At 42.7% G+C, this 66,980-nt stretch overlaps 1 protein-coding gene across 7 annotated transcripts; it reads left to right on the forward strand.

The window, feature by feature from the left end:
* Positions 1-20,306: 20,306 nt before the first annotated feature.
* On the forward strand, positions 20,307-60,647 carry PPP1CB (protein phosphatase 1 catalytic subunit beta). 7 transcript variants are annotated; one of them, XM_040993007.1, is made up of 9 exons: positions 20,307-20,321; positions 20,701-20,836; positions 39,869-40,000; positions 41,431-41,661; positions 44,723-44,827; positions 46,167-46,238; positions 53,366-53,517; positions 55,881-56,015; positions 58,833-60,647. In XM_040993007.1, the coding sequence occupies exons 2-9, from the start codon at positions 20,785-20,787 to the stop codon at positions 58,935-58,937; spliced, it is 984 nt and encodes a 327-aa protein (XP_040848941.1). In that variant the 5' UTR covers positions 20,307-20,321; positions 20,701-20,784; the 3' UTR covers positions 58,938-60,647. The 7 variants fall into 7 exon arrangements, with proteins under 7 accessions (XP_040848941.1, XP_040848943.1, XP_040848944.1 ...); XM_040993005.1 differs by lacking the exon at positions 20,307-20,321 and adding an exon at positions 20,438-20,458; XM_040993008.1 differs by lacking the exon at positions 20,307-20,321 and adding an exon at positions 20,452-20,569.
* The last annotated feature ends 6,333 nt before the right edge of the window (positions 60,648-66,980 follow it).

Raw genomic sequence — 66,980 nt, forward strand, 5'->3', positions numbered from 1 at the left:
AATATGCTGTGCGTGTGATTAATTATGCTAGTTTTGAAAAACAGCCACGTTTGTTTCTAAGTAAAAATTGAATGTGTATTTTACTTTTAAATGTTTTAAGGTCACTTGATTTCAAAAGGAAAATGGAAAAGCACGAAGAGATTTCTGTTATAATGAAAGAAAATATTTCTTAACATTTAATTTCCTATTATTTCCCTTTGTCCTGTGGCTGTTTTATAAACATGCCATGTACAATTCTGCATGCTATTGAAATGAAGGGCTCACAATATCTTTTGTCTTTCCAAGGAGAAGAACCAAACAATTTGGACACAGAAAGATATGATTGTTTCCCAACAGCTCCCAAATCTGATGAAGCACTATAATCATAAGGTAAACAGAATTACATTTAATCTTTTTCCATAATGGGATAATCTGTACTTTAACTTCAAACTAGATGCTATTTGTATCTACCCTTAGTACTTCAGACTTCAAAAGTAAAATACCGCTGAAAGACTTGAATGAATATTATTTTCTACCTATTATCTCTCGTATAATTAAGTAGGGAACTTAATTAGGCATGAACTCATTCGAATACTCCAGTGTTGATAATAGCCTGATGAGGGTGACAGCATGGGGCAGCCTGGCAAAGGCTCCCCTATGACTTGGGGAGTTCGCCTAAAGGAAACCACACAGAGGTCGTGCTCCTCCTTTTTGTTCTTTTGGACAGTTTTGCCCTGAGAAATATAAGTTCTTTCCTCTGCAGATTTATCTAAATCCCTAAGAGGTGTACTCTTGTTCCTTCCATTTGGTTCAACAAGCAATACTGAGTACTTACTAAATGTCAGGAGATCAGAAATTAACACAAAATTATAATACAAAAGCCAGTTTATGGGCTGGCATTATGGCACAGAAAGGTAAGCTACCACTTGCAATGCCAGCATCCTAGTATTGAAGCACCAATCAGTTCTAGCCCCAAGTCCTCTGCTTCTGATCCAGCTTCCTGTTGAAGTGCCTGGGAAGGCAAGTGGGTGACGGCCAAGTGCTTGGGCCCCCACACTCACATGGTAGATCCAGATGGAGTTCTGAGCTCTCAAACTGAGTCTGGCTCAGTCCTGGCTCTTGTGGCCATGTGCAGAGTGGAAGATGCATTCTTTCTTCTCTGTCCCTGTGTGTGACTCTTTCAAATAAATATTGTTTTAAAAATAGTCTTTTTGAGGTCTGACACAATGGCCCCACTGGCTATTCCTCCATATCTAACCACTGGGATCCCATAAGGCCACTGGTTTGTGTTCCAGCAGCTTCATTTCTCATCCAACTCTCTGCTTATTACCTGGGAAAGCAGTGGGAGATGGCCCACGTCTTTGGGACCGTGAATCCACATGGGAAACCTGAAGCTCCTGGCTTTGAATCAGCTCAGCTCTAGCTGTTTTAGCCATTTGGGGAGTAAACCAGTGGATGAAAGATCCTTCTCTCTGTCTCTTCTTCTGTCTGTAAATCTTAAAAAATAAATAAACAAATCTTTAAAAAAAAATTTAAATGTAGTCTCCGTGGTCAAGCAGCCTTGCCCACGGGCTCCAGATCCCAAGCCTGCTATGGCCACTGTCTGCTCTGTCCACGCTCAAGGCATGCACTAGGGTCCTGGTCCAGTCCAGTCCACAGGTTATGATTTCCAAGCAGGGAGCCCCTTTCCTCATCTGAACAGTTTCTCTGGGTCCATCCAAAATGAGTCTAAGTTTCACGTTGTTCCAGATCAAGTGTCTAATGGCTACAGCAAATACAGCCATGCCATTTCCATAATGTTGATGCTATGCTGGAGTATATCAGTCTCTTTTGGATACCTCCTAATGTTTTCTTCATAACCCACTTAAAGCTGTAGGTTCTGACCTGTATTCTCTGGGAGAATGTCCTTATACACATAGTTTCCTGGTATGATGCCCCACTACCACCACCTACTCAGATGCTTTGCCATCTAGCCGAGGTACTTTTTGCCATGGATTCAAATGCTAGAAGAACTGACTTGTCTCTGATCCTTTCACAAAAACACACAGTAAGTATGAGACATTTTCTTCTCTTCTGTTTTGGAAAACAAGATCTATATTTTGGGGGAAAATATTTAAAATGCTCTAGGTCTACCTTGTGATTCCTCTGATGGCCTCTTGCCAGTGAATGAAGTGAATTCCAGCCACAGCCTCGGGCTGGATCCTCCAAGCTCTGTCCCCAGATTCAGGAATCCCTCTGCTGGCCTCTTTGAGTAGGAAGAAACATTCTCAACTTGCATTGTAAATATCTTTATTTGGTTTTCTTTCATTTGAAGATGTATCACAGAGACACAGAGCAAATGAGATAATTTTTAAACAAATGGGTTTCAGCTAGGGGTAGTGGGGGTAACAGATTTTTCAAACTGCACAGTACCCCACTCGATCCTGCCCGCCCCGGGTGTCACAGCATTTTGGAGTCACTTCAGGAGACAATGGACACAGGAGGTAAGAACCTGGGCTCAAGGCTCCAATCACCCTTGTGCCACCTACCCTCCCATCTGCTCTGCGACCCTCAGTTACTTTCTGGCCAATTCCAACAATCTATTCATGTGTGTATTTTGTGAATTTAAATAAACTACTGAAACAAATAATGTAAATAAATGATATGTAAAATGATTTAAATTCCAAACAACAAAATATAGATTATGATGGAAAAATTCATGTAAAATGTTTAAATGGGCTGCTACATTTACCACCCTCCCCCTCCAAATTCAGAAATTTGATTAGAGTTCTTTCTGGAAGTCTTTCTGGAAAAAAAATTATTTATTTTAATTGAAAGGCATATTTTATACATAAATGGAAATTTTGCATCTGCTTGCTCACTCCCCAAACGGCTGCAATGGCCAGAGCCGAGCCAATCCAAAGTCAGGAGCCAGGAGCTTCCTCTACATCTCCCTTGTGGGCTCAGGATCCCAAGGACTTGAGCAATCCTCTGCTGTTTTCCCAGGCCATAAGCAGAGAGCTAGATTGGAAGTGGAGTCTCTGGGACACAAACCAGCACCCCTATGGGATGCTGGCACGCAGGACAGAGGATTAGCGTGCTATACCATTGCACCAGCTATTTTCTGGAAGTTTTGTTTATTCTTTGGGGAAATTATGTGTTTAACTGTAGCTGGGTCCTGGAAGACCCAGTCACCAGCAGTGCCCATTCCCTGAGGTGCAGTCCAGCCCTCAGGGGGCTCAGCTCACTGCAACACATGGCAGAACAGATAACAGAGTCAGACAGTAAGAACCCCGAAGGGGCAGTGTGAACTTTGGAAGCTCCTGGGAACTGTCAGAAATCCTTCAAGCATGACATTTGCCATTAATTACCCAAGCTCAGCTCATTTCTGGCCACAGGCATTTTCTCTTCCCTCCTTTCTTTCCCTTCCAAACATGTATAGACCATTTCCCTCTAGGCAGGATTTAATAAAAGAGTTTATTCTACTGGGGCTTACATCATATTGAAAGAAACACATTATTTAAAAAAAATAAAGAAAATGAAAAATATCAGCAATTGGTAAGTGCTATGCAGAGAATAAAATTGATTAAGATAATAGAGAGTGACTACTTTGGTTAGTGGGGGCGAGAGGAGGCATCAGTTAAAACCATTCTGAAGGGTGACATTTTAGCTGAGATCTAAAAGACAGGAAGGAGTCAATTATAGGAGGCTGGGGACAGAAAGCATTAGAACAAGGCTGAGACAAAGGCCCAACAGTAGGAACAGGCCAGGGGCATGCCAGAAAGAGAGGGAGACTAACGGAGCTGCAGTGTGGCGGGCAAGCAGAGGAACAGCAACAATGAGGTGTTACATCACAAGCCTGGGATGTGGAAGGGGTGATGGAGAGATATGAAAACTGCTTTCCTGAAAAAAACACACAACAACACTGGCCAACACTGTGGCACAGTTAAGCTGCCACCTGTGATGGCAGCATCACATATGAGTAATGGTTTGAGTCCCAGATGCTCTGTTTTCTTTTTCTCTTTTTTTTAAGATTTTATTTATTTTTATTAGAAAGTCAGATATATAGAGAGACAGAAAAAAAGATTGTTCACTGATCCACTCCCCAAGTGGCTGCAATGTACAGAGCTAAGCGGATCAGAAGCCAGGAGCCAGGAGCTTCTTCTAGGTCTCCCACATAGGTGTAGACCACAAGGCATTGGGCCACCCTCCACTGATTTCCCAGGCCACAAGAAGGGAGCTAGATGAGAAGTGGGGCTGCAGGAACAGGAATCAGTGCCCAAATGGGATCCCAGTGCATAGAAGGTGAGCATGTTAGCCACTAGGCTGCCACACCAGGCCCCCAGCGGCTCTATTTTGAATCCAGCTCCTACTAGTGTGCCTGGGAAGAGAACAGAAGATGGTCCATATACATGGACCCCCATCACCCATGTGGGAGACTCCAACAGAGGTCCTGGCTCCTGATTTCAACCTGGCCTAACCCTTTTGTTTGTTTGTTTGTTGATGTTGTTGTTTTTAAAAGATTTATTTGAAAGGCAGATCAGATTTACAGAGAAGAGACAAAAATCTCCCATCTGCTGTTCACTCCCCAAATGGTCTCAATGGCCACAGCTGAGCCTATTGAAAGTCAGGAGCGGGCCCGGCGCGGTGGCGCAAGTGGTTAAAGGTCCTCGCCTTGCACGCCCGGGATCCCATATGGGCGCCGGTTCTAATCCCGGTAGCCCCGCTTCCCTTCCAGCTCCCTGCCTGTGGCCTGGGAAAGCAGTCGAGGACAGCCCAAAGCTTTGGGACCCTGCACCCGCGTGGGAGACCCGGAAGAGGCTCCTGGCTTCGGATCGGCATAGCATCGGCCTGTTGCGCTCACTTGGGGAGTGAACCATCGGACGGAAGATCTTCCTCTCTGTCTCTCCTCTCTGCATATCTGCCTTTCCAATGAAAAAATAATAAAAATAAATCTTTAAAAAAAAAAAATAAAAAAAATAAAAAAAAAAATAAAAAAAAAAGAAAGTCAGGAGCCAGGAGCTTCTTCTGGGTCTCCCATGAAGGAAGAAGGTCCTGGCTTCTGGCTTTGGATTGGTGCAGCTCCAGCCATTACAGTCACTTGGGGAATGAATCATCAGACAGGTGATCTTCCTCTCTGTCTCTCCTCCTCTTTGTATATCTGACTTCATAATTAAAAAAAAAAAAGATTGCGAATCATTGGATAGATCTTTCTGTGTATGTTTCTCCCTTTGTAATTCTATCTTTCTATCTTAAAAAGTATGTAGTAAGGAAAGGTAAGTCCAGTTCCTGCAGCATTGTCCCTGATTATGTTCAAATTTCTGTTTTCTCCTGTGTGTTAAGTATCTCTTATATCAAACCAAAACAAGTAGCACTTGAAAAGAGCATGGATGTTAAAAATTTATCACCACATTGCTCAATATCTTAGATGTCACACATATTTGGAAACCAAAGGTCGGAAGGTAAAATCAGGTGAATGATTTTTCATAAAGTATTTTATTAAATTTGATAAACTTGCCTCTTTTGGATGGATGGGGGTCAGATTTTCAAATCTCCAAATGTGCCTTCCAGCTGTGCGGTGTGTGAAAACAATGGAGATTTCCAAACATCCCAGCCCTGCCATTGGCACATTCCGAAATGTGTTGTTCTCACTTTGCTTTGGGGAGAGATGGTTCTGGGAAATGTGCAGTCACATTCATCAGAGTTAGAATGGACAGACTAATAGGATACAATGCCACTTATTCATTACCTGGGAGAAATAGAATTGAAGAGCTAAAACGCATAGCTGTTGGTCAGCACATACTCCCCTTGGTAGGAAAATCTATTTAGGAAACTAGTTAGGCCTTGTTCCCACCCTCTCCCTTTTCTAGATCTGAACTACCATTTCCCAATGATTACTCATTAAATAAAAATCCCATTTTTTTAGGATGGTCATTGTGGCATTACAGGTAAGTTGCTGCCTGAAATCCCTACATTCCATACTAGACTGCCATTGGGTCCAGCCGCTCGGCTTTCAGTCCAGTTTCCTGCATCCTGGGCGGCAGTAGATAATGACTCAAATGCTTGGGCCCCTACCACCCTGAAGGAAACCCAGATGGAGTCTTAGGCTCCTGGCTTTGGCCTCATCTAACCCTGTAGGCATTCAGGAAGTGAGTCAGTAAACAGATGATTGATTCTGTGTGTGCACACGTATGTGTGTGTTTCTGCCTCTCTCATTCTGCTGTTCAAGTAGATGAAAACAAATAAACATTTCTGACATCTATTTTTAAGCTCCATCTGAACCAGACACTTATGAATCAGAAATTACTTTTTTTGAGAATTGCTGCTTTTTAAAAAGATTCAATTATTATTTAATTGATAGACAGTAGCAGATAAAGAGAGGAAGGGGCCAGATTGATCCTCCAGCTCCTGGGTCACTCCTCAAATGGACAGCATGGCTGGGGATAAGCCACGCTGAAGCCAGGAGCCTGAATCTGCATCCAGATCTTTCATATGGTTGACAGAGGCCATCCTCTGCTCCTATCCCAGGTGTGTTAACGGAGAGCTGGGTGGGAAGAGGAGCAGCCAGAATTCAACCCCTCTTGGATATGGGATGCTATACCTCAGCAGACTCTTAAACCCTTGCAACCAAAACCCCTGGCCTGAATCCAAAGTTTTGGTCTTAGGCTGGAAATATAAATTTTAGCTACTTTTGTAGAGTACTTTAATGCACACTGATGTTAAAAATAAAAACACTGCTTGTTGTTAAGCTGTGTAATGTTAAGCTGCCAGTTCCTGAGCTCTCCAAGCCTCCAATGCCTTGTCTGCAAAGGGGTAATAACAGGTTCTATACCCCAGAGTTACGGTAGGCAGCACATGAGCCAAGACATGTGAAGTCCTTAGAACAGCATCTAGCCGTAGTAAGTCCTCAACATGTCTTTGCTCCTTTGATCACCATTGTCACATCACCATTTTCACGATCACTCTGCAGCCCACCATTTTCCAGTTTGCTCACAGATCTGATTTTTTATTCAAGCACAGTCACATTGGTTCTGTACTGAGCAGACCACACCTGGACAGCATCTTGGTACCATCACTCATATGGCTTTTGGTTGGTGACATTGCAAAGTTTCTGCTTTTCCATGTAAAAGATGCCATGGCAGTCACAACATTTGACTTAATGCTCACCTTTATTCTCGGAGTCTGCCACATTTGTGCCCTGCCTATATTCTACTTTGGGACTTAAACTAGATGTGTTCTGTCTACTGACAACAGTGGCATACTAAGCTGTTTAGTTATCCCCGCGAAACATTGTCTGTCACCTCTTATGACTTACCTCCTATTTACACTTTCCTTTCAAAAATTAACAAAATATGGAAACACAGTCTGCTCTTTTGGCTGAGTGACAGCTGTTCTAATTACATCGGGAACAATCTTGGAGATGCCATGCTAGGACATTTGGAAATGGAGCAGCACACACGCATACACACCATGCTTCCTACCATGCTGGAGTTGGTAAGTAGATCATGGAAGAAACACCCTCCCTATCAACTATGTCTTCATGTGAATTCTTCAAAGTGAGCTGGGATCATTAGTTAACCCTCAAATCAGCCTTGTGACATGCATAATTATCCTAACCACACCTACCTCTTACATGAGCACAGCAAAGGATGGAGGAGTTAAGAGAAGTTAACTCCCCAACTTGGGCCAATTCAGCAGTAAAACCACTGGGGATGTTTTCATCCTGGCACTCTAAATACTTCTGCACCTGGTGCCCCTAAACATAGTTAATAACATTTAAAAATCCAGTTGCTGAGAAAGGAATTTATTTTTGTAAAAGTAAAAAATAAAACTCTCACCTGGTGAAAAGACATGATTAGCCAGGGTGGGACTCCTCTGAGTTCCTTTATTGTCTGGCCTGCTTCCCAGGGACTCAGTCCCTCCATTCCATCTCCACTTCCCTCCACTGGGAGCCTACCGAAACAGGCGGAGCTACTGACAACAGGTGTGACCTGAACAACCCCCTGGGAGAGCCATCCCTACCAGACCCAAAGCGTCCATGGGTCTGCACCCTACTTCATTCCCTCGTCTGCCTGTTCCTGCTAAACATAGCTCAGCTCCCAGTTGGCAAGTCTTTAAACTATTTTTAGCTGGGTCCAGGGCTCAGGCAATAACTAGAGAGGTAGAGATTCATATTTTTAAAAAATATCAACTTCTCTTGTTTTCCTCTCATTAAAACATACATATCTCCATATCAGACATTTTGGAAAACGTAGCCAAGGAGAAAGGTGAGAACATTTAGAAATTAAGAAGAAAATTAAAATGTTCTATACTACTCTTTATGGAGGTATAACGTACATAATAAAGTGTACTAATATTAAATGTGCATTTTGGCACACTTTTCTGTAAATATGTACATGCTCAGCTACCATTTAAATAAAAATACATCTCTCTAGAAAGTTCTCATTTGCTCCTTCTAGGTCAATATTCCTATGCCCCAGAGATAAATCGTATTTTGACATTATCATTTTTTATTAGCGTTACCTATTTTTAGATTTCATATAAATAAAGATGCATACCACATACCTTTCATGTTTTTTTCCCAGTCATTAAAACGTGTGTAAGACTTATCCAAGAAGTTATGTGTAGTAGAGTGTTGCAGAATATTTTTGCTGTGTAAAATTCTACCATACGAATATCTTACAATTCATCAATTTCTCTACTGAAGAATATGGAGCCTCGTTTTAAAATTTTGATCAGTTAAGATAAAGTTGCCGGGAAGGGGGAACACTGTGGCCATTGTGTTAAGCCACTGCTTGGAACACCCACAACACATAGCTGTGCTGACCAGAATCCCTCACTCTGTTTCTGATCCAGCTCCCTGTTCACATGTCCTGGGAGGCAGCAGATGATGGCCCAAGCAGTTGGGTCCCTGGCAGCCATGTGGGAGACAAGGAGGGAGTTCCTGACTTCTGGCTTCAACCTGGCTCACAGCACTGACTGTTGTGGCCATTTGGGGAGTAAACTAGTAGACAGATCTCTGACTCCTTTTGTCTCTGCCATTTTCTGCCAATCTTTCAAAATATCAAATCTTAACTATTTTGAACATCTTATCCATGCCTTTTATTTAGGTCTTCTTTACTTTTTTCCATTTAGCAATATTATGTATATCCATCACTAAATATTCTTCTAAAATGTGAAGTATAATTAGTTCATTGTGTTCCACCACATGTTAAGTACAATAAATCCTTTAACATATGCCTAGGCATTAACTTATTTCTAGTTTTTCACTGTTAGAGTAACCCTGTGATATCATCATCATAGATCATAGCAGAGACTTTTGAGAAGACGCAGCTGTCGCCTCTCTTATTAGGCTCAGACACCCATCAATACACACAGCCCACCGATACCCACTGATATACACCGATATACACACACAACACACAACCCAACACACCACCGGCTGAGCAGGTGCTAAACAAATGTTCTCCTTCTCAAGACTTAAGTAGTTTAAACATTACATTATGTTTTAGTTAGTGGCACAAACAAATTTCATTCCCTGCAGGAATAATCAGATTCAAAAATAATAGAAAATATTTTATTTCCCCCAGATGCAGGAGAAAATTTGTTTCAAGTAAAAGAGCACATCAAGTCTCTCAGACCCTCAGCTTTTCATTTACAAAAAGAATAAAGGGGGACTGGTGTGGTAGCCTAGCAGCTAAAAGTCCTCACCTTGTAAGAAGCACCAGGATCCATATGGGCACCGGTTCGTGTACTGGAAGCCCTGCTTCCTATCCACCTCCCTTCTTATGGCCTGCGAAAGCAGTCAAGGATGGCCCAAAGTCTTGAGACCCTGAACCCACATAGGAGACTCAGGAGAAGCTCCTGACTCCTGGCTTTGAATCAGCTCAGCTGTGGCCATTGAGGTCATTTGGGGAATGAATCATTGGATGGAAGATCTTCCTCTCAGCTGTTGATCATACTGGCATTGAAAGCCTAAGGGTTAGCCATCTGAGCTATCACAGCAGCTCCCCTGCTCTGTCTCCGATGCAGCTTCCTGCTGATATATCATGGAAGGCAGCAAATAATAGCTCAAGTTCTTGGGTGGCTTTGAGTGCCAGGCTTCAACCTGACTCAGCCCTCAGTGCTGGGGGCATTTGGGGAGTGAACCAATGAACAGGAGATCTCTCTCTCTGTCTCTTAAATAGGTGACAATAAACAACAAGAAATGTTTTAAAAGAATAAAAATCATGAGGTTAAAGTTCCCCTCAGCTCTAACATTCCACTCTTTCCTTAATGAAGGCTCTTGGAAGAGACAAAATAGATCAAAGCAAAGAAACCATATCAAAAACATGGAAAACACAGAGGAAGAAAGTTGCATAGGCTAAATACTGCAAACAGGAGCATCACATTTAAACATGCTGAAGGAAAATGGTACAAACATACAGACACAAACGTGTTCAGTCAATATGCAACTATATCCCATAAATAATCAAGCAAAATGAATGAGAAGCTCATACTTCACTATAAATACATTATAACATGAACCACCATTTGAAAAATGGAAAGTTTATTTGAAATGGGAATGAGAATGTTATTAATGTATCACTCTATAACACACTAAATTATCAAAAAATAGAAATGACATAGAAACAAATGGTGAACTATGGAGAAACGTGATATTTATTGGTCACATCTTAATCAGCTATACAAAAATGCCATGTTTAGTTTCCTGCTGCTGAACATTTAAGTAGGTTGAGTAAATTTTAGTGAGGAACAATCTGTGAACTACTTCTGTCATTAACTGATAATTCTGTTTTTATAAATAGCCATTCCTTCCAGGGAAATTTTAAATTAAAATTTAAAAGTTTACAAAAAATGTTAATTAAAATATGAGCTTTTTTATGAACAAGATTGTGAAAATATTATAGTCAAGAACTCAGTGGGTAATGGTAGATGCTTAGCCTGCCAGTTAAGACACACACATCCCACATCACAGAGCTTGGGTTTGAATCCCAGCGCTGCCCCCCAATTCAGCATCCTTCTAATACACACCTGAGAATCAGCTGGTTTGGTTCAAGTAGCAGATTCTCTGCCACTCAGCTGGGAGAACTGGATTGAGTTCCTGGTTCCTGGCTTCAGCCCAGCCCCCATCATTACAGACCAGTGGAAAGCGCTCTCTCTCTCTCTCTCTCTCTCTCTCTCTCTCTCGGTACATAAATAAATGGGTTTTAGGTAACAAAGGCATAAAAAACATATCCTTTTAATGAGTTAATAACTCATCCTTTCATATTTTTAATAGGAGTGAATTTAAAAACACAGACTTTTAAAAGATTTACTCATGTCTTTGTTCAAACATTTAAGTGCCTATTAGGAGGAGAGAAGGGGTTTAAGAAAAAATACAATCTCATCCTTCAAGGAACTGACACACAGGCAGACAGATGTCATAATTACAGGCAGGATTGCTGGAGGGCTTCCTACGTAGGAAGTACCATCTAGGTGCTTTACTTGCAGTAGCTCTGAATACACAACCCTGTGATGAAGGAGCTACTATTATCCCTGACACACGAAGATAAAATAACTTGCCAAAAGTCATAGCATTCCAGAATAGGGAAGAATCATAGTTTATTTAATTAATGCCTAATTATTAGGTCCTGCTGGCAAAGTAGCAGGGCTGGGATTGCCATGCAGAGTAGAAAGCTCCAGAGCTCGGGTTCTGAACCCTTATGTGTAATATGTAATACCTGGTTCATTCTGTATAGACGTGACGGGGATTCCCATATCAGCAAGTCAGAGTACCATAGGGGCACTGGGAGTCACTGTGAGCTTGGCAGGGACGGAGGGGAGGGCTGGTTCAGGGCTGGGAGGAAGTCCATGGCGACTATGTGCCAGGCTCTCAACAGCAGCTCAGGGAGTGAGGTGTTATCCTGAGGATGATGCAGAGGACCTGAGGGATGCAAGCAGGGAAGTGATGTAGTCACGTGACTGACTGGAGGGTGGAAAAGAAGGGCATATTTGCACAGAGTCTGTCTCATTGAAGAAGGAAAAAAAAATGACAACAGGGTATGCTTTGCCAACACACAGAAAGGCACGTGTGGAATAAGTGGCCATGGAATGCAAGGCCAAGGAGCACACGGACACAGGTAACACCGACCGCCAAGGAAAGCACACACAGAATCCAAGGGGGAGAGAACTCAAATGCCTCACCCTAGCTTGGTGTTCCAAACCCCAGCACCTTGGCACCACTGTTTTCTCTGGAAGACCACCAGAGCCTGAAAGAGCTGCTCAGAGATGTGACCTACAGGTTGGAGGTGAGCCTGGGCCTGCAGCAGTCCGGGTTTCCTGGTCTTCCCTCTCAATCACGGGAAAAGAATGCAACACATTCTTTTCTTCTGTAATGTCTGGGTGGTGGCAACCAAGCGAGGATTTCTTACTGGGAAACCCAACGAGGGAAAGATGAGCTAGAACCTTCGCTGTCCTTCACTGTCCTGTTGCTATGGTAAGAACGTGTCCTCCAACTTTCAAGTGCTGTCAGTGCCACCCCCTTTGCAAATAGCATGGAGAAGTGGGGCCTTGAGGCACTGGTCAGGGCCTGAGGGCTCGGCACTCCCCCATGCAGGAGGATCTGCCCTTACAGCCATGTGTGGCATTCCTCTTCAGTGATTCTTATCCTGCTTTATTTTTCTTCATGGCTTTTAGAAGTGGGAAAACACACACACACAGAATCAACCATCTTTGTTGGCCTAGGAAGATCCTGAGCAGAGTTTCAGGTGCTAAGTTGATGCTATTGGTGCTGAAAACAGCAACAGAAACTCCCAGGCAAAACTGGATGGTCTTAATCTCCCCAGCTCTCTCTGACCAGAAGAACATCAGCTTGGTGAGGGGAAAAAACTTTATTTTGTTCTCTGCTCTATCTCCAGTACATGACACAGTATCTAATGTGCAATGGATGCCTGATAAATATTTCTTGAATGAATAAATCTGGAAATCATTTCCTGTTTCAAACAGCATCAGGATTGAACTCTCCCACTCCATATTTCAGTTCCTGAGTGTTCTACCTTAATTACTCCACCCTGGTCCCTCCTGCTTCCTCCCATACAGCCTCTGCTCCGGGCATCCCACTCAACCCACTCATTCACACACTTAGCCAGAAACAACCCCTTCACAAGAAAAGCCCGCCCTGTAGTCTTGACGTGTTTTGTTTTATTATTCCTGATCTGTATCAGCGAACAGTGAGGGAGGGATGGCGTGGATCACCATGAGAAGTCCCTGAGGCATTGTTTCAAAATATATATTCTTCTACCCCCAACGTTCCTGGGGGAGGAGGAAAGTCAAGCACAGCATTTTGTTCTCATCTGTTTTCTTTTTGAAAAAGTTTCCTAGGTGATTCTGACAATAAACACACAGCCACTTTCACTGAAAGCCACTAATCCAAATCCCACAATACTCCAAAAAGCAGTCAAATTCCCTGGTGGCATCTGTGTGGTAGGAAAGTCTAGCCTGACCACTTTTCCTCCCTGTCTTTGGAATTCTGAGATGTTCAAGATCTGAACCACACCACCAGGCACAAATCATGCAGGCCTGAGACAAGACAAACAGAACAGCAAGGGTTTCCTCGGTGGGTGCCTGTTCACCGGGCCAGAGAGACCCTTGGGTAGGCAAGGCAGCCACTCCCCACCGTCTTCCTGCAGGGTGGCCAAGGGGGATCCCTCACCTTCATCCTCATTCTACACAACTCTGCCCCCACCCCATATATGCCTGCTAAGCACTGAGGATCCTTGCAGCAAAACATTTTACGCCCCCACTCACTCCATCCCCAACTCACTTCGTCTCATTTCTTCTCACAGCAGAGACCCAAAGATGGTGCACCTACTTAAGAATGCCCACCTCCAAGTAATGCTGCCCGGGTATTCCAGCCATGGCTTTGAAGCCAGTGGTGATCAGAGACAAGTAAAAGTCATTTGTGCCTTTACTCCCATACCTACAGAAGATAAATGACTAATTATGTGAAATTTTCAGATGGATTCAATATAATCATGTCAGTTAACATGCCCAACACAGGCATAGTTAGGACCCTCCACCAGGAGCCTTTCTGACAAAGGAGCAATAGCCAGGGCAGGCACAGTGTCACAGCATGTTAAACAGCTGCTTGGGACATTGGCATTCCACACTGGAACACTGGTTTGAGTTTCCACTGCTACACTTTTTTTTTTTTTAAGATTTATCTATTTTCATAGAAAAGGCAAATTTATAGAGAGGAGAGACAGAGTTTCAATCCACTGGTCCACTGCCCTAATGTCTGCAATGGCTGGAGCTGAACTGATCCAAAGCCAAGAGCCAAGAGAGCCCCCTCTGGGTCTCCCACAAGACTGCAGGGTCCCAAATCACTGCTGTTCCACTTCTAATCCAGCTTCCTGCTAATTCCTGGGAAAGCAGAGGAAGGTGGCCCAGTAATTAGGCCCCTGTCACCATATGGAAGACCTTGATAGAGTCCCAGTCTCACGGCTTTGGCATGGCCTAAGCCATTTGAGGAATGAAACAGCAGTTGGAAGATCTGTCTCTGGGTTGTTCAGCTTTTCAAATAAATTAAAAGTATTTAAAAGGAGCAACACCTGTCACCTGAGCATTGCGATGCAAGCCCTTCTTCTGGCTGAACTAACAAGATCACTACTAGTAGAAGTAACCCTAATATAACTAAAGTTCAGATTGTTTTGTTCAAACCTTGATGAGAACTGGAATATGATGGGCCACAGAAGCTTCTTCTGAGTAACTAGGAAATCATTCTTTGAGCTGGTGGCACTGTTAAAACACAGGGGACAAGACAGGAAAGTTATGCTAATTGTTCACACAGTTGCCCTGAAAGAGAAAAGAATGAAAAGCAGGGCTAAGGCTAGACAGGGGATTTTGGATTCCAGTGCAGACAGGGGGGGCGGGGAGGAGAAGGGAAGTTTCTTTCAAAGTGTGGTGTCTTTCAAGTAAAATCCAGGTGATAGAGACAGAGAACTTAGCTAGTTTGACTTTTTGATAAATACACTTTAACTTGTCTAAATTTCAACATCAACTACAAAGTAAATGAGATTAAAAGTAACTGCATTACTTTTAAAAAGTTTCCAACATGGTCTTTTTCTCTTCTGTCCTTCCATTGCATGCCCTGTGATTCAGATGTCAACTCCTCCCTGGCAACAAGAACCCCAGATCCCAGGCGCTGAATCCAGCCCGCCCAGCTTCCACATGGACTCAGAGGGTCCCAAGCCCCCCTTATGAAGCTCCCAGGCAAGCCCTCACCCCTGTATTGGGCCCAGGTCTGTCTGTGACTTAGAACTGGGATGTCTTTTTCGCCTGTGGCTCAGAGTAGTTAAAAAAAAAAACCTAGGAGATATTTTTTGCCTTGCTGATCAGAATCTCCAATGAGCTTTCCTTTTAAACTTTTCTATAATTGGTGGTTGGAGCCCATATTACCATGGATACTTGTGCTCAGTTGCACTAAGGATTAATTAATTTTGCAGACTGATCTTGGAATTTAACCACCATTTGTACCGTGCTCTTTGTGGGAAAATGTATTCTGCATTCCAAACGATTGGCCTTCTGGACTTGGTCCAGTTTCTAAGTTGGGGATGGCTTGTACCCATTACGTTACATTTTGGGCTTCATTTGTGTATCTTCTAACCAAGGTCTTGTGAGAGCTACTTTGGAGACCATTTGTTAATGGACATATTTTGTAAGTGATGGATTTGCCTGAGGTTACTCAGCTGCTTTTACTTCCAAGCCAATAACTCCCTCACTATCCAAATCATTTTGTCCTCATTTTCCCACACAGTCATGAAGCTACTCAAAATTTTTGTTGGGAAGTTGTGTTTTCTTTGGTTTAGGTTCAGACATGTTGGTTCATACATGCCTCATTGGTTTCTTATTCATTTTACTCTAGAGCTTTATTCACTTTGAGATTCTCTAAGTAACCAGTACCACAGGACATCTGAGTTCAGAATTTATTTACAGGAGATGAGCACTGTGCTATAGCAAGTTCAGTTGCCACCTTTAGCGCCAACATCCCATGCGGGTGCCAATTTGAGTCCTGGATGGTCCACTTCTGACCTAGCTCCCTGCTAACGTGCCTATGAAAGCAGCAGAGGATGACTCAAGACCTTGGGTCCTTGTACCCATGTGGGAGATCAGAAAGAAGTTTCTGGCTCTTGTCTTCAACCTGTTGCAGCCCCAGCTGCTGTGAATATTTGGGGAGTGAACCAACAGATGGAAGACCTCTTTCTTTTTTTTTTAAGATTTATTTATTTATTGGAAAGTCACATATACAGCGAGGAGGAGAGACAGAGAGGAAGATCTTCCATCCGATGATTCACTCCCGAAGTGAGCTCAATGGCTGATGCTATGCTGATCTGAAGCCAGGAGCCAGGAACTTCTTCCAGGTATCCCACACGGGTACAGGGTCCCAAAGCTTTGGGCTGTCCTTGACTGCTTTCCCAGGCCACAAGCAGGGAGCTGGATGGGAAGTGGAGCTGCCAGGATTAGAACTGGCTCCCATATGGGATCCCGGCACGTTCAAGGTGAGGAATTTAGCCGCTAGGCCACGCTGCCGGGCCCGGAAGACCTCTTTCTAGTCACCTTTCTCACTGTAACTCTGCTTTTTCACATAAATAAAAATAGTCTTTCAAAAAGTGTATTTACAGCAGACTGGACTTGGTTTAAATCAAGATTGAAATAACTCATAAACACTGTATTTCATAATATTGTATTTCACCTGTGTTTTCCAGGTAAAATTACTTCCTGGTGTTGGACGTGACTCTGGGGAACTACTGTCACAGTTCAGCACACTTGGCTTGAGTTTTAGGGGATTCAGGCTTTCTGCTGTAATGTGTTCTTACACAGTTGGGTATCTAACTCAAGAAATGCAATGCTTTCTGTTTTATGACACAGAGGAATGAAACCATTCAGAAGTAAACCTTCTCCAACCAAAAGGGTGAGTCACGCATCATTTATATACACCATGTGCGAAAACAACTATCATGAGAAACAAAACATTCACATCTTCCACATTTTGTATACTTTTCTTCATTAATAATAGTTATTTCCTGGATTCTGGTTTGGATAAGCAGAACAGGAGAACAGCTGAAGGATAAATATTGTCACAAATATGTATGACTTAGCTCTATCGTAACAAACTGGGACTGACCTAAATCGACATCTGGCCCTGTCATGTAATTACAAGGGGGTGAGAAGGACACAGATGAACTCTTTAATAATTTGTCAGTCATCATTTGTGAGAGCTCTTTATCCAACTGTACTTTTTAAGATTTTAGTTGTTATTTATCTGGAAAGAAAGAGGGAGAGACAAATCTTCCAAGAGCTGGTTCACCCCACAAATACTACAACAACCAGTACTGGTCCGTGCCTAAGCCAGGAGCCTACAATTACTCATTTCACACCGTATTAGTTATTGACCAGTCGAAAGTCACTGAAGAAAAACCTCTCTTAGTAAAGTCTTGCTATGTTTCTTCTCTGGATTCATGAGGTCTCACTGTACCTTGTTTGACAGCAATCTACAGCAACATCTCACTGGTCTCACGCGGTGTGATGGCAGGACATGCTGTATGTAATGTGCAGCATCTGTGGTCTCCAGCAGTACCTGTTAAGTAAACACAAGATCACAACTTTAATCAGACCCCCACATCCTGATACCTCAAGCCCCTTGCAGTCAGGAAGTCCAACATGAAGAGCAGGGTGCCCTCTCACAGGCCTTTCAGGCTCCTGCAAAGGAAGTAGATGACATGAACTCAAGTGTCTCACAAAGCCCGGGGATATGCCGGGAGTTGTTTCATAACCACTATTCAGAAATCAGATTGCAAAGTGATGGCTGCTGAGATTTTCACATTTTCTTCACTTTGCAGATTTCCAAGAAAACACATTCCACTCTGGGGAAAACAAGTGAGTGGGCTACTTAAGTGGCAAATGTGTATCACACATCTTGTGAACATTTATCTGATGTTTAGAAGTACAGTGAAGCAGCCCAGAAGCTGCTGAATGTTAAGTAACATATAGAGATGTACATCTGATTGACTTCAAGATATGAAGGATTCCAAAATCTTCCACACTTCTTTTGGAGGAAGACCCCACCAAAGGAAATTCTTTGAAAAAGTTGGTTGCCACCCAAATGATGAAGCTGTCTTATTTTGATAGTGGCCATTGGTTCTTTCCCAGTATCCCAAGGCCTTAGCTGGGGAGGTGACCACAGCCGGCAGCACACACAGCCACTCTCCAGCCTCTGTCAACCAGCAGACTGCGCCTGAGACTGGCCTCTCTCTGCCCTACTCACAGCCAATTCCTCCTGGAAGTTCACTTCTTTCTCGGTAGACCAGTTCCCTTTAAGTGTCTCTTGTCCTTTAGACATGTCAACATACACTGGAACCCTAATCACGGACAGGGTTCAAGGTGCTTTTCCATGGAATTCATGGGCCCCATAAAAACAGGAGGATCAGGAGACACCTATTTGAGAGCTGGCAAGCACTCTGTGTCCGTCTTAAAGAGAGCTGGGAAAGTGGCACAGGACTCGACAGGCTGCTTGCTGCATTTGAGCACCAGTCCCAGCTCAGCCAAACATGACTCCACTTGTAATCGATCTTTCCCTTCATTTCTAGAAAGCTCACTGTCCTATTTGTGGCCTGTTTCTAAAAACACCAACAGGATAGTACATGTATTTTGTGTACACAACTGCTAATGTTTTCTTTTTTTTTTGTCCCATTTTTCTCTATAATTGTATTTATTTACTTAAAAGCCAGAGAAAGAACAAAGTGAGAGCTTCCATTCACTGATTTTTCTCCCCAAACTTAGCAACAACAGTCCTGGCCAGAGCCTGGAGTCAGGAACTCACATCTGGGTCTCCCTGTGGGTAGGAAGCACTCAACTGCTGAAACCATCACCTGACTGCATCCCCAGGTCTGCACCAGCAAGAGGCCAGAATCAGAAGCCAGAGAGAGAACTGCAAGGCAGGCACTGCAACCCAGGACACATGTCTTCATTGGAGACTTAACCACTAGGCCAGACACATGCCCCATATTTACTTTTAATTTACCTAAGATACATTCAGTCATGTCTTCTGCAATCAAGCAGGGTAGTACAAATGAATACACTTCAACAAAGCAGCGAAGAACCCTTTCTTCAACTTTGATGCTCTGAGATGAGCTAATAGCAATCTGTGCAAATTGCACTCTGTGAAAAGCACTCTGGACAGGACCACGAGTACAGGTTGGGACCTGTTCTATGCTCACCATCAATCCACAGCGAGATCCGGAAGCAGAGTGAAGTGGAGAAAAGACCTGGACATTACACAGTGTTGCTGGATTTCTCCCCTTCACAAGCTACTTGCCCCTCTCCAAGCCAGTGACATAACTGCTTAAAGTGCAGATCCTGGCCTTAGATATCAGGGTTTGAAACCCAGCTTTCTTGCTTATCCATATATTCCAGGGCAAGGCATTCAACACCTCCATTAATTCCATCCATAGGGCAGAAATAATAACGCCTGCCTAACAAGGCTGTTGCAGACCACATGAGTAATGGGTGTATGGCATTTCTAGGGGTAATCTCACCTGGCCGGAAGACAGTTGGGTAGCCCTCTCTCCCCCCAGTTCCCTCTCTCCCTGTGTTCTGCATGTCTGACACGTGGTGAGGGTGACAGGCACAAAGCTCAGGGTGTTTCTATCCTCCCAGGGCTGTGTGGGAGCTGGATGCAGTTACAAGATTGGATGATTATGCAACATCATGGAGATGTGAACTGAAAAATGCAGTGGAAAAAGAAAATCCACAGTGCTTGCAGATATTAAACAATGAGAAGGCACCAGTGCCCAGATCATTTCATACCTGCTGGCTCTTCCTCTACTCGCCTGAACACTTCTTTCACCCAGGGACACCTGGGGAACCTGCCCTGTCCTGGAATGGCAGGGTATGGAGCCCTCCTAGAGCAATGTCAAACTTTTTCAGTGTAAGTAACTAACCCTGCACACACACACCTGGATTCCCAACAGGGGTCCTTGCAGCCCGGGTACCGGGAACGTGAGGAATGTCTTGCAAATCCAGAATGAAGGCAAGAAAAGAAACTTGAGGCGGGAAGCGCATCAGCACTACGCCAGCCGAGCGGCGGGAGCCCTCTGCACAGGCCGCGGGGTGGACACAAGCACGCTCTGCCTCCCTCTGCACAGGCCAACGCGAGGGAGGGAGCGACACACCACGCTCCCCATCACAGGAGCATCCTCAGCGCGTAAGAGCGCGGACCGCTCCAGGGCGCCTGCGCCGCCAAGGGGAGTCTGCGCAGCGGCCGCGGGCGGAGAGCACCAGGAACCTGCGCGAAGGCGGCGGCCAGTGCGCCTGCGCCAGAGCCGGTAGGCCGGGGAGGAGGGGAAGAGGCGAGGGGACGCCAGGGAGCGCGCGGTGCGCCTGCGCAGCCCTGCGTGGCGCGGCGGCGGGCCGGGGCCTTGCGGAGCGGGCGACGCTGCGGGTGGGGCGGTCGGCGGCGCTGGTGAGCTGTGCGGAGCTGGGCGGTGCCGAGGAGGAGGAGGAGGAGGTGGCGGCCGGGGTCTGACGCGGCCGGGTTCGTGGGGGGCCTCTCCTGTTTATTTATTTATTTACCGTGGGTCCCTCCGAGTGTGCGCGCGCTCTCGCTCCTCGGCGGGGAGGGGGTGGGGGGAGGGCCCGGGAACTGGGGGAGTTGGAGCCGGGTTTTGGGGGGGGAGGAGGGTCGAAACGCCGCGTGACTTGTAGGGGAGAGAACGCCGAGCCGCCGCCGTCGCCGAGAAGCCCTTGTTCCCGCTGCGGGCTGCGAGAGAGGAGTCTGGAGCCGACAAGATGGCGGACGGGGAGCTGAACGTGGACAGCCTCATCACCCGCCTGCTGGAGGGTGAGTCGGGCCGGGCGGGCGGCGGGCGGCGGGCGGCCTGCGTGGCCGCGGACCCCCGGGAGCGTGGGGGTGCGGGGGACGGCCTGGCCGGGAGGCCGAGATGCCTGCACCGGCATTGTGTGTGCTCTGGAGAGAGCGCGTCTCCTCTGCTCTCTTTGTGTTTTGCCCTTGGCTGCCTCCGACTGCTGTTTCGGGAGTGCATTTTATTAAAATCAAAAATAATAACGAAAAAGAAAGCCCTTTCGGTAGGACCGTTTCGTCAGCTCTGCACTTCCACACGGGGGCCCCCAGAACAAGACTATCCTAAGCCTCTGAGGACAAAATGAGCGGGCTGACGACTGAGGATCTGGCATGCAGAAAGGGAATAAGAACGCAGGATCTCGGGCCGGGGTTGCAGATGCCCGGGAGAAAAAAAAATGGGGGTGGGGAGAATAATCAGATGGCGCTTGCTCACGGGGTTGGCATTTGGGGTGAAGATTTTAGTAGGCGAGGACCCAGTTTAATTTTTGCACAAACTTCGGACAAGTCTGTTGTAACGTCTTTCGTGTGTGTAAGAGCTGTTAGCAAGGCCTCGCGGCCGTGAAAGGCTCCAACCCCCGTCTTTATTTTGAGTGGTTTTTTGCTGGTGGTGGAGACCAGGAGTTGAATGGGTAGATTCGTGTACAGGGTATCAGAGCAGCTCTGACGCTGTCCATTTAATGCTAAATCCGCGTTATTACCAGTTGTCCCGTGTATTGGGCCTTTTGAAATAGTTTGGGGTTCTCGTCGCAGACCGTTCTTGAGTGTTGCATATTCTCTGCTACTGTTGCTTTCAAGTGACTTGGAGATCAGTGTTTACTACCACGGTACAGTGTACTGGCTGTGGATGATTGGGGCGGGGGAGGAACCTGCCTGCCTGCTAACGCAGGCGTTGGCCTCCGAAACAGCAGCTGTGGGTGTACCTGTTGGGGCTCCGCTGCAGATGTGTAACCCACCCCCCTCCCCGCACCCCCAGCAAGTGGTAGCTTAGGCACTGTTGCTACCCAGTCGTTTCTGGAAGGTCCCCTGGTGCCTGCAGTCCGGGTTCAGGCCATGAGGTTTTATGATCTAACAGACCTGTGAGCGCCTTGGCTGGGCCAGAGAAAATTCGCTTTGAAAAAAGAGTATTTTGTAATTTTGAATTTGTTCTGCCAGGAAAATATGGTAGCTATGATATTTTTCTGTTAACTCTTGGGGGAAGTTTAGGCCTAGCCGTTTTTATATATTTTAAGATTGTAAATTTATGCTTTGTAAGAATGTGATGTTTGTGTTGCAACTTTGTACTTTTTCGCCCCACATGTTGATAGGTGTACTACAGAGCATTGTGGGTGTGTCTCATGTTTGGGCTGCAGTCTCCTAAGGCAGATGCAGCTTTCTGATAATTACTTATACCCAAGACACCTACTTGTAGATTAAGTTATGGGAAAGGAAGGCGCTGGGGAACGCAGTCTGGTGGTTTTTCTTTTTCTTTTTTTTTTTGTAAAGTGTAATTAAGTTTTAGTTGAAGTTTTTGCATGTCTTTTTTCTCCTTTTTTGGTAAGCATTCTAGTCCAGTTCTGTTTTCTTTTAATCGGATAGGTGTTTATTGAGGTCTCTGCCAGGCACCAGGAATGCAGTGATAAAAACAGTGGAGGGGCTCTGAGTCGCCTCTGCTCTCACACTGTCAGCGGGGTTTCCTTACTGCTGAGTCCTGGGGAGGTATATCTAGTTCAGCAGTGCCTTCCCTGGATTCTTAAATATTCCTGGTTCATCCCCCTTGCTCGTAAGTTTAGTCTTGTTTAAAAAAAAAAAAAAAGTCTGCCTTAGAGTTTCAATCCTGTTGATTAAATGTAACTCATATTTAAGTGATGTTATTTTATAAAACTGCCTAACAGAATTAGCTATGATTTGTCTTTTTGAGGTTTTTTTTGTTTTGGTGTTAAAGTGCAAGTCAGAATTTGCTAGCAAAAGGATACACAATTATAGTCAGGAGGAATGAATTTCAGATGACGTACTGTACAGCAAAGTAATCATTTGCCAACAGTGACATGCTGTATTCTCAGAAAATGTGGAGTAGATATTATGTGCTGTTATTTGAAAAAGTGGTAACTGTGAAATATTGCATTTATTTGATGTGACCATTTCTTCAACATATGTTACATGCTATGAAGCATGTAGTGCTAATTGTCAGGAAAATATTTGGCCAGAATTTGTCTGCTCTGGGGAGGGGAGATTGAGCAGGACCTGCCTGATCTTGTTTTGAAATGCTGATCGAGGCTCCACGTGTACTCCTGATTGCCAGTCAGCTTTTGGTAGCTATGCTGTATGAGCTGTTTTTGTGTTTGTTTTTTTTTTGTAAGATTTATTTATTTATTGGAAAGTCAGATATACAGAGAGGAGGAGAGACAGAGAGGAAGATCTTCCATCCGATGATTCACACCCCAAGTGAGCGCAATGGCCGATGCTATGAAGATCCGAAACCAGGATCCAGGAACTTCTTTCGCGTCTCCCACGTGAGTACAGGGTCCCAAGGCTTTGGGCCATCCTTGACTGCTTTCCCAGGCCACAAGCAGGGAGCTGGATGGGAAGTGGAGCTGCCGGGATTAGAACCGGCGCCCATATGGGATCCTGGCGCATTCAGGGTGAGGACTTTAACCACTAGGCCACGCCGCCGGACCCTGTTTTTGTGTTTCATTCTCAGTTGGGCATTATCATCAGTGTTTTATTTGTATTTTTGGGAGAGCTTTTAGGACATTTTAATTTGTGCTATATGATTTGGGTTTACACATATTTCTTTAGTATATTTGCTTGTGGTAAGTTTGATGAAAAACTAGGTTTCTGTCACTTCATCCCCTGCTGCCAAACCAGTGCTGTTGGCGATTGTTACTCTAACTGAAGCTAGCTTGCATGAGCGTCCTGAAAAGCCCTTGAGTAAACACTTTTTGCTTGAATCAGTGGTTCTTAATAGTTAGCATGGGAGTGGGAGTGAGGCACAGTCACCGGAGGAACTTTGTTCCAACTATAAATGCTGAGTGTATTTTGGAAGACATGGACTGAGTTGAATCTGGTGTTTCGGGGGAAGGAATATTTAAAGCTGCTGCAATGCTCAGGGTAGTTTCCCATCATGGGCTTGATCCAGATATTGAGTAACTCGGCTGTACCTGTTGACAGTGCATGGCTATTGTGTGTCTCATATTTGCTAATTCATATGAACTGTGTTTGCTTTGTTCTGATTGCAAAAGTAAGATATTCTTACTGTGAAAACTTGTGATAAAAATGGAAAAGAATTCCCTAATAACAGTTAAAGTGGCCTTTTTTGAACGTTTGTCTCAGAGTTGTAGAATATTAGCCTGGTAAACTCCCATAGCAGAGTATGTTTGTGTTTGTTTTGGGATCACTAGTATCTTTATGAAAAGTTTTGGAATGTGTTTTTGTTTTGTAAGTCCATTTAATTTTGACCTGTGGGATGATTGAGTTAGTGACTGACATGATAAACTTAAGGGTTTTCTCTTTTTTTGTGGGCTGTGTACTCCTCAAAATTTAGTTAGATTGACAGACCAAGGAAACAGGAAGGATTCCTCTTATGAGTCCTTTGAAGGTTAAAAATGAAGGAATGGACTTAGAAAAGGGGCTGGATGAATAAGGCCAGTAAAGCCAGCACCTCCCTTGAAATGACAGCTTTATTGCTGTGTGATTCACATAGCATCCAGTTTACCTGTTGAAAGTGTACTTGTGATTCAGTGTTTGTTTAGTGTAACAACAGAATTCCCCCATCAACTTTGTCCCTCTTTCTCCTAATCATACATCAAAACACCCTCGTCACAGTGACAGGCATGCCCTTTTTCTTTTCCCTGCAGCCCTAGGCAGCCAGTACTCCACTTGAAGTCTGTAGGTTTGTCCCTGATGGACTTTACACATAAATTAGGTTATGCAGTATTTTATCTTTAGGGCTGTTCTTTGTTTTGAGGTTTTACCTGTTGTAACATCTGTCTGTACTACGTTTCACTTATGGCTATGTGATATCCCATGATATGTATTTAAAATATTTTTGAGCCATCCATCCATTGATAGACATTTGAATAATTTTTTTAAGGATTTGTTTATTTTACCTCAAAGAGCTATAGAGAAGGAGGGAGATAGCATCCATCTACTGGTTCACTCCTCAAAGTGCTAAAACTGCCAGAACTGGGTTGTTTTGAAACCAGGAGCCAACAACTACTTCCAGGTCTCCCACAGGGGCACAGGGGCCCAAGCACTTGAGCCATTCTCCACTGCCTTGTCGTGCCACCAGCAGGGAGGGAGCTGGTTCAGAAGTGGAGCAGCCAGGGCTTGAACTGGCACCCATATGGGATGCTGGCGTTGCAGGCTGAAGATTAACTTGCTGTGCCGCTGTGCTGAACCCCCATTTTTTCTTTTGAGGTCTTGTGAGTGATTCTGGCCTCAATGTTTGTATGTAAGAATTTGTGAACTTATATTTTTGATTCCAGAGAGAATCAAAAAAGAGTAGCTCTTTTAACCCTTTGAGTACTGATTAAATTGTTTAATTAAAATACAGCCATCTAAAAGTGAGGCAGTTTGAAGAAGTGAGGGTTGTTCCTGGCAGCTCCAGTTTCCACAGAGACTGTGTGGTAACAGATCCAGGGAGCCCACCTTGGAGAGTGGATGGGGCAGGAGGGGCAGACTCTTTGAGGGATCTCCTGAGAGGCTAGGGGAGGCAGAAAGGTGATAGTGCTTTGCTTTTTTTTTTTTTTTTCTTTTTCCTGCTGATGCAAAAACTAGATGGGGGAGATCTCCTTAATGAGGTTCATCAGAGGGAGGGCAACTGCTGTTTGAAGAACTAATCCAGAGATGTGCTTGGGTGTTTGAGTGCACAGCTGGGACTGTGTTGGCATATGTCTAAATCCAAGATAATTCATTGGGATTTATGAATTTAGGTCTAAGTGTAGGGTGTTTTAAGATTAGTGAGGAAGATAATAAATTGCCTGCATGTTTTTTCTCTCATTTTATTCTCCATGTTTATCATTTAACAGATTGTGCAACCCAGTGGCATGTGTTCCCAAACATTTCCTTTTTGTTGTTGTTGTTGTTTGGTTTATTTTTGTTTGGAAGGTAGATTTACAAAGAAAGATCTTTGATCTGCTACTTCACTCTCAAAATGGCCTCAAAGCCAGAACTGAGCCAGTCTGAAGGTAGGAGCTGCTTCTGGGTCTCCCATGTGAGTTCAGGAGCCAAGGCTTTGGGACATCCTCCACTGCTTTCCCAGGCCATAAGCAGGGAGTTGGATTGGAAGTTGAACAACTGGACATGAGCTGATACCCATGTAGTCCTGGTGTTTGCTGGTGGGAGGTTAGCCTGCTGAGCCATTGCACTGGTCCCCCAAACACTTCTAAAAAAATATGGTTATATATGAATGTCAGGGTAGTTAGAGATATTGACTGAAATTCTGTTTTGTGTTTCTGAAACAAGATTGCACTGAAAGTCTTGGAGTGTAGGAATGCAAAGGAAATGGTGTATAAATCTCAGTAAATTAATGGTGGTGTATTGGTGGGTAGGGACTCCCAAGGGAGCCTGCTAAATTTATTTTGGTTTGCTACAAATGGATGCCCTCAGGCAGTGAGCATTGCTGTGTTATCCTGTGCATTTGCTTCCTGAAGAACTATGCGCTAGGAGGGAGAAGCTCAGGATCACACCTCTTTGTTCTGTAGCCCCTCCCACCTTAGCTTCTAAGATGCTTCTAATACGGTATCAGGTTACCTCTGAAATTTTATTAGTGGGTAAAGTGTACTTTTTCCACATCTGGTTCTCTAGCATATACCCTGTAAGAGAGACTTTCTGTTTGATTAGATGAGCGTATTTTAGTGAAGACAGAACCTTTATTTTAATAGGGTTTAAAACAAACTTCATCCTGGAGTTAAGAATAAATATCCAGTAGCCAGTCTTTCCTGGCTTAATAAAAGGCTCAGTCCTTGATCTAGGAGGACCCCTTCCACTTGCTCCTGCCCTCTGGATGCCTGCAGTGACCCTGGAGCAGTGTGGGAACTGGAAGCTCAGTCCAGCTTGTCTATGTGGGTGGCAGGAAGCTGGAGTTGGGCACTAAGGATGGGATGTGGGCATGCTAACCACCCGCCAAACGCCCACCTCTTCTTACTGGGTTTTTGAGAAAGGCATGTCCTTGTGAGTACCTGACACAGTGTCCACTGCTTCCTGTTTATTGCATATGGCTGTCATGATCTATGTATGTTTGAAAATTTCTTTTCTGTTCTTACTATCCAGACTGTATCATTTGACATATAATGTTGTACTAAGAAGTGTTTGAAGGCAGAGTAAAGTGACAAAAAAATGACTTTTTGTATTCTTCCTTTTGACTAGGGGTTAGGACAGTGTGTTTCAAGCTTTGAGTCTTGAAACCTTGACTTGTGGTTTTTTTTACATTCTTTAAAATAATTGAGGACGAGAACTTATATTTATGGGCTGCTTATCAGTATTGTTAGAACTTGAAAGAAAATTTAAGAATTTCAAATCTTAAAATTATTTGAAAGGCAGAGTTAAAGATTAATAACAAAATCTTCCATCTGCTGGTTTACTCCCCACCTGGCTGCAGTGGGTGGGACTAGGCCAGGCTGAAACCAGGAGCTTGGAGCTCCAATCTGGGTCTCTGACATGGGTGCAGGGGTCTAGGTGCTTACGCCATCTTCTGCTTTCCCAGGCACATTAGAGGGAGCTGGATTGGAAGTGGAGCAGCTCCAACTCAGACTGGAGCTTGCACTTGAAGTTTTTAATTCATTTAAGGCAGCGTTACTTATTCATTTTAGCATAAGGCTTTCATGAAAATGCTTACTGTAACTAAGAAACGAGTGGGAAGAGTGTACCATTGTTTTGCATTTGGGTTAATCTAATGTCTTTTTATAGGAGGCAACTGGATTCTCATCTCTGGCTCAGTCTTGATGCATTTTGGTTGAGGAACATGACGACAGTCTATTCATATAGACAGGTAGTTGGGAAAGGAAGGTGTACTTTCACAGTCTTGTAGACCATTGTGAATATTTGAGTATTACATCAAAAACTGATGAGTGGGATTATAGATACAAAGTGCACTCTCAGATGGTCTCAGTGGATTTTGATGTTCCCTTAAAATCCATTGCTATGTCTTGTACTTTAAATCGATCTTACTCATGACTTTGGAACATGCATTAGTCACTTGGAAAATACTTGTTCAGCTGAGTTGTGTGGTGTTCTTACTACACAGTATCTGGGCCTGCCCGCTATCACGTTTGTTAGTATTATATCATGATTTCAGAAGAGTCCTTGAGTATTGAGGAGCTCTCAGATTTGTGATTCTGGAAACAGAGTTTCCCGGATTTTAATTTTCTCCTGGAAGTTTTGTCATTGGCAACAAATAATGTTAGTTGTTTTCTTTGAAAGGACAGGCTCACTCTGTTCCCTTTCAAGGTGTCTGTTGATAAAGTGGAAATTGTCTATAAATTGTGTTTTCATGTCAAGTAAAAAGAAAGGTTTTAGTGGTTAAGTCGCTAGATAAGTCTAGGTAAATACCTTTCTTTAAGCATTGCAGTTAGGGGGCCCGGAGCGGTGGCGCAAGTGGTTAAGGTCCTCGCCTTGCACACCCGGGATCCCATATGGGCGCCGTTTCTAATCCCGGCAGCCCCGCTTCCCTTCCAGCTCCCTGCCTGTGGCCCGGGAAAGCAGTTGAGGACGGCCCAAGGCTTTGGGACCCTGCACCCGCGTGGGAGACCCGGAAGAGGCTCCTGGCTTCGGATCGGCATAGCATCGGCCGTTGCGCTCACTTGGGGAGTGAATCATCGGACGGAAGATCTTCCTCTCTGTCTCTCCTCTCTGTATATCCGCCTTTCCAATAAAAACATAATAAAAATAAATCTAAAAAAAAAGCATTGCAGTTAGGTGTGCAGCAAAATTACTTCATGGGTACTTTGCAAGTATTAAAAGATGTGTTATTCAATTTAATGAAATGGATTGTGTGTGATAGCTGCAAGTGTGCATCAGAGCACAACCTAGTGGCATTTAGGCCAGTTGGGTGTCACTGAATACTTTTTTTTTTAAAAACGATTTATTTTTATTAGAAACATTTGGAGAGAGAAAAGGAGAAAGAGCGAGAGAGAGAAAGAGAGAGAGAGAGAGAGAGAGGTCTTCCATCTGGTAGTTCATACCTCAAACAGAAGCAACATCCAGAATTGAGGTGAAGCCTGGAGGCTGGAGCCTTGATGTCTGGTTTCTTGGTCTCCCACAAGGATGGTAGGGTTTCAAGGCCTTGGGCATCCTCCCCTGTTGTCCCAGGCCATAAGCAGAGTTGGGTTGTTAAGTGATGCAGCCAGGACATGAACTGGTGCTTTTATGGGATGCTTGTGTCACAGAACAGATGTCTAGCTTGCTGTGCCACTGCACTGGCCCCAGTTCACTGTTAAAAGGCACCAACAGTTCTGCCCACCTGTGCTTTGTGGCATCAGTGAGATGTAAACACAGTCAACAGTGAGGTCGTACTTAAGGGCCATTGGTTTAGCACACTGTGCTCTTCCTAAAATGTATCTGTCACTTTTCCTTACTCTTGTTTGTTACTAGTGTACCTGGGAAGATTTTCTGCTATAGTGAGTCCTGGAGCCCTTTGAGAATTCACAGAAAAATACCTACATAGATAGAAGTGTTACACTTTGAAGTATGATGCAGAATGCTGTGGGCGCTGAAACTACATGCATTGTCCCTATTTGGCAGACTTAAAATGAATCTGAAATCTGACAGCTACTAATCATTTTATTTACATCCAGAAGCATTCATTTTAGCTAATTTAAAAACTTTGCTTTTTCATTTTTGTTCTCTTTGGAAGAATTTGCGTTAAATGTGGAGAAAAAAGGGCCAGGAAATAGTTCAGTAAATCTAAAGTTAACATTGCGTTAGTATATAACTTGAGTGACTCTTGGGGTGGAGAATGTAGGGAAAAGAGAGAGAATATCTGTGGCTGGGCTGGCACCGGGGGTCCCAGCATCCCACGGTGGGTCTGCTCCATTTCTGATGCCAGTGCTCCTGGGAAAGCAGCAGGAGAGGGCAGGAGAGCTTGGGCCTTGTCGGCCCCTTGGGAGAGCTGGACTTTGTGCACTGAAAGTGAACCAGCAGATGGTTTGTCTCTTAACTCTGCCCTTCAAGTAAAAAAATCAGTAATTAATAAGGTGATTAAGATGTCGTAACAGACACGCATAATTGCTAGGGCAAGTTCTTTCTCTTGTTATCTTTTCTCATTTAGAGAAAACTGTTAGAAGCAAAATCTGTTGGAAAAAATAGGTGACGAGTGAAAGAAAAAGTGTTAGATGTGTTCAGCACATGCATGGACACGCACCATTAGTAATTTAAAGGACAGACCTGCATTGGAAAATATTTTACAATTATAAAGTTTGAAATCAGTGCAGTTTTTTCTAATCATGAGAAGAATGAGATTCTTTTGGGAAGATCACCTCCTTCCTAATTGAGGTTCAGAGTTATTGTTCTCTATCAGATTTAATGACAGGTGATCATCTGATGCTGTTCTGTAATGAGATTTTATAATTTCATCTTGGAAAGTGTGTTTTAACACACCTAGATACTGCCAGATACTAAGATTAATCCACAGATGTGATTTTAGTTTGTCATATTAAAATGCTTATAAAATCCTCCTGAGGTTTACCTTAAGTGTGTCATTGCATCAGAGTGATCACTCTGAGTGGAAGCTTTGTAAGTCCTTCAGTTACAGTTAAAAGGATTTGGCATAGAAAGTTTCTTTTGTACTTTAGTTGATATCTAAAGAGTGCTACAGTTTGAGCTTGAAAATTTGTAGGATTTGTGTGGGAATAAGCTCATGAATGGAAGATCTCTGTCTCCTTTCTCCTTCACTCTGCCTTTGAAATAAATAAGTATTAACCAAAAACAAACAAAAAAATTATTACTGTTAGGGTCCAGTGCTGCAGCCTAGTGGCTAAAGTCCTTGCCTTGTACACCCTGGGATCTCATATGGACACTGGTTCGTGTCCTAGCTGCTCTACTTCTGTGCAGCTCCCTGCCTGTGAACTGAGAGAGCAGTTGAGGATGACCCAAAGCCTTAGGACCCTGTACTCACGTGGGAAGGTGGGAGGAAGCTCCTGGCTTCAGATTGGCTCAGCTCCAGCTGTTGCAGCCACTTGGGGAGTGAACCTGCAGATGGAAGATCTTTCTGTATCTCCTCGTCTCTGTGTATCTGCCTTTCCTCAAGAGAGAGAGAGAGAGTATTTAAAACACACACAGCATCACAGACTTACTTTTAAATATCTTATGCTGTTGGTTTTTTTTTTTACAAGCTTTGTAAGATTTTTTTCTGCTCTTATATATTTACTATGTTTACTGTCATCAGTCATAAAATGTCTTAATGAATTTCCCGTTAGGTTGAATTCTGAGACTCTTTGAAAATATTCTTGCTTGTAGTTGTTCTTCAGAGACTATTCCTAGATCCTGGATTTTCAGTAATTTCAGATTTAGGATTGGCTCCTTGAAGAAACATCTTACAAGAATTGATATCTGCCAACCTACCAGAAATCAAGAAAAGTTACTCAAAATTTATTTTTTATTTGTTGATGTTGCTCCCAGCATCAGTGAGCCTTGTAGGCTTTTTTTTTCCATTTTTTTTTATTTTATTTTGATGATCTTTACATAGTTAATTATGGTAAAAAGGTTCAAGGGCTACAGGAAAGTGGGTGAGACTATTATTTTTCCCATATTGTTTCCTTCATGTTTACAGTGGTGTATTAAGGGAGAAGGTCCATCCAATTTCCCATCCTCCCCAGGTCCCGGATGTAGGGCATGCTCTGAGGTTCTTGCTCAGGTGGTTTGATATTTCAACAGTTATGAATCTCCCAATCTTGCCACTCCAAGCACTATGAGGTCTTTGAAGAATCCACTGGTTGACATAGTCCATCGTAGAGTCTCTGCCCCATATTTTGCCGCTAAGATATAGCTGAGATGGTTGGTTGACCTGTTCTGTCTCCTCTCTTTTCTTGGTTAGGGTTCTGAGTCCAGCATTTTGATTGGGGAGATCTCCAAAGGAAACTGTCTCAAGTGTTCTCAAACCAGATTCTTGTATGTGCTAGCAAGTACAGGGCCCGGCACAGTCCATTGCCCCGAACAGCTGGTGGTTGCAATTGCTGGGTTGGTTCTGTTTTCACTCCCAACTTCCACTGTGGAATCAGTGGGTGTTGCAGTCCAGCCTGGTTCTGCCCAGCACATACTCAGCCCTCGCATAAACCAGTGGGAGCTGCAGCCTAGTTGGAGCGACCCGCAATAACCCCCACCAGGCCCGCCCCCTACCCTGGTTAGCCAGCATGTGTAGCAGTAGTCCAGTCTGTCCCACACCCCATTCCACCCCAACTGCTGTCCTAGTTTTATGCCCTCCCGTGGAAGTGGTAACCCAAGACGGAGGAGCCCACTATTTCCCTCCCAGATTATGCACTCTCCAGGTAGTTCTGTGGTTTGACTTAACAGAACTAGCCCCCAGTGCCAGCTTCTTGCTGCTGACGCTGTGGCTAAGCCCAAACAACCCTCACCCACTCTAATTTTGTTTGCACCAGTAGGAATAATCAGCCCAGCCCGGCTTTTCCCTGATCTGGTCTGCATGGAGCCTCATAGGCTTTTAAAAAGTTTATTGTCAAAGAATTTATTGATTTATTTACTGAGTTATATCTTTTTACTGGAAAGGCAGGTCAGATTGATGGAGAGAAGGAGAAACAGAAAGGAAGATCTTCATCTACTGATTCACTCCCCAACAGCCCAAATGGCCAAATGGAGCTGGGTTATTCCTGAGGCAGGAGTTAGAAGCTTCCTCCAAGTCTCCCACACAGATGCAGGATCCTAAGGACTTAGATCAACCTCCACTGCTTCCCCAGGTCGTAAGCAGGGAGCAGGATGGGAAGAGGAGCAGCCGGGATGTGAATCAGCACCTATATGGAATCCTGGTGCTTGCAAGGTGAAGGTTTAGGCGTTGATCCATTGTACCAGGCTCCATAAAGTGCATTTTTATAGCTTTTCCAATCAAGACACAACACCTACCATTACAAATGAAATGACTTTTCTTGATAATAAAATGAGCTAGTTGGATACTTGCTTTGGTTGCAGAATCTGTTTTTGTGAAGGAATTCTATGATGAGATGTACTGTTCTAATTTTCTTCAAAACTATGTTATTTTTATTTTTCTGTGAATTGGGAATATTAGGCTAACCATGCAGTTTGAAAATAACAACATAAATATTGTTATTTTAGGACAGTTAGGATGTCATTACATAATAAATGTAATGCCGAGCTAATTAATTAATTGAAAATAATCCTTTATCATGTCTTCAAAGCATACTTGTTTTGGTGTGATGACTATGCACTAACAATAAAAGTAATGTTAAAAACTACAGTATAGCAATAGTCTGCCATTCAGAATGCTGCGACGTAACTGCAGTGTGCTAGGCAGCAGTGTGAGGCCGTGAGAGTGCCAGAGACAGGGTTTCTCTCTTCGCAGCCCTGCTGCTGTAGCGTGAGTCTGCCCGCTGCACGATGCGAGAACAGTGTGCTTGTGTTTCAGCGCTGTAGATGCTAGCATTTGAATTTCATAGTTTCAGTGTGTCACAAGGTATTCTTATTTTGTATATCTTTCCCATAGTCTTTTAAAGAAATATTAAAACCATCATGGGGAAACAAGCCATGCAAACACTGGCCTTGAACCTTTGACCTCTAGGCCTTACTTTGCTGAACTCTGCTGTAGTTTTTCTTTCTACTGTAAGTATAATTGTGCAGAATGATAGTCTTGGGACTTCTACTAAAATTCTGCGAGACATATAAAATAATGGGCTTAAGGCCTGTGGTGTCTTGTATAATCTTTGCATTTCTAGTGTGTACCCAATAACCACATCTTATGTATCCTTTTTCTTAATTGAAAAGCAACAAACACAAAACATTTTTATTTGAAGCAGAGTTTGAGTCACCCCTAGTCACCTTGGCTTTTGAACTGGAATATTTCCTAGTTTGCAGCATAAGGGGGTGAAAGCCAAACAAAAAAGTGGCAAGCAAACTGGACTAAAGGAAGTTGGGCTGGCTACCTAAAGCAGTCAAGACTGACCTCCCGGAAAGGAGGCAGCTCCATAGACTGTGTCCAGGTAGTCCGCAGCCAGCCCTTCGGCTGACTCACTGCAAAGGCGCAGTGAGACTAAGAAAACAAAAGCTCTACGTGACACGGCAGCATCCCCCTCGCTCCAGAGGCACAGGTTGCCTTTCACATCCTGCCGAGGTGTGGGTACTGGGCACTTAGACCCTGGGTTTTCTCTTGAGACTCCATCAAGACCATTGCCTAAGGATGAGGCCAATGCTGAAATAGACTAGCCTTCAAGAGCTTGTGAGCAAGTCACTGCTACTCTGCTGCCCAGAGCTAACACCTCTTTTCGAGGAAGAGGCCATCTAGATCTTTGACAGCTTTTCATACATAATCTAGTATTTCATTTAGCACAATGTTACAGAATATATTCTCAGAGCATTGATGTTTCAAATACTAGAGTTGTCACATGGGAACTTTAAAAGATTAATATGCTGGGGCTGGCACAGTGGTGTAGCAAGCTAATCTTCAGCCTGTGATACCAACATCTCATATGGATGGCAGGTTGAGTCCCAGCTGCTCCACTTTTGATCCAGCTCCTTACCAATATCCAGGGAAGGCAGTGGAGGATGGCTCAGGGTCTTGGGTCTCCACACCTATGTGGAAGACCTGGAAGAAGCTCCTGGCTCCTGGCTCCTGGCTTCAGACCAGCCCGGGTCTGGCCATTGTGGCCATATGGGGAGTGAACCAACAGTTGGAGGATCTTTCTGTCTCTCCCTCTCTATAATTCTTTCAAGTAAAATAAATCTTTTAAAATATAGATCAAATGTTAAAAATAGAGTGGAACAGATGACGATTTTTTTCAGAGACCTAGAAATTCTACATCTAAAGAAATAGGATAACTAAGATTAAGAATTTGGTAATTGGGTTTATCAGCTAACTAGAAACGATAAAGCTGTAACAAAAGAATTCAGTAGAGATTATCCAGTTCTCAAAGAGAAGGATAAAAACCAGAAGCTGCCAGAGGAACGAGGTTGTTACTGACAATGAACAATAGGAATAAAAAGCTTGATTTGTCCCCACAGAAGCCAAAACCTGTGATGCTCTGAAAAAAAGTGGGAAAACTGGGCCCAGAGTGATGCTTTGCAGCTAAATCCTCAGTGCCAGGAACTCATATGGACACTGGATCGTGTCCCAGCTGCTCCGCTTCCCATCCAGCTTCCTGCCTGTGGACTGGGAAAGCGGTGAGCAAGGTTTAAGGCATTGGGGTCCTGCACCCATTTAGGAGACTTGGAGGAAGCTCCTAGCTCCCGATTTCAAGATCAGCTCAGCTCCAGCCTCTGCAACCACTTGGGGAGTAAACCGGCAGATAGATGATCTTTCTCTGTGTATCTCCTTCTCTCTGTAACTCTGCCTTTCCAATAAGAATTTTTTTAAATCTTTAATTAAAAAAAGTAGGAACAGTGTGTGTGCTTGTATGCACATCTTGCAGTTCTAAACTCAATGAGCATGTCCTTCATAAATAAAAATGGACTAAAGCTTAGAATATTTATTGCAGATAGATGAGCACTAGAAAATACCAAAGGAAGTTATTCATGGTGAAACAAATGATGCCAGATTAAAAGCAAAGAACTGCAGAAAGAAACATGGTTATTACCAGTAAATATCCATTCTGACTGCTTAAAATAGAGGTGGTTGTTTGAAATAGCTGTTTAAGTTGCTGCTCAGCCAACACTTTACATATTGGAATGCAAGATTCAACAGAGTAAAAGTGAAGAAAATTATCTGTAAATGAGGAAAGATATTGGCTACATTTTACACTCCTTTGTGATGAGTCCTTAACAGTCTAGCAACAGAAGCTAATTTTCCTCCATGTGTTGAGATGCACAAAAGTGTATCTGTCATACTTAGTGATGAAATATTGGGGCCTTATCAGGCACAAAACATGGAGAACCAATAGTGCCATAGCTATTCTGCTTCAGCCTGGAGTTCCTCACCAATTCAGTGAGAATGAAAGAAAAAAGATGAAAACACTGGGAAAGAACTAAAAGTCTTTTCATACATGACAAAATTGTGTATTTGGGAAATGCAGAAGAATTACAAAATAGTTGAGTAAAAGCATATATAAACCAGTTACATGTGTGCCTCTGTGTATTCTTCCCCTTGTTTTCATGTCATTTGGAAGAGAACTTCTATTTGCCGATCCCCCACGTGGATGGTCTCATCCTAAGTCCCAAGGAGTCACAGCTAAAACCAGGCACTCTGGCCTGGTTTGCAAGCATCACAAGTGGTAACCTAACTGCTGTACTAAATGCCTTCCTCAAATCATCTCTAAATATTCACATCACACAAGTAGAAATGAAGTGGGAATGCACATATTTACGATAGCAACTTCCAAAGTCAGTTTGAAAAATGTGTACTATACCCACGTTGAAACATACTGCTGAAGGAAATGACAAAAGGAGAGATCACCATAGGTTGAAGGCTTAAAATTGTTAAAATGTTAGTTCTTCCTACAAGGTGGGAAGCATTTTGGTGTGGGTGTTTTATACAACACAGGAGTGTTAGGGTTATAGTGCTGAGTTCTATTTCTCATTTCGGCTTCTGCATCCAGAATGTGGCACCTGATGACTGAATACCTGAGTCCCTGCCACCTATGTAGGAAACCCAAATTGAGTTTCTGGTTTCTGGCCTGGCCCTTCCCCAACTGATATAGCCATTAGAGGAAGTAAACCAGCTGATAGAAGAAGACCTCTCTGTCTTTGCTCTTTGCCTTGCCTTGCAAATGCAGTCAAAATTTGATAAAGATTATTTTATATTTAAACTCATTAAAGAACTGTTCATCACAAGACAGCATCAAGATATGGAGATAAAGACAATCCCATGTTAAAGAATAGACAGAAGGCTTAAAATGAACTTGTCTGGGGCCGGGCGCAACGGCGCACTGGTTAAGGTCCTCACCTTGCATGCCCGGGATCCCATATGGGCGCCAGTTCTAATCCCGGCAGCCCCGCTTCCCTTCCAGCTCCCTGTCTGTGGTCCGGGAAAGCGGTCGAGGACGGCCCAAGGCTTTGGGACTCTGCACCCGCGTGGGAGACCCGGAAGAGGCTCCTGGCTTCAGATCGGCATAGCATCGGCCGTTGCGCTCAAATCATCGGACGGAAGATCTTCCTCTCTGTCTCTCCTCTCTGTATATCCGTCTTTCCAATAAAAAAAGAAAAAATGAACTTGTCTGGAAAAGGATAGCCAGGTGGTTCACTAAGCAGATGGGAGGACCGCTGTACAGCCTGGGAGGCAACAGTTGCGGCACAGCTAGTTTGATTTCTATCACTCAAATGGGAGACCAGCTTCTGTTTGGCCTCACTGGGTATTAATGGGCACCTGGGGGAGTGAGCCAAGGGACAGGTTACTGTCCTCAAGTAAATGTAAAAACAAACCGGAAAACAAATATAAAAGTTCATGGAGGGCCCGGCGCTGTGGTGCAAGTGGTTAAGGTCCTCGCCTTGCACGCCCGGGATCCCATATGTGCACCGGTTCTATCCCGGCAGCCCCGCTTCCCTTCCAGCTCCCTGCCTGTGGCCTGGGAAAACAGTCGAGGACAGCCCAAAGCTTTGGGAACCTGCACCTGCATGGGAGACCCGGAAGAGGCTCCTGGCTTCAGATCGGCATAGTATCGGCCCGTTGCGCCCACTTGGGGAGTGAATCATCGGACGGAAGATCTTCCTCTCTGTCTCTCCTCTCTGTATATCCGCCTTTCCAATTAAAAAATAATAAAAATAAATCTTTAAAAAAAAAAAGTTCATGGAAAATGAACCTATAATTTAGTTACTTGACAAAGGCTAGGCCTTTGAAAAAAAATCTTTTAAATTAATTCTTATGATGTGATTGGTTGTGAAATGTATTTTATGTGCCATCAATAAGGTAAAAGACCATTTCCAGTTATCATTTGTAAGATTCTGTTGATTACAAAATATTTCATGACTTCAGAGATATTGGTTAATGTATGTTAGAATCGGAAATGGAAGAGATTTTTCTATGATATGATTTTTAGTTTCTCTGAATTCCCATTCCTGATAGGCTAAAGCATTATTATGGCAATATAAAAATATTAGAATTACTTAGAAAAGCAAAAGTAAACACATAATTTACGGAGAATTAGATAGGAGGTAAACGACTCAGCATTATAATTTGGATACTTTAAATTGACGCAAAAAATTAACCTACATTTGTCTTCAGTTTCATAATGGTTGGATCAAGTTATCTTAATTTTACTGACCCAGAGTTTTAGAACTATTGAATCGCAACATATATTGTGAAGCTTTTTATGAGCGCTAAAAATTGTTTTTGTCCATTGCTATTATTTCTTTCTGTTTTTGTCTGTTTGGTTCTATTTTGCTTTATTTTGTTTTTCTTTTTACTTCATTGCTATTATTTCTACCAAGTAACAAATATTAGGCTGCCAAATATTTGCTGAATGAGTTAATAAATTTTCTAAGTAAAAAGTTTTCATTGTGTATTTGTCATCTGGAAGAGGCCAGAGATATTTAATCCTATAAGTACATACTTTTTCTCCCTGTAAAGCTTCCTGCATTTAAAACCAATATCAAGGGACAGGCACCAGATGGAGCAGTTGAACTGCATCGTCCCATATCCAGGTCCCTAGGTTTGAAACGGCCCCACTCCCAGTTCAGCTTCCTGCTGATGTGTATGTGGGAGGCAGCAGATGATGTCTGTGTTCCTGCCACCTAAAACATGAGACCTGGATTGAGTTCCCAGCTTCTGACATTGTCGTGACTGCAGTTAGATTTGCAGGCACATTGGAGAGTGAATTAACCTTTGGGAAGTCTCTCTCCCTGATGCTCTGTGCTTCTAAAAAACAAAAACCCTAATGCCAAGGGGTGGGTGTTTTGCACATTGGTTAAGAGACCACTTGCAATGTTCTTGTGATACATTCGGGTGCCTGAATTCCTCTGCTTCTGATAAGCTTTGTGCTAATGCACATTCTGGAATACACAGATGGTGGCTCAAGTCTTGGGGTCCTTTTGCTCACATGTGAGACTCTGATTTTGCTCAGGGCTTCAGCCTATCCCAATCCTGACTTGGAGATGTTGGGAAAGTGATCCAGTAAATGGAAGAGCTGTCTCTCTTCCTTTAAAATGAAAGTTTCAATATTTATTTGTTTGTTTGAAAGGCACCGATTGGCTGTGCACAAAGTGGAGAGAAGGGAGATCTTCTTTGCTACTTCTCTCCCTTAAATGACCACAGTAAATGGGGCTTGGTCCTGGACTTGACCAGCCAGGAACCCAGATCTCCATCTGAGTCTCCCATTTGGATGTCAAGGGCCCCAGCACGTGGGCCATCCTCCACTGCCTTCCAGGATATGTTAGCAGGGAGCTAGATGGGAAATAGAGCTGCTAGGACATGATTTGATTCTCTGATATGGGGTAGCAGTGTTGACAGGTGGCTGTGTAGTTCACTGCCTTTCCCCCACTCCCTCATATGTTAATTTTTTAAGTGACTTAATACTAAGATTGAAAATTGTTCCCTCAGTCTCAGCTGGTGTTCAAGATACTTACTGGAGCATTCAAGATGATACCCTCTCTGGTAGTAGAAAAAAGAACTCTGCACCAGAAGTGGGTGGATGATTAGTGTTTGAGAGCTACATTGTACCCATAATAGTTTCGTTGATCACTGTGTTGAAATTTAATGATTGTCTTATTAACTGACATAGTTAGTAACAGATATTTGAATGTTGTGTCTGTTTCCTCTGTTAAGTCCTTGGTGCTTTTATATTTATTAATATACTGTTGAAATATATAGCTTTTATGTGTGGGGACCTAGTTACCTACATCTTTTGTTTTTCTTTTAGCCCTCTTTAAAGGATTATCCTTTTGTAGTTGAATTGTGTGGAACTGACCAGTGTGTTCATTGTTTGTCAGTACGAGGGTGTCGACCAGGAAAGATTGTGCAGATGACTGAAGCAGAAGTGCGGGGCCTGTGTATCAAGTCTCGGGAGATCTTCCTCAGCCAGCCTATTCTTCTAGAATTGGAGGCACCACTGAAAATTTGTGGTATGTAAATGAGTCATGCTTTTCTCTTCTGTGCATATGTTGATTTAGAGGGAAACTTTTTTTTTAATATGGAAAAGTTTAAATTTCATTAAATAAAATTATAAACGTTACTTTCATAAGAATGACATTTTTAAACAAATGTTTGCATATATAACTGCTAAAGATTGCTGTTTGTAATATATAAAGTTTTTAGAACAAGTAAGAAAGTGCAATAGAGCATAACAGAAAAACAGGAAGAAGAAGCTCTTAGAAGAAATTCATATGATTGATAAATGTAAGGTTCTTAGCTTCACTGGTAATAAGTAAAATTCAGTTTAGAGTAAGTCTTCAATTTAGTCATTACAAAAAAAAGATCAAAGATTAGTATTTAGTGTCATCAAGGATGGGGAGAAACAGACGTTCTAGTACGATGATGAGAAGCCATAGATATAAATTGGTATAGCAGTATGTGTGTTCGCCTTTGTTGTCATTGTTGAATTTGTTTTGAATTTAATTTTACAAATTGTATTTGGTTTTTTAAGTCTTAAGGTGTTGGCCAGAAGCAAAAATTTAAGTATGGTCAGAAAAATTGTTACGTGGAAAGTAACATTTTTCTGTAGTTTATATGATGATGATATAAATAATGTACCATGCTGGCTTTTGATGTGATTATTCAGGTATTTTTTAGTTATTAGGATTTATACATACTTTTAAGATTACCAGCATTCTTTGCATCATTCTTACTGAACTACATTCACACTGCGCACTCTGTAGATGCTTACTTTCCATTTTTTTTGTACCGTGGTTTATTAAATAATTCATTTGGTACATCTTTGTTCAGTGCCTTACAAATAAGAGGTGTTAGCTAAGGCATATATTTTCTGGATAAGTTGATTTGTTTTTAGAGTGTCACCTTGGCAATATTTAGAATTTTGTAGAAGTGATCTTTATGAATTCAAGTGATGTAAATGTAAGTGGATGCTTCTCTATGGCCTGTTTCTGTTATAAATACCCATATGGCTCTTGGCAGGAAAAAGGTTCCTTGTCCTTGCTGCAGTGTATCTGTTCATGACCCTCGTGGTTGTGTGCTGACCCAGAGCCATGGGTGAGTGCCACTGCCCCACGACTTGGTGCGGTTTTCTGAAGGCTCAACTATGAAAGGATTCAGTTCCTCACTTCCTAAGTGGACAGAGAGCCAGTTAGAAAGGAGTGCTGGCCAGATGCCACCTTCAGTTCATTTCTGTGTGACTTTCTCTAGAAGATGGTTGGCTTCATTAGTGAGCCCAGAAGAAGGCGAGAGAGTGCCAACAAGACAGAAGTTGCAATCACCCAGGCAAGGAGACTGAAAAAGGACATGTTCATTGGCAGTTCCTCACAGCCGTAACCACTGTTAACAGAAGCTGCTTATAGTAGTAGCCAATTTTTCTAAAACTTACTTTTTCTGTTTTTAGGAGATATTCATGGACAGTATACAGATTTACTGAGATTATTTGAATATGGAGGTTTCCCACCAGAAGCCAACTATCTTTTCTTGGGAGATTATGTGGACAGAGGAAAACAGTCTTTGGAAACCATTTGTTTGCTATTGGCTTACAAAATCAAATATCCAGAGAACTTCTTTCTCTTAAGAGGAAACCATGAGTGTGCTAGCATCAATCGCATTTATGGATTCTATGATGAATGTAAGTGAAAATAAAACTTAATTAATGTTCCCTAATTGATTACAGAATTCCTGTAATTCAGTGTGTGTGTGTGTGTGTGTGTGTTTAGTATGATCAATGAGGTATGGATCCAGGAAGAGAAACCTGCAACTGGAAAATGTTACGAATTAGATTGGTTCCTTGGGCTCTTGGTCATGTTTCCGACTGACTACAGCTTCCCAGGCTGGAGAGGCCCTCTTGTTTCTGTTTAGTTTTTCTAGTAAGATATCAAGTGAAAAAGAAGTTGCTATAAATAGTGGCTTCTAGTTTTTCAACATCCACTAAAGTTGTAATCCTTTACATTCTTGTGATCTGTTGGAAGCCCTTAATAATCATGTGTCATGCAGACTATTGAAAAGTTCTGTGAAATAGCTTATAAGCCAGAGTGTATTATTAGAACTTAAATCTGTGTGTGCAAATGCAGAAAGACTAAGACCTGCAGTATTATGGTTTTCCATATTTTGTCAGAAGGAAAATACAGATTTACTGTTGTATAATAGTGTTTCTGAGTGCTTTTACTAAATTTATATTTAGTCATTCAATTTTGTTAGATTAAGTATGGAAGCAAGTTTGTTAATTGAAGTTTAGAATCAGTTACACTGTTACATTACAATTTTAACTATTAATTACTTTTTACCCTTGTGTTTTCCATTAAAATTTATTTTTGCAACTTTTCTATCTTTAAATAACTTGGAGTCAGTTTCATATGTGTATCTCTTTACTTCATACAATGATTTAACAGGTTTTGAGGAAGGCAGATTTAAAGAGGATCATTCACTGATTCATGCCCCAAATGGCTGCAATAAACCAGAGCTGCAGTCAAGAGTCAGAAGCTTCTTCCAGTTTCCCAAGCACTTGGGCAGTCCTCTGCCAATTTCTTATGCTGTAAGCAGAGAGCTGGATCAGAAGTGGAGCAGTAGGGACCTGAACCAGCACCCATAGGGAGTGCCTGCACAATGCAGTCAGCTTTAACCCGTTAACACTGCAGAGGCACTACCTACATTTGATTTTATGTTGTGTTTTTATTTCTGAAATGTAATAAAAGGCAGATTAAATTGCTTAAACTAGATCAGTAGAGAATGAGTGAGCTGGGAAACACTTGTCCTCGGTAACCACAGGGGACTGGTTCTAGAACCTCCAGAAGACATGCCAGAATGTATAGCTGCTCAAGACCTTTGTGTATGGCATAATGTTTTCACATGGACTGCACATCATCTCTGGATTACTTATAATTACCTAATACAGTGTAAATGTTCTGTTACCAGTTGTTACACTGTATTGTTTAGGGAATGATGACAGTAACAGGCATGGGTTGTTTTTGTCTCTGTTTTGGAACTCTCAGGCATGGATACAAATGGCTAACTGGACCTGAGACCAAAAAGGGAGTCAGCACTGTGCTGTAGCAAGTAAAGCTCTTGCTGTGAGTGCTGGCATCCCTTTTGGGCATTGATTGGTGGCCTGGCTATTCTACTTTCAATCTAGTTTCCTGTTACTGTCCTGAGAAAAGTAATGAAAGATGGTACAACTGCCTGGGCTCCTGCCACCCATGTGGAAGACCCAAAGAAGCTTCTGGTTTCTGGCTATGACCTGGCCCAGCTCTGTCTGTTGTGACCACATAGGGAGTGAACCAACAGCTGGAAGATCTGTCTTTGCCTCTCCCCGTCTGTGTGACTCTTTGAGATAAATACATCTTAAAAAGAAAAAACTAAGAGTATGAATATCCTTGATTATAGAAATAACATCAAGGTGTTGTTGTGTAGTGAGTAGGACCTTTGGTAGCAATTGAAGAGTCCCCAATGCCCCTGTTCAAGTCCCAGCTGCTCCACTTCCCAATCCAGCGACCTGCTGATGCAACCGGGAAAACAGCAGCAGCTGGCCCTTGTGTTTGGGTATATGCAGCCATGTAAGAGACAGAAAAGAGGCTCCTGGCTCCTGGCTTTGGTGTAGTCCAACTCTGATCATTTCAGCCATTTAGAAAATCAACAACATCAAATAAAATAACATATGGGAGAGGAGTCTGTAAATAATGCCTCAAGTTAAGAGTCAGGCTGTAGCGTAAAAGCACAATTTTTATACCCTTGTATCTGTTCCTGGCTTAGTAGTTGCAACTTGGCAAATTTAGTAATAATTCTATAGCAATATTACAGTTGAAGTTGTTGGTTGCCTTTGTTACAGTTTTTTATGCTAGGCTACAGAAAAAGTATATCCTTTGTGCCTTTGGGGTTTTGTTTGTTTGTTTGTTTAAGATGTATTAATTTTATTGTAAAGGCAGATCAGATTTAGAGAAGGAGTGACAAAGAGAAACATCTTTCATCCGATGGTTTTTACTCACTAGATGGCCACAAAGACCAAAGCTGAGCCAGTCAAGCTGGGAGCTAGATCACCCATGTGGGTGCAGGGACACAAGGCTTTGGGCCGTCCTCTGCTGCTTTCCCAGGCCACAAGCAGGGAGCTGCATGGGAAATAAAGCAGCTGGGACATGAATGACACCCATATGGGATCCCAGCACTTGACAGGGAAGGTTAGCCATTGAGCCTTTGAGCCATTGGGCCCCAGCCTTTGAGTCTTTACATTTGTTCTAGTGCCAAATTATTATTTGCTCAAAAATGAAAAACATTTAGGCACTTTGAAATTTTCTTTCTTGGTAGTAAGCTGTAGTTACTCAAAGCATTATAAGTGAAAAAGTCTTCAAAGGCATTGCTTTTGCTTCTGTTTAATTGCTTTGCTGGGAATTAAACCTCACGTACATGTTGAGAGAATAAAGTGAGTTGATAGCTTGTTTTACTATCAGTATTGTACTGATCTTAAAAGACAAAATTGTTCAGTGTGTTTGTCTCATAAAATACCTAGTACAGAATTTGAAATTACTTGGAACTTTACTGAAGGCACTGAATGTTCATATTTATTGCCTTTTTAAAAGTAGATAAATACCACTCATTTTTTAAAAAGCATGTTCAGTAAGCATAAAGAAGCTTAAAATCATTATTTTGAAGAACTAATAAATAATTTTAGCTTTTCTAAAGTGTGCATGTTCTTCTTATAGGCAAACGGAGGTTTAATATTAAATTGTGGAAGACCTTTACTGATTGTTTCAACTGTCTGCCTATAGCTGCCATTGTGGATGAGAAGATCTTCTGTTGTCATGGAGGTAGACATTTCACTTATGAATTTGTCTTATTTGCTGTTCAGAAAAGAACTATAATAAGGTGGTATGGGGAAACAGCAGTGCTTGTATGAAAACTCAAGTGATTAAAATTTTTACTATTGGTAAAAATACTAAAATGAGAAAACATTAGCTTTCTGCATATAAGAAAACCTTTCATCTGAATCCCAGTGTAATTGATGTGGATCCTAACGTGTATCAGGAGTTGTAAGCTTCATGTACTATGTCTCGTGCATTCCTAAAAGCAGGTTAAATTGCCCTGTATGATTTGTGGGAAAAAAAGAAAGAAAAATCAGAAAAAGACTTGGGACAAATGTTGATGGAGGCACAGGTTTTAGGGAAAGGTAGACTTGGAGAGGTGAAAAGCACAGTCATTGTTGTCAAGTTTTAGGAATGTGCAAGGACTGACCTGTCTAGAGTGGCACATACCTGTTAAGGTATTGTGGGCTGATGTTATAAAGATTTGAGTACTGAACAAAGCACTTTGTTGACTGTTTTAATAATGGCATTGAAATACTGGGAAGCATTTTTTGTAATGGAAGTAGTATAAGAAAATTAGGGTTTTTTAAATCAACATACAGGAAGAATTAAAGTGGAGAAACACTGAAAAGATGGATACAGTTACCTGCATCTACACTGATAAGTGGTTTCTTTTCTGACAACATAATTATAATGGAAGCATGTTTTTTAGTGTATATTAAACATGAGAGCAATTAGTTGTTATGTAGTATAGCTAAGAACAGAAATGCAGCATTGTGGAATGAATGTTTCGCTCCATTCCTTGTCACAGTAGATTGCCTGCCAAAGGCTTATATTTTATGTAAACAGACAAGCTTATATTTTATGTACTATTTTGAAATTGTGAAGTATTTTTATGTGTTTTCTTTTTTATCGTTCTGGTTAGTAATTTGTAATTTCAAGAAGATAGTGAACCAATTGAAGGAAGGTGAGACTATCCAAGGGTCCAATTGTAGCATTTGGAATTGAATGTATAAGTTTTTGGATTAGGTGGTGAGATGACTTGGTTGGCAGGTTTGTAGCTGAGAATGTTCCTGTGAAGGGAAGGGAGTGGTTGCAAAGAATGCTGTGGCTTCCATCCATGGGAAATCTTTTGAAACAAGAACATTTCATTTTCCTGGTAGGGAAAAGTGTAGAGGATGACATAATCATGATGTAGGGAACTTGATAAAAATTCAATATGTTGACCTCTAAGGCAACTTAAAAGGACAACTTTTAAGCATTTTAACCTCACATGGTGAGTCTGCATTAGCTATAGTGATTTCACATCGTATAAGTCAGACTGAGCTGTACTTTTCATCCCCAGGACTGTCACCAGATCTACAGTCGATGGAACAGATCCGGAGAATCATGAGACCCACTGATGTCCCAGATACAGGTAGGTCTAGAGAAAAGTTTAATTTTTGTCTGTTACTATATTTGAGCCTAATTATATTTAATGGAAGTGGGATTGATTCATGTAATATGTAACAGTCTAGTACTGAGTAAGGTAGCTCTACTACTTTATTTGCAGTAATGTGTGTCACTTTGTTTCTCAGCAAAAAATAGTTACCCTCTATTGAATTAGCTGGTAGTTCTCTATTATTTTCAGCATTTGTCTTTAGAGAGCTCGTAAGATTCTAGAATGTGGCTAATTTTATGAAATTGCACAAAATATGCGAAAAATTTGAAAATTGGCTTTCATACAGTCAGAACAACTCTATCAGAATAAAAATGAAGACAAACCAGAAGGTAGTAAGTTCTGGTTGAAGGTAAAATGTGAGTTTATACACGAATACTAATGTAATTGTCTTTTACCCTGATTTTTGTATGGGATTGGAAATGTTACTGCTTAGGGGAGGGCGACATCGGTGTAGCTGTTAGGATGTGCCTTGGGACACCTGCATCTTGTATCAGAGCGCTTGGCTTAAGTTCCAGGTCCTTTACTTCTGATCCAGCTTCACACGAATGTGCGCCCTAAGGACAACAATAGAGTTAATTGGAGCTCTTGGGCCCCTGCCACCTGTGTGGGAGCCCCTCATTGCATTCCGGGGTCCTCGCTTCAGGCCTGGCTCAGCCCTGACTGCTAACAGGCATTTATGGCGTGAGATCTGTGTCTGTCTTTCCAACAGAGAAAATAAATTTTTTATGAATATAGTTCTTCATGTTTCAGTATTAGTGTATATAGTTAGGTATATAGTCTTGACATCCATAACATAAAATGTCAAGATTTATTTATTTAAGTTGCTCTGCTTCTTTTGTTTGTAGCATCAGTGCCTTTCTGTGTGTTTTGATACCAAATAGTGTAGATTTTCCACACAAGAACCAGATTTTTGACACTAGTGAGGTTCTTCACTGACTCCTAACATTAGCACAGAGCACACAAGACAAAGGACACCATTCCATAAGACTATTAATAAGTGAAATCTGCCCAGTACCTATAAGTGAAGAGGTTCCTTCAGTCTTCTTTGTTGTTGTTGTCTCTTAAAAAGATTTATTTTCTTTTTTTTGCCTGAATGTACAAAAGCAAAAGGAGTACAGTTTGTGTGTGTGTGTATAATATATAAGAAACAAGGAACTTGGTAATGTATACGTTACCGAAGGGAGCAATCAAGAAGACTGAAATTAAATCCAAATAGAGCAACACCAATGGAACAAAAACTATGAACAAAACTGCCCCTCCAGCCTAGGCCTCCAGTTCACCCCATCCTGCTCCCAGTGGGAGGGCTGAGCACCAAGATGAGTGGGTAGGCTGGGGCAGGAGGGAGTGAGGACAGGGCCTGGGAGGGGCTTGATCCCAGGGGTCCACAGCAGGGGGTCATTGGAAAGCTTGCTGGGATGTCCTGGTAACAAAACAAATTATACAGCCCCAGAATTAGAGTGCCAGCTAACTGCCCAGTTAAATCTTTGGGGGCATCAGATTAGGTGTGTGGGTTAGTAAGTGGCATGGGTGGCCTCAGAGCCCATGTATAAGAATTCTCTAGCCCTTCTGCAATCTTACCGCCTAACTCCCTAGATAAGTCCTCCCTCCTCCTTACTCTGGAGCCTGGAGAGAAGCAACTGAAGAAATCACAATTGGATTTCACAGGGTCACCTCTTACCCTTTTCTTTGGTTCTTTTGACCTTGAGGTGTATGGAGAGAAGAGTGGAGGGCTATTTCATACCTATACATTGACATGTGTGAGGCAGGAGAAGGGGACAAGAGGAGCTGGCTCGTCTTTAGTGAGGGCCAAGTTGCCATGAATCCGGAAGAGTGCCGATCCAGGCCTTGGCTAGCTCACCTGGGGATGAGGTTACTTGTCCTTAGCCACTTCTCCATGGGGAACTGGGGAACAGAAGGTGTGGTTTGGAGGGAGGCTGGATCTGGTGGTCTGCACACTTAGCACAAATCTGCAGAGCCGGTTCATGGGACAGGTAGCCCTGGTTGAATGCTCCATGACTCTGGTGACTGGGTAGGGTCTAGGGTGCCACAAAGAGTCCCTAATGGGGGTCTTCTCCCCACAGAGAAGGCCTGGGGAAGTATGACCAATCTCAGAATTTATCTAGGGTCCACAGAGTTGCTGCGATTCCTGGGAAAGGCAGGGACTAGGGGCTGGAAAGTAGTGCCAAATCTGCTGCTGTGGCTTCTGCCTGCTCTATTGCAAGACTTGGAGAGAAGTCTAAGAGCTAATGGTTTTTAAAGGGGGGAAAAAAAAGATAAAAGCTGTTCCCTTCTGCAGAACCCAAGGCTGTGCTGCTAATTCAGAAGTTCCTTTATGTGTTACAGAATGAAACGGAAAGGGCGGGTAGGTGGGACACTGCTGCCCAATGAGAAAGACTATTAACTCCCAGCAGATTCTTTCTTTACAATATGTACAGAACACACCTTAGACCAGTGCCACAGATAATACAAAACACACAGCAATATTTAAAAACAAATGGCAACATAGCTGGGCCCTTGTCTCCACCCTGGAGCAGCCTGGGGAGGGCATTACTAGGCTGAAATTCAGCTACCCTCTTGGCAGGGGGGTGACTCAGGTGAGGTAAGGTGAAGGTGTCCACACCTGCCACTTCCTTTGATGAAAGAAAGTCACTGCTCAGAGCAGTGCCCACTGGGGCGGCAGACGGGCTGGTGGCATGTTGGGGGGAAGGTCTAAAACAATGGGTTGTCTGGGAGGATTCAGAATATGACTCAAAACAAGAACAAGGACACAAGTTAGAGTACAAGTAGGGGCTGTGGGTGAGAGGGGGTCCCCTTGGGGAAAAAACGCCCTTAGGCTTGTCTCCGAGTAGGGTTAGGGGTCTTAGGAGCCACCCTCTCCTGGGCATTGGGCTTACGGTTCCCTGCCACCCCATTCTCCCAGAACGGAGGGGAGTCGAGCTCCTTGTCACCTTAGGCTCTCTGTTCATGAACACACCCTGTAGGCTGCGCTGGGGTCTGTAGTCATTCTTGGTCTGTCTGAATCCAGAAGGGTAAGGACGATAGGAGGGAGGAGAACCAAGGGCCCCTTAGCATTTTTCTTAGGGACTTTACTTACATTTGCTTGCTTGCTACGAAGGATACAACTTGATAATAGCCATGTGAAAGCCATAGACTGAGGAAGGTGTTTGGGAAGGGGAGTTCGTAACCTAGAATTCTGTGCCCTCTCTGAGCGTCACCAGCCTGGAACTTCTGCAAATAACATTCAAGAGGGGTTTTTTTTATTATTATAAATCCATTTTTAGCACCACCATCTATAACAGAGGGACAAAAGGTTGATAATCTCAACCCTTTACTCAGGTGCTTGGTCTTTGTGGTGACTACCTCTGTCTTGGATCCGTCTAGGGCCTCATCCTGAGTTACTTCATTGCTATTACATTCAGTTGTGATAGGAAGGAACCCAGTATGAGTAACAAGGCACTGCTGGCTTTCACTTTCAGGAATTTACTGGAGTTTAGGGAGCTCTGTGCCAGAACAGGGAAGTTACAACAGCCAAATATGTTATTATAGAGCAAACATTCATATTGTGAAAAACATTAACATAAGCAAAACTACCCCTTCATTGTTTCTGCCAAATACTTTATTTATTTATTTAAAGAGGGGACAGCTTTCTGGATAAATTATTATTACTGGTATAATCAATTCCCTGCAAATTTAACATATGTGAACAATGAAAATAGTCTGGAATAACCTTGTCTAGAAGTAATATGGGGGAAAAGGTTGTTAAAGGGAAATGGATTAATTATTCGTTAAACAAGTATTGGGCTTGATAAGTGATTCAGTTCCATTCTTAGGATCCAAAAATTACGTAGATAGATATTGAAGAATGTATATGACCCAGTGTCTGATAAGCAAAACATGACCAAACCTTCAAATTGATCTGTTACTATCCATAGGATTGTTTGCTCTTTTTTTTAAAGCTTCTTGAGAAAGAACATGCACACAGGTGAACAAGCACTTTGAACCGCTGAATCAGACCAAAGCCAGGAGCCTGCCACTCTTGACTGTCTTCCCCGTGGGTGGCAGGGGCCAGCCGCCTCCACTTGCTTTCCCAGCTTCATTAGTAGGGAGCTGGATGGAGGATGAACCAGCCAGAAATAAAAGTGACAGTCAGAGGATGCTGGCATCACCCCCTGTGTCACAATGCCAGCCGTGAGGTTCTTTTCTTACAGTACATTGAATTGCTTTGCTCATTGTACTGAAAACCTGGTGATAGCACTTTGAAGGATGTTCATGACTACATGTTAGCTCTTACCAGTGGTTGTGGAGACCCTCTGATGTTAGCAGTTCAAACCCTACATTGTAGAGAGAAGTTGTGGCAAGTATAAGGAAACAAACATGCACTTTGGCCAGCTTTTTTCACTTAAAAAAAAAAAAAAAGACATTTTCCATCTACTGATTCACTACCCAAATCTCTGCAGCAGCCAGGCTGGGCCAAGCCAACCAAAGTGACAGCTAGAATTCGGTACTGAACTTCCGAATGAGTGAGAACCCAAGTACTTGGGCCATCTGCTGCCTTTCCAGGTGCATCAGCGGGAAGCTAGATTTGAACTGTCACTTCAGTCTGGGTTGCTAACATCCTAAGTAGCAACTTAACCTGCTGCAACAGAACATCCATCCCACCATAACTTTTAATTTTAATTAATGGAATACGTTTGACCAAATGTAATGGAAACTATTACCTCAAACTAACTTATTAAATTTCTTGAGATCAAGTATTTGGGCCTGGTGCAGTAGCCTAGTGGCTAAAGTCCTTGCCCTTGGTTGCGCCATGATCCCATATGGGTGCCAGTTTGTATCCCAGCTGCTCCACTTCTATCCAGCTCCCTGCTTGTGGACTGGGAAAGCAGTGGAGGACAGCTCAAAGCCCTGGGGACCCTGCACCCGCATAAGAGACCCAGAAAGAAACTCCTGGCTTCATATAGGCTCAGTTGCAGGCACTTGGGGAGTGAACCAACGGCTGGAGAATCTTTCTGTCTCTCCTTCTGTAAACCTGACTTTCCATTCAAAATAAATCTCAAAAAAAAAAAAAGATTCAAATGTTTACTCACTCTAATTCTTTAGAGGGAGGCAGAGATCCTTCACCTGCTTCTCACCTGTGTGGCCACAGCGGCCGGAAGTGAGCTGGTGAGCCTGGCGGAGCCAGAATCCAGGGTCTTCCTCAGCTCTCCCACATGGGTGGCAGGGGCCCAGACTTTGCGCCATCTTCTGCTGCCAGTGTTTTTGTTTTGTTTTGACCATTCCTTCACACTTTTTTTTTTCTTCTTTTCCTCATTTCTTTTCCTTGCCTATTAAATGTCTGGATTTTTTTCAGTGTTTGTTTTGTTTTGTTTTGTTTTTAAGGATTATTTGTTTGAAATACTGAGTTAGAGAGAAATCACAAAATGGCTGTGATGGCCTGGGGTTATGCCAGGTTAAAGCTAGAAGCCTAGAACTACTCTGGGTCTCCCACCTGGGTACAGGAGCACAGACACTTGGGCCATCCATCCTGCTTTCCCAGGTGCTTTAGCAGGGAACTGGATCAGAAGTGGAGCCGTAGGAGCACAAACCAGCACCCACATGATGCCTTGCCCTGGCCCAAATTCAGAGTTCACTTGCAGGGCCTCATATTCTGTGCTTCCAAGGTGGCTTGAATTCTAAAATTTGCATTACTTGCTACATAAATATTTCTAGCTCTGACCTCTTATTGTCAAAACATTACTAAAGTCAAACAAAAATCAGTCTAGTTTTGTTCCAGCAGACTTTCTTTTTAAATTCTCCATATGTCTGACTAGAAAAATTTATTTCCTCTGATTTATAATTTAGATGCAATTTCAATGAAATGAATTGTGTTTTTCATGGACTTAGACAAGCTTGTTCTGGACGTCATGTTGAAAAACAAAGGAGTCACAGTAACTGGGGCATCCTGAAAAGAGAACGTGAGAGATGCTGGCTCCTGGGATCTTTTTTATAAGACTCTAGTGAACACTTCTGGGGAGGAGTTGGCTCAGGGGTTAATAAGTCTAATGGGGTAGATTGTGGTGCTCCGCAACAGCATGATTCTGAAGAAAAGATGAACTAGCCATTAAGGAAATGAGAACGAGTGGGTTGTTTATTCACATGGAGAAATCATGCAAAAAGTTGAACAGCCTTGGGCCCGGTGCAGTAGCCTAGTGGCTAAAAACCTCACCTTGCATGCACCGAGATCCCATGAGAGTGCTGATTCTAATCCTGGCAGTCGTTTCCCATCGTGCTTCCTACTTGTGGCCTAAAAAAGCAATAGAGGATGACCCCAAAGTCTTGGGACCCTGCACCCACGTGGAAGACCCAGAGGAGGAAGCTCCTGGCTTCAGATTGGCTCAGTTCCAGCCATTGGGACCACTTGGGGGTGAATCATCCATCGGTAGATCCCCTCTTTATCTCCTCTCTGTGTGTCCAACTTTCCAATGAAAATAAATAAACTCTTAAAAAATGATGAACAGGCTTTCCATATATTGCTTGTGCTCAAGACTGTGCAGTGTACACAGTTCCTATCTATAGAACTGGCTCTGGCTACTTTACTTTCTTAAGAGGCCGTGCAGTGTTAGTGGGTAAGCTACCTAGGGTGAGCTCCTTGGGATCAAGTAGTTACTGTTTATAGGGTAAGAGGGCAGAAGACTTGAAATGAGCTCGTGATGACTCAGTGAGCTAATCCTCTTCCTGCAAGCATAAGGGTCCCATGTGGGCCTGCATTCATGTCCTGGCTGCTCCACTTCTGATGCAGTTCCCTGCCTGTGGCCTGGGAAAGCAGTTGAGGGTGGCCCAAAGCCTTGGGACCCTGCATCCATTTGGGACGACCCGGAAGAAACTCCTGGCTACAGATCGACTCAGCTCTGACTGTTGCAGCTACTGGGAAAGTGAACCATCAGAAAGAAGATCTTTCTGTCTCTTACCCTCTGTGAATCTGCCTTTGCAATAAAAATCTTTAAAAAGGAAATTCTACTTTTCAGATAATGTTTTCTAAAAAAAATGTAAATGTGCTTTATGAGGTGTTTTTGTTGTTGGTTGAGTGTTTGGTTTTTCTCATTGCTGTGTTTTGTTCTTTAAAGGTTTACTCTGTGATTTACTGTGGTCTGACCCAGACAAGGATGTGCAAGGCTGGGGAGAAAATGACCGTGGTGTGTCTTTTACCTTTGGAGCCGATGTAGTCAGTAAATTTCTGAATCGTCATGATTTAGACTTGATTTGTCGAGCGCATCAGGTATGAACTATGAGAATCTTGTATTGTTTAATGTTTCTTAGCATTACACAATCCCTTATTTTGGAGAAATTCAAGCAACTTTTATAAAGAATGCTTTGGGAAAGGCAAAGCCAGTAATTACAGTGTACTGTTATGTATGCTTTGTTAACCTTTCTCATAAGAGGACATGTTTCAAAAGAATACATTTAGTAATATGCAACACTAGCAAAATGTTTCATGTTTTTTTGAAGCTTTCTAGGCTTAGTCAATTTTGTATATGATGTGCGGTGGGTTGCCATCCTGTATTATCAGGCATTGTACAAGAATTGTTTGGAGTTTATGAACAGAGTCCTCAGAGAGCATTGTTAAGGCCATCGGGATTTCACTGTAGACTATAGTGAAAAGCAGAATATCATGCCATTGTTAATCATTCCAGCTGTGGTAAAACCATTATGAATGCATATATGAATGCCCACCATTTCCAAAATTTATCTCAGCATAACTGATAGATGTCAATTAATAGAATTGTTAAAAGTGATTTGACTGCTTTTAAGATTGTATTATGTCTCTGTTGTCTTCAGAGCAAAATTGACTAAATGAAGTGCATGCCGCTGGGCGATGCTTCCCATTTCTCCAGGGCGTTGATCCCTGTGACAGACACTTGACTGGGAGTGAAAATCTCCAGTCTCTCCTTCCCTCTGTAACTCTGACTTATAAATAAATAAAGAAATAACTCTTTTTAAATGAGTGTGAAAGAATGAACAGAAACTAAATTTCAGTCTTAAACAAAAAGATTAATATCCAAAAGGTAATTTCAAGAGAGGCATATTCTCAGCAGTGAGGTAGGGGTGTTGTGTTTTTTTTTTGTTTATTTGTAAAGACTTATAGATAACAGATCCTGAACTGCGTTAGACATTAGCAAAACTATAGAAATACGGTCGAATCCAAGAGCTACCTGGCAGCCTCTTAACAGGAGGTCATATGCACAGAGCAGAATGGGTCTCAGAGCAGAACAAGAGGATAAGAGGAGGTCTGTATCCTAGACCCCCAGAGACCCCCAGAGGCCTCCCACGTGCTCTCCCCACAGAAGCAGTGGATACTTCATCAAGGGTTGTCAGTATGAGCACCAAGGACCATATGCCGACTACCAAGGAGATCACAGGGAATTTGATTGCCCTCATAGGCTGAGGTCAGCCAGTTCCTGTTGGATCTCCCACATGGGATTAAAGTAGCCCAGAACCCTCCTCATAGAGTCTGATGACATTGGACAACAGCCAGGAGCCCTGGGTCATCCTCAGAGATAGAAGAATTGTAAATTTCCTCCTGGACTTAGGAGAGGAGCTTTCTCTGGTCCTTATTTAGTTCCAGCTTTGGCTCCCCATTCTCTCTTGCAGTGACCATCAGAGTCACTCAGGAGCCCCAAAATTAGCTCAGATAGAGAGACTAATATAGAAAGATTTGGACAGACAGGAAAAAGTCAGCTGGCCTATAATTGCTCAGCCTGTACCTTGCTGGTCAGGCCCCCGACTTGGCTTTTCCTAGAACTCACTAGATAGGATGCAGAGTTCAGTTATTCCTCACTAGCTAGGTTATTGAAGATTTCTCTGTGCACCTGCCAAAGACTGTTCTACTCTTCAGTTGTTAATATATGACTTGTTATAATTATGTCTGTTTTGATTATCCTAAAATGCACAAAGTTCTCTAAAATCTTGCTTGAATACAAAAACAGCTAAATATAAATATAATAAAAAAAAAAAGAATTTACATGGTTTTGCATATCTCTTATAACCCTAAGAGATAGAAACATAAGCTGAGAGATACTGATGATTTAAAATTTCTCAGAAATTAGCAATAGTCTAGAAATTGTGAACATTAAGGAAAATAGTTATGTGTACATCTAAAAATGTAGTCTATAAGGGGAATCATCTGTGTAAATTAAACTGATTGGTAATGCTTTCAGTTTGTTGGTATATACCACTGGTAAAAAGTTTAAAAGCAAAGCAAGAAAAAAGTTACTGGCAAAATCTTATATTGTCTGGTTGTTACTCATTAAAGGATTTTAAAGTGGGATTATAATGTTGCCATCGTAGTAGCGTCTCTTGTCCCAGATCCCTGTGATCACTATGTATATTAGTGTATTTCATTTTTTTTCTCATAGGAAGCCTTAAAAATGCTTTTTGGTAATTACAACTTTATTATTCTGTTTAACCTTAATCTCTGCTGTTTTACAGAAAAGGCATGCTAGGTTTAATGATTTAAGTATAAGAGTAAAAATCACAATCTCCAAAAGAAGAAAGTGTTAGGTTTTTGCCGTAAAATCTGTTTATTATAGTTAGTTGAAAATAGTGCTAATGCGCGTTGCGCTCTTCTGACTTCTTTGACAGGTGGTGGAAGACGGATATGAATTTTTTGCTAAGCGGCAGTTGGTAACTCTGTTTTCAGCCCCAAATTACTGTGGCGAGTTTGATAATGCTGGTGGAATGATGAGTGTGGATGAAACCTTGATGTGTTCATTTCAGGTATGATAGAGATCTAAGATTCTAACAATAGAAATTAATTAAAACTAATGTTGGTAGAGTTTTTTCTTTCAGATTTGCTTAAAGTTTAGTTGGGAAGTGATTATCACTCAAACTCATTAAAGATTTTCATTTTTAGAAAGTTTCTAACTTTTCAGTAGATATCAAACATCGCAAGTTGTGGTAAATCTAACATCGGTCAACCTTATCTGAGATGTTCTAATTGCTCACTTCCTACTGTGACTAGTAAGGTAGCAGTTTACTTACTAAAAGAATGAAAGTGGAATGAATAATTTCAGGTTTTCTTTTACAAGTAATTGGATGGGGCAAATATTGGGAGGAGAGAAAATTATCAACTCAGATGAAGAAAAAAGTATTCTTACATAAAGGAAAAAATTTTGCAAATAATTTAAAACACTTATAAAGATAAAATCTTAAGTCTGTTTTGTTTGTTAAAATTGAGAAACAGGAAGAGGCAGGATTCTCATATGCTGGCTCATTCCCTAATTGCCCACCAGTGAATGGCCATGTGGGGACGTGGCTTGGCTGGAGCCAGAACTGAGATTCCATCCAGTCCACGTCTCCCACATGGTGGCAGGAACCCAATCACTGAGCCTTCACTGTTGTTCCCACGGTCTGTGTTGGCAGGAAGCTGTAGTCAGGAGCTGGGCGGGACAGTCCAACCCGGTAATGCGATGTTGCGACCACAGATCTGTGTAGAATCTTGACATTTTAAAAAAGTAATTTTATGTCCTTGATATACGGTGGTCTAGAGTAGACATCAGGTGCCAAACTCTATCCCCCTGCAACTATCAAATGTGCAGAGGCTCCAGTAACATATATTAAAGAGTTTGATGTTCTTGTATAACCTCCACAAATCTTCATGTCATCTCTGGATTGTTTGTAATACTTAACATCTGTAAGTATTGTGTAAATAGCTGAACTACCCTGTTCACAAAATAATCACCAGAAAGGTGGTCTGTATATGTTCAGTGTAACTACAGTTTTTTTTCTGTCAAATATTTTTGAAACCAGAAAGAATCTGAATGCACAAATAACAGAGAAGAGGGAGGCCAACTGTGTTTTTTTTTAAAGATTTATTTTTATTATTTTTTCATTGGAAAGGCGGATATACAGAGAGGAGAGTCAGACAGGAAGATCTTCCGTCCGATGATTCACTCCCCAAGTGAGCGCAATGGCTGATGTTATGCCAGTCTGAAGCCAGGAGCCTCTTCCAGGTCTCCCACGCAGGTGCAGGGTCCCAAAGCTTTGGGCCATCCTCAACTGCTTTCCCAGGCAACAGGCAGGGAGCTGGATGGGAAGTGGGGCTGCCGGGATTAGAACCTGCGCCCATATGGGATCCCGGGGTGTGCAAGGCGAGGACCTTAACCACTGCACCACTGCGCTGGGCCCCAACTGTATTTTTAAAGTGCAGTGGAGAGTTCCCATTTTCATTAACTGGAGCAACTGAGTAGTAAATGCTTTGGGTTTTTTTTTTTTTACATTTTACAGATAGGAATCAGGACTCAACCTTTTGTAGCTGAGATGCTCTGAATAGTGTTCAAGAAATATTTCTTGAATCAACGTTAATGGCTTAGCAGGAAAGCTACCACCTGTGACTGGTATAGTTGAAGCCCTGACTGCTCTATTTCTCATTCAGTTCCCTGCTAATGTACCTAGGAAGGCAGTAGGAAGATGGCCAGAGTACTTAGGCCCAGGCCCTTTCACCTTGATAGGAGACCAGGATGGAGTTCCAAACTGCTAGCATCAGCCAGGGTGTGGGCTGTTTGGGGAGTGAACCAGAGGATGCAAGAACCGCTAGTCTCTATCTCGATCTCTGTCCCTCTGTCTGTCTCTATCTCGATCTCTACCTTTGAAACACAAAGGCATCTTGATTGGTAGTGGGAATAAGATGGTGCTACTGCTTGGGGAACAATTTTGCAGTTCAAATAGTTACATTACCCAGCAATTTTATTTCTAGGAGTAAAATTTGTACTTGATTGTTCGTGGTATAACGTAAGAGCTCCCAAAACTACAAGTGACCCCAGTGCTCATCATCTAAATGTTGAACAAAATGTAGTTTTCTTTTCAATGGAATACTATTTGAAAATAAGAGTAGAAAAATGATGAAATATAACATATTGTATAATACTAATTGTATGAAATATTCAGACTAGCTGGACATTTAGAGACAAAGTAGAATAGTGGTTGCTTATGTAGTTGGAGTGATTATGAAGGTAGAGGGCAGGAATGGAAGATGTTCGGTAAAAGGAAAAAAGCCTTTGAGAGGTATCAAGAATGTGCTGAAATTATAATAGTGATTGTAGAACTCTGAATATACACATTTAAAACTAATTTCCTTACACATTGTAAATAAGTGAATTTTATCATTTGTAATAAAAAATCAATATTTTGTACAAAAAAATAAGGTGTGAAGAGTTTGTGAAATGTTGAAGGTTAATCGCCCTGCCATGTATGAATACGTCAGAATTATAAGAAGAACCTGCATATTTTGTCTCTTAAACTGGTGTTATTTCCTCCCCAGCAATAAATTTGAAAAAATGTTACTTAAATCTAAGGATCGAGTAGTTGAGAGGGTTAGTGTACTCAAGTATTGTTAGCTAAAATATTAATGGAATGACAGTAGTGTTCAGACATGACAACTGTTTGTGGAATTTTGTTTTTCTACATTCTTACCAGCCTTTTCCTCAGTTGGTATGCCACTTAGTGAAAATATGCCCACTCACCATGTCATAGTTTTCTTAAACTTATTGCACTTGGAAGAATAACACTGTTTATTCATAAATTATTTACTTTAAGATATTGAAACCATCTGAAAAGAAAGCTAAATACCAGTATGGTGGACTGAATTCTGGACGCCCTGTCACTCCACCTCGAACAGCGAATCCACCGAAGAAAAGGTGAAGAAGGAATTCTGTAAAGAAACCGTCAGATTTGTTTAAGGACATACTTCATAATATATATATAAGTGTGCACTGTAAAACCATCCAGCCACTTGACACCCTTTATGATGTCACACCTTTAACTTAAGGAGACGGGTAAAGGATCTTCAATTTTTTTCTAATAGAAAGATGTGCTACACTGTATTGTATATTCTGTTATAATATTCAACAAAGTTAAATCCAAATTCGAAATTATCCATTAAAGTTACAGCTTCACGTATCACAATTTTTAAAGTTGAAAAGCATCCCAGTTAAACTAGATGTGGTAATTAAACCAGATGAAAGCATGATGATCCATCTGTGTAATGTGGTTTTAGTGTTGCTTGGTTGTTTAATTATTTGGGGGTTGTTTTGTTTTGTTTGTTTTTGCTAGAATAATGGCAATTAAAAAATTTTTCCCTAAACATTTTTAAAAAGTGAAATATGGAAGAGCTTTAAAGACATTCACCAACTGTTACTTTCTTTTGCTTATCTACTTACATACTGTTTGATCTTAAGAGAATTTATTCCTTATTACATTAAAAAGGAATTTTAGAAATTGATAGCTTTTTAAAAGTATGCAGACTGTCCAGTTCATTGATTTTAATGAAACAGTTTAGGCAAACTTTACAGCTGATAGTGAATATTTTGCTTTATACAGAAATGGCCACTAATTTGGATTTGTGCACTCTAATTTTTAACTTATTGATGCTCTATTGTGCAGTAGCATTTCATTTAACTTTAAGGTAAGGCTCATATAGTATTACCCAACTAGTTGGTAATGTGATTATGTGGTACCTTGGCTTTAGGTTTTAATTCGCACGAAACACATTTTGGCATGCTTAACTTTTTGGTATCACCCTCACCTGCATTGGTTTTGTTTTTTTTGGGGGGGGGGGATTTTTGCTTTGTTGTTGTTGCTGGGTTTTGTTTTTAGATCCACAGAACAAGAGAATCCTTTTTTGACAAGCCTTGGAGAGCTGACACTGTCTCTTTTTTCCTCCCCTTATCCGAAGGATGTGCTTAGTTGAATGCTGGTCAGTGGGACATTCTGTCAACTATGGGTATTGGGTGCTTAACTGTCTAATATTGCCATGTGAATGTTGTATACGATTGTAAGGCTTATGTCACTAAAGATTTTTATTCTGATTTTTCATAATCAAAGTTCATATGATATTGTATAGATAATGCTTTGTAGTGAACTATAGTAGCAATAATTTCTGTATGTGATCAAGAGTTTATTGCAGCATTTTTTTTCCTGTTCTTTCTTTTTTTAAGGGTTAGCGTTAACAAGGCAAGGAGTAGAAAAGTCACCATAAAGATTTTAGAAGGAGAACGTACAGAACACAGATTTGTGATTGTTTGGATGTGATGCTAAAAGCTTTTACTGAGCATTGTCAAATTTGTAAGCTTCATAGGGATGGACATCACATTTATAATGCCCTTCTATACGTGCTACCATAGACGTGAAATTCTTGACCTCAGTATTGTCTTTGAAAATGTTAAATTGAAAATTCTGTTGACTTACAGTTTATGAATTGGCACATTGTATTACTGCAAGAAATATTTTTCAGCACAGTGCAAAGGTTCCTTAAACTGCATATGTCTTTTTTCTTTTCTAATTCCATTTTGTTTTAAAGCACATTTTAAATGTAGTTTTCTCATTTAGTAAAAGTTGTCTAATTGATATGAAGCCTGACTGGTTGTTTTATTCATTTTTTCTTGATAAGAACACATTTAAACACATGTCTTACTCAAATCAGTACTGTGTTTCTCACATACATTGAATCAATTTCTGAAGATATTAATTGCTTATGGTATGATAGGTTAGTACCCACAAACCTTTATCAGTGGTGACTTAAATAACTTACTGTTTTAAATATAAGCTGAGCAGTTACCAACAGAATTGTAGGTAGGTTGTTTTAGAAGTCATCTTGAAGCCCATGGTGGGGAAAGGATAGTGTGTATTTATCTCAATTTAAACTACAATAATTTGGGACCTGCTGACTTTTTGTAGAAGTTCATCCAGATAAAAACTAAATATGAAAATTTCACTGCTTAGGCAAATTAATGTTTTTATCATTTAAAAATGAAAATTTACAATACTTTAAAAATATGCAAGAGCTGTATAAACCATTTTTAAAGCTCTTCATATGCAGATAATGTGCTCATTAAAATTATGTATGATGATTATTTATTGTTGCTAACATTCCCTGCTTCTGCTTTACCCAACAGCAGGTTTTTTGTTTGCTCTTGCTTGGTTTTGTTTTTGTGAAGTTTGAGAGGAGAGACAGCAAGCGCACCATCCTTTAGTTCCCACCCCACACCTGCAACATCTGGGATTAGTCCAAGGCCAGGCTGGGAGCCAGAAACACAGTTCACATCTGCTATGTCTTGGTAGGACTCTTACCTCCTGGAGCCTTGATTTGCATTGGCAGGAAGTTAGCAGAGAACCTGCTAGCATAAACCTGCTCACCCATAAGGACACATTTTAATCATCGGTACAGGACTGGTTTGTGCAAAATGTTGAATCATCAGGAACTTAGAACCTAACCAAATACTCTGTACACATTACAGTCAACCTTCACTGTGAAGAGGGCCTAAGTATTCCCGAAGTTAGTTATTTACACTGAAAAATGCTATCAAAATACTTTGAATGCAACCCTTTTTGTGCATGAAAAAACAGAAACTTGGAGGAAACATTAAAAAAGAAAACCCTAATTTGATATTGTGAGTCCCATACTGCAGTCAGACAAGTCATGTGACAGAGCAATATCAGTATCTAAGGTCTTTGTTAATTCTGAGATGCTCTGCCAGAAAGAGTTGTTCAGTTATAATTGGGCTCAAACTCCCTCCACACTCAAAAGTATTCAGATGGTGGCTGCCTTACTGTGTTCCACTTAAAATTTCTCAGCATTGCAATGGTTCCAAAACTGTGTATTCAGTAAACACCATACATCTGATTTTGAATATTACTGCTTTTCCGAGAATGGTTCTTGGTTGCTGGCACACAATGCTGATAGTCAACCAAATGGTCATGAGGGGAAATTACTGAATATCTGCACTGTACTGTGTTACACACCTGGATAGTCAATAGCATAGGTGTATTTTAAGTACATTTTCAGTTTATGCTATTTTCACCTTTTGTGTGGGGTTGTTGGGGGCTGTAACCCCATCCCAAGTTGAAGACTATATTTTTGAAACAAAGAGACAAATCTCAGATGGTCATAACAACCAACCTTTCAACCAGTCACAGGCTGCAGTCTGCCAGAACATGGCCATGAAAGGTAAACAGTGAGCCCATCAGGCCACTGCCATTTGCGAGCGATGAATCCTGCCTGATGACCTTACTGAGAGGAGCTCTCTGAACTTCTGGTTCAGGCTACTGCCTGATTCATGAGCCATTTCCTTGCCTGAATTATCTCAGCTATTTTAAAAAATGGAGAACTTGAAATATCAGTTTGTTCAGAGTATAGTACTGTATACTAAACACCTACTTTATACTATTCTTGGATAAAAATTAAGCTTTTTCCTCTAGCTCTTGGTAAGGGTTCCTGAGTAGGTGGATGTGGAGTTACCTAAGAAAATTGATCTGGTTTAACTCTGGGAATCACTCAGTTATCAAATTAAAAATAAGCAATTTGCCTTATTACCTTAGGAAATCTTCTCATTATGACTAGAATGTGAACTCATTGGGCACCAGTGGTGTGTTTTCCCCCCTCTTATTCACTGATACCTCATTCATGGAGCCTGACACAAAGTAGGCGTAGAAATGTCTGTTTAATGAATGGCAATCAAGTTTCAAAAATGACTACCTAGGTTACTGTTTTGATGACTCAGCCTTCTGAAGACATGCCACAAATGATACGGTTCAAGTTTGCATTCATCCTTACGTAATGCTGTTGTTTCCTACAAGAATACTGGCGTAATCGCCAGAGAAATCCGGTTTGAGTCTCTCCTGACAAAAGTAAATGGTTCATTGTCAAGCTGTGGTCTTTGTAAGAAGTTAAAGTGTAAAAGTTATTTGAAGGAACGTTTTGTAACTAATACCTGACAGGCATTTTGAAATTATTCAAAATGTTCCAAGATACTTATTTGTGATTATTTGTCGCTTCCTGCTAGGTTTAGTAGTAGTCGTCGTCGTCGTCGTCATCGTCTTAAAGTCACCTTTGCAGTGAGTCAATTCACATACGTTTAGGAGCGTGGTACAATTTGTATACTATTTTGTCTTTCAGAGTTCACTTCATCATAGAATACTTGTAAACATTTAAAATCAAGAATCAGAACTTGAAAATGGAGAGTGCTTTATTTAACAAACGGGTTTTGTCATTGGCAAAAGCAAGTATGGGAAAAGAACAAATTACTTTCAGTAAGGAGTAAAGTGGTACAGTGAGGAAACTTAATTTTGACAAAAATTTACTTGTTAGATTGAATATTCCTGATTCTTCCTGGTGCTTCTGTCTTCATTTCAAAGAGCAGTCAACCAGGCTGAAGGTTTTTTATGCCAATGTAATACTCCAGTGATTCAGTCAGCCCTACATGGACCAAAGGCCCTTATGACGTCCAGCAAGTGGATTATGTGGACGTAGTTGCTGTTTGTGCCCACCCAAGTTGGTCTGGAAGATTGGGTAAAATACTTCCTAGGAAGGGGTTGCTAAAAACAAAATCCAAAGGTGTCCTCTAAGACATGCTTTGTAAAATAAGTCTCAGACATCAGGAAATATTAAATAAGTAGACTGAGAACTATTAACATTAATAAAAAATATTTGAAAATGAATGTAATGTTGTGAACTTTTAAAGTTGAACAAATGTATACTATAACCCATCTGTCTCACTTTTGAGCATTTATAGGAAAACTCCATGTGGTCACTGCATTGTGGGGGCATATACAGGCAGTAGTAGTGTGTGTTTATGGGCATTGACCAATCAGAATAAATCAGAACCTGTACTAGCTATAAACAGTGAGTAGGGCATTGCAGCTTATGACCAGGTGTGTCTGAAAGACTTGCTGGGGACCTGCAGTTCTGCCCTGTCTTCCAGAGCTGCTCCTTGGACCAGGGACCCCATTCAAGCTGGGTAAGTACCTGCTGCTAAGCCTAGCCTTCTGTTGGGCTCCCTGCACGCTGTGATCCAGTGCTCTTGAAGTCAGTGCCAGTAGGATTAGCAAGAGAAGGGAAAGCTGCTGGGTAAGCCAATGGAGATTCCTGGGGGATTCCTGTGAAGCGATAGGTTCCAGGAAAGAGGCGAGCACCTCTTCATCGCTGCGGGCGTTTCCCCCTTCCTCAGACTCTGATTTGTTTCCCTCTTGCCCTCAATCATGATTTATCATGTAGCAAAATCCTCCTCACCCTTTTCTCATGTCTCATCCACCAAGTGTTTGCTGTTAAGAGGTGCTGATTACACAAGCTCAGTGGTTTCCTTCTGCTGGGCTGATCAGGGAACAACAGCTCCAGCTCGACTCTATTCACGGAACTCTAGAGTGGGAAAAGCCCTGCCACCACCAGAGCCAGGAACCAGGAACGTCCTCTGGGTCTCCCACGTGGGTGCAGGGTCCCAAGGATTTGGGCCATCCTCGACTGCTTTCCCAGGTCACAAGCAGGGAGCTGGATGGGAAGCGGAGCTGCCAGGACACGAACCAGTGCCCATATGGGATCCCAGTGCATGCAAGGTGAGGACTCTAAGTTATCATGCCAGGTATCCCAATTTATTTTTGAAGAGTAGTTGCAATTGAAGAACCTGGAAACCATACACCGAAGTGATTTAAATGTGTCCCCATCCACTCTGGAATAGTATGCAGTCGTTAAAGAGCAACTCAAGTCCTTGCCTTGAATGCGCTGGGATCCCATATGGACGCCAGTTCTAATCCCAGCAGCCCTTCTTCCCACCCAGCTCCCTGTCTGTGGCCTGGGAAAGCAGTCGAGGACAACCCAAGGCCTTGGGACCCTGCACCCACGTGGGAGACCTGGAAAGAGCTCCTGACTCCGGATTGGCTTAGATCCAGCTGTTCCGGCCACTTGGGCACCATCGACAGAAGATCTTCCTGTCTTTCCTCCTCTCTGTATATCTGCCTTTCCAATAAAAATAATTTTTTTAAAAATGGTTACAGGGACCAACATTGTGGCTCCGTTCGTTAAGCCACCTGCCTGCATTGCCAGCTTCCTACATCAACAGTTTGATCTCCCAGCTGCTCTGCTCCTAATCCAGCCCCCTGCTACTGCAGCTGGGAAAGCAGCGAAGGAAGGTCCTAGTGCTTGAGTCCCCGCCAGCCTGGTGGGAGACCTGGACGTGGGGGCTTGGAAGCATTTGAGGAGTGGCCCAGCATATAAAAGATCTGTTTTCCCCTTTAACCTTGCCTTTCAGATATCTTCATTAAAAAAAAAAAAAGGTTAAGACTGTAGCCCCAGGTTAACGAAAGTCACACATCAGGTAGAAGGAATATGAAGAGGAAAGGATATCAAGATAACGAAACCTATACAAAATCCTTAGTAATGCCACCAGCACTGAGGAGGCACCTGGCCAAGAGCTAGGATGAAACCACGAAGCAGCCGGCTGCAGACTGCATCCCACAGCAGGCATAACCAAACGGAAGCTCCCACAGACGCCACGGCGTTCAGTATTTGCCCTCGGCGGCTTCACGGACGGCACAACCACTGCCGCCAAGGCCGGTTCCCAGTCCCCTGCCTAGGTCACGGTCCCTGGCCGGCGCGGTGCCATGAGCTGCCCGGTTCGCAGTCTCACCGGAGGGGAAAAAACAGCGACTCCACGAAAGCCTGAGGGTGCTTCGTGTCCGAGGGAAAGAAGTCAACTGAACTAGCTCGTGGCGGTTGGGCCGATTCTTGGGCTGCAGACTTACAAGCAGGGGACCTGTGAGACCCCACACGGCCGGGGCGGAGTCGGCGGGCCCGGAAGCCCCGCCTCCAGAGGCCGGCTCCACGCGCTGATTGGCCTCGCGGCCTGAGCGCGAGAGCGTCACGCAGGGGTGTGGCGGGCGAGGCTCCCGCGAGCAACCGTCCTCCGCTAGGAGCGCTGTGGCGGAGGCTGACGGCCGTCGGCCGCTCTCGCGGGCCCGGGCGTTCCAAGGTACCTTCGCCGGCAGCTGGTGTCGAGACTCGAAGGCAGACCTAATCTCCAGTTAGGCTGCCGCCTGGTCCCTCCGCCCGCGCAGGATGCCGACCCCGCCGTCCACCAGTGTGAGCCGGTGGCGGCGTCTCTTCCCCGACAGCCTCGGTCCCGCGCTTCCCTAGTCCTCCCCAACTCCCTCAGGTGCCTTCGCGGCCCCTGGTGGGCCGGCTATGGGGTAACGTGGAAGAGGTCGTGGCCGCGGCCGGCCAGGACTGTCGGGGAGGGGCACGGGTCCTGAGAGAGTCCCGGCGTCCCGCGAGTCGCCACGCCGGCGTCTTGGACATGCTAGTCAGGAGGCGCGAGCGGCCTCCCCTCGCTGCCGGTCCTCAGCCCCCAGGCTCTAGGAACCCCCCGACCCTCCCGGGCCCTGCCCCCCAGGGGGGCAAGCTGGTAGGGGCGCTGGTCGCAGCAGCCGCGGAACCCGGGACGCAGTCCTATGCTCGTGGCTCGCACGTCGAGTGTCGTCCAGAGGGACGAGGCTGGCTCTCCCGCATCCAGACCCTTCCCTCCCTGCGCCTGTGTGGCCGAGCCTTTAGACCTGTGCTACGGAGTACCCAGGTGGTTTTGTTTCCCCCGATGACCCTTCCAAATACGTGTTTCTGATAATAACAAATAATAATAAACGGCCTGGTAGGTCGTTTGTATCGGGTACTTACGGGGGCGGGAGAAGCTGATTGCGAAGAAGCCAAGACTATCTATCCATGTGTCAATGGCGTGGGGACAAGCAAGACTCGGCAGCTTTTCCCTCGGGCTCAGTTCTCTACTAATTTATCCAGAATTCTTAGTTTGCTCTGGCCCTTTGGCTTTAGGTGGATATCTTTTCTTTTATTAAAGCCCCTGGGGAGGGGCTTTTGTTTTGTCTTCCCCTCACTGCGGGGAGGGGAGGTGTGGCCCGTGGGTCAGA

This window comes from Ochotona curzoniae, unplaced genomic scaffold (genome assembly GCF_017591425.1).
Source record: "Ochotona curzoniae isolate NIBS_2020 unplaced genomic scaffold, NIBS_Ocur_1.0 contig_883, whole genome shotgun sequence".
NCBI lineage: Eukaryota > Metazoa > Chordata > Mammalia > Lagomorpha > Ochotonidae > Ochotona > Ochotona curzoniae.

Bases quoted from the DNA above. Each gene is read 5' to 3' on its own strand.
- PPP1CB (XM_040993007.1), top strand. From the start codon at position 20,785: ATGGCGGACGGGGAGCTGAACGTGGACAGCCTCATCACCCGCCTGCTG. The intron at 41,662-44,722 runs GTAAGTGAAAAT...TTCTTCTTATAG, and splicing joins TTATGGATTCTATGATGAAT to GCAAACGGAGGTTTAATATT. The intron at 46,239-53,365 runs GTAGGTCTAGAG...TGTTCTTTAAAG, and splicing joins CACTGATGTCCCAGATACAG to GTTTACTCTGTGATTTACTG.